At 46.2% G+C, this 72,089-nt stretch overlaps 1 protein-coding gene across 1 annotated transcript; it reads left to right on the forward strand.

Moving 5' to 3' along the window:
* Positions 1 to 5,811: 5,811 nt before the first annotated feature.
* LOC142768324 (uncharacterized) lies at positions 5,812 to 41,995 on the forward strand. Its single transcript, XM_075870293.1, has 9 exons — positions 5,812 to 5,890; positions 8,158 to 8,369; positions 8,526 to 8,659; positions 13,305 to 13,455; positions 32,602 to 32,708; positions 33,482 to 33,632; positions 33,960 to 34,151; positions 37,077 to 37,187; positions 41,765 to 41,995. The coding sequence occupies exons 1-9, from the start codon at positions 5,812 to 5,814 to the stop codon at positions 41,993 to 41,995; spliced, it is 1,368 nt and encodes a 455-aa protein (XP_075726408.1).
* The last annotated feature ends 30,094 nt before the right edge of the window (positions 41,996 to 72,089 follow it).

The following is a 72,089-nucleotide window of genomic DNA, read 5'->3' on the forward strand; positions in this document are numbered from 1 at the left end:
CAACACCACTGATGGGCTGCTCACACACGTGTCACCTAGCTCTGCAATTCTGCCGGCCTCCAATACCAACCGCGTCATCTCGTGCCTACTTCTATTGATTATAACCGTTTCCTTGAATTTCGGTGTGCAATTACATCTCTGTGTTGTGTCTATGTGCCTTCTCTTGTCCGTGTTCGTTGTCTGCGCTACCATCCATCATCATGCAACTCTGAAGGGGTTTTCGCCGTCATGTCCCGTTGCCATCATGTCCAGTAAAAGGTTCAGCAGCAACCTGACACTTTGATTTATTGGTGCAGTCACCACTGGCCCATGTGCTATCTCGACAGCAGTCAGCAGGCGACTCGTATGGCTTTCTACGTGCTGTGCTCCCAACGCGAACAGACTGTTCGAAAAGTTTCCCAGAAGTCTCTATTTTCTTACTCCACCGTTTCATAGAGTTTTGAGTTACCAGATGATATCTGAATTAGCTGGTGGCCTTACTTGGTATATCAATACAGCTTTTGCCTTGGTTCGCTTTTTTGGTAAAATGGACCTTTTATTTTCCTCTCACCCATTGATCTATCGGCGCATAGCACACGGAAATTTGCCGTAAAGGTTCAGAAAATTATTTACAAGTTTTTATCGACTTATGCGATCCTCCTCTTGAGCCTCATTGCTCATCAGGGCAAAAGCATCGTCTATGTTCTGTGCCACTAAAAGAGGGGAATGTCAAGTTATGCAATATATAAAACTAATTTGCGTTCTGGATGCGAATTTGCACTACGCATGCGCAAGTCTCCTCGTTCCTTCGCTCCTGCGGGTGCGCGTTCCTCTCTCCACTTATTTCCTCTCGTCTGCTTACGTTCGCTCCTGCTCTCTCTCTTCGAGGCATCCCTCGCAGCGTCTTTAACACTCCTATTGCGCAGGTGCGTCCCCTCGCCTCTATCTTACATTTTACGCTCGCTCTCCGCTCCGCTGTAGACATTCCTCCCCACGGAGTTACACCACCATTTCATATGCTCGTCCCCTGATTCTCTCTTACCTCGCCACACAAACACCGGCAGCGTCTGCTAGCAAGTTCCTTTATTTAAAAACTGACTGCTCGCTTTGTTGAACCGTTCACTGGCCAGCCCTTATATATTGTCATTGAACCTTGATCTCCGAAGTAATGCCGGTGGGAGGTTTCTTCTGTGCATTGTTGAGCGATAAGAATTCGCATCGTGCGCAATAACTAAAGGCGGACTGTGGCTTTCGGTGTCAAATTGGAGTCTTCTGTCGCTCACTGCCCATTAGCAGCGACTGGCAAGTTTCAGTAGGTTCATTACCGCGTGCTTTGTGCCTCCCGACGTTTCGCTCTTGCGCAACGCTGCGAGGAGAGCCAGCGTCAACGACACCACCAGCGTAAGCGTTAGCGCCCACTGCTTCACGTGTACACATGATTCCCTTCAGCGGTAGATGGCGTAATTATTCCGCATGTATGATACTCTTGAGTAGTACAATACGATCACCCTTATTTCTTGACAAGTGTACTCCACTAAAAGACGGCAACAAAATTGGTATTTAAATTGATAAATAACAGTGCAGTTGGTCGCTTATTGTTCGGTAATTTATCCGCTTTCGCTTATCAGAACTTATTTCTTACGAAATATGCAAGCAGAATCCTTCATTATGAGGCCTCACGCTGACTTTGTGTGATACCTTTAGTACAGCTGAAGCCGTTGATGTGCATGATGGACTTGACTATCACCGCAAGCCCATTCCCGACCACCTTCATGCTTCTTATAAAGTCTTTCCTATTCCCCAAAATATGGATCCCCAACCACATAAAGGCCGGCAGGAAGCCATAGTGGAACCTCTCAAATGAGAGCATGCCCTAAGAGGCTACGTACTATATTGACGCCGCCAACCACCACCTCGCCAACAACAGGGCCATAGCCACAGTCGCGTACCACGCAAAGAACTTACCAGTCATAACATCACCGAGGCTGGAGAAGCTGCGATCACACTTGCTCTCACCCTCGGTTACGTAGAGCGACGGTCGCTGAAAGTTCTCACGGAATCTTATGCAGTTTGTCACAACTACATACGTTTAGGAGCACTTCATCCAAGCAATATCATAGTGAGCGTTACAGACACTGGCGAGCGTCTACATACACACACACACAATCCGACTGCGGCATCATATTATATGTTATATGAAGCACGGATCACACGTAACTGGAGGTAAACCATGCTGTGGATAGAGAAGATCGAGGGTATGCTAGCTGAGCACCTTTTAACCTCACCCCTGAGGAACCTGTTCCCAACCCCTGCAACTATTCAGCCATTCAAGCAAATAAAAAGGACTTCAAAAATTTTGCCTGCCACACCGAAAACTAAAAAAAATAGGAGTGCGTCAGCTGAAAGCATATTCCAACCGGCGCGTTTCCAAATTTGAACACCCTGAGTAGAATGCATCCCTCGGTATAGTTTCCCTGCACACCGTGGTGCTCAGCTAAAGCTGCTTTGCGCTACGTCACGTTGGAATGCCTGGCCACTACAGTTTTATCACCAATACCGCATACCAAAGCGGACCGATGGAAAGAGCTGCTGGCCAGCCAGAACACGGAAGACCAGCCGAGTCTGATCGACTATACCTGAAGAGCGGCTGCTGCAAGCCGAGCTCTAAGCTGAGCCTCCCCTTCACCAAAGGCTAAGAAATTCTGACTACTCGGAGCTTTTCTGCAGAAAACGTGCCGTAACTAAACAAGTTGTCACAACTACCAACTCTGTTTTTGAACCCAAGCCCCACACAAAATTGCTTTTTGCTGAATAATTCTTCATCAGAGTATTGTCGTGGCCTACCGTGGGAATGAATATTTCAATTGACAGACTTACTGGCTGATGACGGCCAAGAATTTAAAAATTAAAAGCTTTGTTACCTCTGGAAACTATTTCGTTTTCTCAACGATTCCAAACATTACCTTCTTTTTCTTTTGGCTTGTGTGCCTTTATTTTTCGCAAATACCTGCATTTTGCGCGTAAGCTAAATCTTGGAAACCACAGCGTTTGTTACTTGAAAACAATCTCAAACTGCATTGATTACATTTAGGTGCTAAGATTGATCTTCTACTACACGCGAAGCTTTCCTCAGAGTTCTGCTATTAGGAATCTATCTATCTATCTATCTATCTATCTATCTATCTATCTATCTATCTATCTATCTATCTATCTATCTATCTATCTATCTATCTATCTATCCATCTATCTATCTATCTATCTATCTATCCATCTATCTATCTATCGATCTATCTATCTACCTATCTATCTTTTTATGTACGTACATTACGTCATTATATGCAAATGTCAGTCTTGGAGTGCCAGTAGTAGTTTCATCAACTATGGCGAACATGAGTTTCATATGATGACATATATAATAGAACATACATGCTTCGACGTCATGACATACACTACAAGGCACCGTAACGATGGCAAGGTGATCATCTCCTTGCCTTACTGCACAATAAAATGTGCACAAGATAACGTTAGTGGATGGCTAGCGTGGGGAACAGAGGATGTCTTGAATTTTTATGTCATTCATGTCTGTCAGAACATAACACAAATAAATTTAAATCACGAAGTTGTCGCAATCGTTTCATTAGCAAGGCATACGCATGACATAATGTGCATCTATGACGGTCATCATTAATTAAATGAGTTGCCATACAGGGAATACATTCATCTGACTTGAAAGCAAACTCTTCTATGATGAGACTTTTCACTGGTTACTTCGCATATCAGCGATTCCTCAGTGAGTGAGATCTACAGTTATCTTTAGCTTCACTGTTTTTTTTTAATTTCAGAGGTTCATTGGTCCCGCTGTACTGCCTCACAATCAGCGTCTGCTTCGTCCTCTGTTTTCTCATCGCCATTACCGCCATCATACTCGTGACGGAAAGAAGTAAGAATTGTGTTTATATCCCTTTCTTGAAGCAGAACTCGACGGAGGCTTTATTTCTTCAATAGCAATACGAAAGTAAAATAGCCGCTGGAAATCTTGTTGTAAATTTTTCAGTTTGATTCAATGCTCAACAATTGTGTACTTCGTATTCAGAGCAGTATACTTCAAACAACAACTCAATACTAATTATTTCGACAGATGCTGGAGTACAACTGTATTTTCTGGGACACCTTCTTACGGTGTAACTAAACTTGAGAATGAAATGACGAACTATCTGGTCTCTTCATCAAAAATAGCGTACACTCAACAGTCAAATAAACTGATAAGTTACAATGATGTTCAATCATTTGGGAGCACGTCAGATAAACTACTGCTCTATTTTTCTGAGTTTCTAAAGCTGTCACTCAAATCGGTAATGCATGGCAAAACAGATCATGGCGAGAACTGTTCACCAACGTCTCGACAGTGGTTTAACCTCCAACTTCCTACTTAATAAGGCATAAAAATACTTTTCTTATCCGCGCACAATGCCTGACAAGAATAACTTGCCCTAGCAAAGTCGCACTTTTTCGATGTCGCAGGTTCAGCTCCCGCCAGGTCTAAGTTATCTTTTCGTACACATTTATTTCTTGGCATTTACAGTACAATTACTACTAACATTCCAAGTTGTTTCATTGGCGTGGTAGTACTCAATATATTGTGTGTAACAAAAAAGCGCCCTTTAAAATACAATTATTTCCATCAGTCATAGTGGTGTCACGTTATGGCAGACTAGGAGCCTTCATGTTGTATACGAAGCATTATTTGGCTGCTGCCAGCACGTATAAGACCACGTTCTTCGTTACGCTAACAGGCAGAAAAAGTGTTTCGCGCTCGTCGTCACGTTTACTAGCGGCGCTCACTGACACTTCCACGACTAGGTGGACATATGTACCCTATAAATTGGATATAGGGATGACCACCGCCATATGACGGTTGGTAGAGCATCGGACGCGTTATTTGAAGGTCACAAGTTTGGTTTTTGCCAGCGGCAATTTATCTTACGGTCCGCTATTATTTCTTCACATTTACAGTACAATTACTAATAACAAAGATTTCTGTGATTTTCTTAGCATTGTTGTCTGGTGATTCTCATTTATATTTCGTCTAACAAAGAAAATGCGCCATTAAATGTTCCCTTCCTCTGTGAATAAGTGTTGTACTTTTACTCTGTATTGTTTATTGTTCCGGTGTAGCTTCCACCAGTGCTTTGCTTTTTTTGATCGAATGCTGCGTCTTTGTGTATGCAGTATGCATATATTTAATGCCAGCGTATACAGGCGCTGGTGTGACAGCACTCGAATACTTGCCTAATATATCACATCAAAATCAACAATAATTTTCTTCCGCTTTACTTGTGACATTTTGATACCACGGCTGCTGCTGACTACTTGCCTGCCTGCAATGATTGTATTGGTCTTGGTCATAGCAGGAAAGATGCCTTGTACGCTAGATCCTTGCGCACGTACAGCCATTTAGTAGAGTACGCAATCCTGCTGACCCGCAAGTCACGGGATTGAATCCCATCTGCGGCGGCTGCATTTTCAATGGAGGCGAACATATGAATCAATCAATAGAGTACACAATCGTCGTTGTAACAATCCTCTACCTATACTACGTTCTTGCTGTGTTTGGCCGCACTCTCTCCTTTGACGCGGTCACGCTGTGGCTTCCGTTGGCTTCTGTTGTTGACGCCTCTGGCAGGCCCACCACCTTTAGTTTCTCGCCGTGTATACGTCATGGTGCAGCAGCCCGACGTTGGCTTAATGCGCCTTCACAAGCAACACCATCGCATTCATTCGCCGTATTTCCCACATCTATATTTGTTCCTGTACACGTGCCGTGTCCCCGTCATGGCTAATACGGGCACGAGCCGCCGAGGGTGCATTGTGTGCGAACGCATACAGGAGATTCATAATGAGGACAGTGGAAGTCAGTCCAATATATTTCAGGGATATTACCACTTATTATTTTTTAACGTATAGTTGGTCGGTCAACAGTTATCTCCGCCTTGGATCAATTTTACGCTCAAGCTGCTTTCTACCGCTGTAAAATCCCTGCGATCATTGCATACTGCGTTAGTATATTTGGTAAATATGAATATTTTTTTATTTGGTTGTGTTCTTCTTGGACTTCACTCATGAACGGGTAAGCTCTCTCCAAACTGTGATCTTAAAAATAGCTCTCCAACTGTTACTGTCTCATGAATACACAATATAAAGCGGCTAGGCATTTATTATCTTCGTTAATAAGTATGATTTCTGCATGTGGCTTGCTTCGGTTTCTCTGATAGAAGGCTGCCACCTTTGTACTTGTTTTATGTAAACATTTTCACGAAGTTTCATACTGGTTATACTATCAGATGCAATACTTCAACAGGGACAATTTTAGCCTTTGGGGCTATCACTCTTGTCATTATACTTTGTGTTATTTTTCTCTCTCGGTGTCTCAGTGTTTATGTAAGCACAATATTTGCCCTGTTACAATACCTATCATTCTCATTACTGCATACAAGTTCACCTTATTGCTTTTTCTGTCATTAGCTTTATGTTGTTAGCTTCTACATATTTATCGCATTTTTTCATAAGGGCATTCGTATATTTATCTGTATAATTGTGGAAGTTGTGTTGTTAAAGCTGGTTAATTTGCTCTATAACAATTGATGTTGGGAGACATTGTCGCTCTTGTTAATCAATACTCGGTTCAATTTACCGTGACCTGTACTTCTCGTGCAATTATTTTTGTCCCATAGTGTACATTTTACCTCAACTGTTCGCTTTGTTCTGTATCGTTTGGGCCTCTTCAATGATCTAGGCGGCCATGCTTTGATTGTTTAATAAAGCAACCTTCTCAATTCTAATCCCACGCCTTCATCACACTGTTGTTGTTTTTTTCGTTAACCCGTCGGACAGTGTTACGCTGCTGTAAGTTAACTTATTCATACTTAGTATAACTCACGTCTCTGTCGACTGTTTAGCACATCGATGAGCTTTCACAAAGTTTGTGGTGCCCGCATGGATAAGAACCGCCATGTTCGGCTTTGTTTTTTTTTCTCGCAGTGTGTGTTGTAGCGGGCAAGCAGACATTAGCCAGTAATATATGTATCCGCCTGGTATGCTGACCACGCCAAGATCAATCACATCTTCGGCAATGTAATCTTACTTTTCAAGAAATTGCGCTACTCAATATTCACCGGACAAGGGCAACGTGCTCTACCAACATATAAAATACGTCGAGTTGAGTTGTTTAGACCCGCCACGGTGGTATAGTGGCTAAGGCACACGGCTGCTGGCCGCTGGTCGAGGGATTGAATCGAAGCTGTGGTGGCTGCATTTTAATTGCAGACGAAATTTCTTGACGCCCGTGTGCTTAGATTTAGGAGAACGTTAAAGAACCCCAGAAAATTGAAAATTCTCAAGCCCTTCACTAAGGCGTCTCTTTATGCATGAACGTGACAAAACTGGCGTTCTTTTTCGATGGTTATGTGTAATTCATTAGTTCCTATTTATTATTGATTTATTTCTTTTCGTTCAAGTTTTGTACTCTTATGTTTTTTTTCTTTATATTGACTGCGCGTCCTGTAAAATTTATCTTTTCATGTTCTCTTCAATCTGTCTTAATTGTACATGCGCCTAACTACTCTTTTGCTTCTTCTCTACATTATTAGCAACTATATTACTGTGTCGTGAAGCTATGTGCGTGCATTGATTCATTTCATTCTCTTTGTTAATAAGTATGCACTTTGTATGACACTTGTTTTCGTAACGCCCCGCTTATCCATTGCCCCTAAGGAAATCTTAAGGGCTTTTTTAAATAAAAAGTACCTGTGCGAAAAATTGTGATAAAGTTTGGTTGTTTAGAGGCAGTAATATGCATGTGGGGCTATAGTACTCGTCTGCAAGTTCCCAAATCTTTTATAGCGAAAAAGTAAGAAAGAGGCAATGCTGTCATTTGGGCTCAAACAAGTTGAGAACTCGTTTTCCTTGTGCAGGTCTCAATAAGGCCTAATCGATGCTTGTATATATATTTTTTCATTAGGTGTAGAAGAGGTTCCTGACAGAACCGAAGGCTTCGGTAGACGTGGTGGAAGTGGAGGAGGAGATGGTGATTCAATACTTTTGCCAATTCCAATCCACCCTGTGCCTAACGTTGTAACTGGCACAGCTATACCTGCAAACAGCGTAAAGCCTGATCCTCAGCGATTGAGCTCGCACACCACTCGCCAACCGACACCCACTGTTACTCCGAGGGCACCGGCTACCACACCACGAGTGACTCCGTCCCCTTGGAGTCCTACTCCGTATATCGCAGATGCTACGACGACTACTACTACCAGGCGCCCGATACCGACTACACCAAGTACGAGACCACCTGTGATTACCACACGTGTGACTCCAAGCAAAACACCTCGGTCGACTATTCACCGCACGACTCCGAGTAGACCACATATCAGCACCCGGTCAACGTGGAGCACACAAAGTCCCAAACCGCTGACAACCACAAAAAAGCCGACTTCGAGACCAACAACTCGCATGCCACGGGCAACTACCACAAGGATGACAACTAGACCAACGACAACCATGACGTGGCGAACTACCAGCCGGCCGACAACCAGACGAACGACAACAACGATGCGGCCAACTACCACACGAGCGACTTCAAGGCCAACTACTCCCAAACCACCAACTACGGTCACACGAGGTAAGTTTACTAGATTGACTGATATGTGAAGTTTACCTTTCCAAAACTTTTATATGTATATGAGAGACGCCGTAATGGAGAGCTCCTGAAATTCTGACCACCCGGGGTTCTTTTACGTGCACCCAAATGTGAGCACACGGGCCCACAGCGTTTCTGCTTGCATCGGAAATGCAGCCACCACAGCCGGGATTCGATCCTATGAACTGCGGGTCAGCAGCCGAGTACCTTGTCTGCTAGACCACGGCGGCGGGGCCACGAGGATCAGGGCTTCATTAGCTGGAATTGAAATATCACTGTAGCGTTTGCCGTAACGAGGGGTTATGCATTATTTTCACACTTTAGAGAGTGCAACGGGGATGTTTAGCGAAAATATGTACACGAGTCGTACTTTTTTCAAACCGAGGAAAAGATATCAATGATGCCATGATTACACCAGCCAACTTAAGGCCGTTAGAGCGAGTGCGAAGAGCACAACCGGAGCCATGTCTAGAATACGAACACGTCGGTCAAAGCCGCAGCTGCGTCAGCCGTCGCTACAATTTCCAGCCTTCATTAGAAGGTAGTGACCACCACTATAAGAGTGATCGCTTCATCCGCAAGAACAACTTTTCGGACATCTCGGGTGATACATGTGGAAATACCGCGCCCACGTATGCCCTCTAAAATGATACAAATACATAGAAGTCTAAAATAGCATAATGCAAAAGTGTTCTCTGGAAGGTGACGCAAGGGTTATATAAGGAAGGCAAATTAGCGGCAAGTACCCGCTTCCGAGACAATGGCACAATGAAACCTGTGAAGTTTTTGAAAGCTTGGCTGAAGCGGAAAACTTCAACCTAGTTCGGTGACCGAACCCTTGACAAGCGCCTGTACTAACACCTGTAGGTCTGGTCCCCCTGGCTGCGGCCGCAGCATTTGTGATGGAGGCGAAGTTGCTGTAGGAGCGTGTGTTTAAATTGGGGTGCACGTTGAAGAACCTGATAGTCGAAATTTCCGGAGCCCTCCACAACGGCGTCTCTCATATAATCATATGGTCATTTGGGCCGCTAAAGCCCAAATATTATATCATCAGGTCTGGTCACTCTGCGGTTTGAGCTAACCAGGAAAGTAGGAATCGGCAGCGAGGTGGTGAATGAACAAACTCTAAGCGCATCGACATAACGTATTGGAAATTAGTTTGGCTGAATCCTTCAGCACGGTGAAAAGGCTAAAAAATGAAAAGAGAGAACGACGCATTTGTTGGACAAAGCTAAATTTTTCTTGTCCTTTCCTCAATTTAGACGAACTCTCCGAACTAATTTGCAATATTTTGAGTCAACGAGCTTCTTACGTTACCCATTGCTAGCTTCCTACTTAGAAAGAAAAACGACCACCCAGGTGCGTTGGTGCTGGTTTTGAACCACAAAATCGGACAAGTTTTTAAATAAATAATTTGCCTTCGTCTGAAAGATCTGTCTTTACTCGTGTACTTAGCTTCAAACGAAAACTTGAAAATTTTCTTTTTCTATTATTGGTAGTATACGATGTTCAAAAAGAACAAGTCATTACAACACACACGACGCCTTGTTTGCTTTCTTCAATTATCCGCTCTGAGCTTTGTCTTACTCCCCTCTTTTGACGCACAAACCAGCCAAGTCGAGCACACCAGCAAAGAAGTGTAATACGTTGCTTAAGCCTTTTTGTATTTCTGTTTTTCTTTCTAACAGTCGCGGTGTCTATCTCTTCAAACGTTACTAGTTCTAATGGTAAAATTGATTCATTTTCTAACCAATGGCTGTAGCCAATGTGGACTGATAGTCTGTTCATGCATCAACCTTTAGCGGTGATCATAATTTGACCCAATAACAAAGGATCTTGGAGCAGTCAAGTCAACGACAATCAAAAAATGGCGGAATTCGTTGACTTGCTCAATTGATGTACTGACACAGCAGCTGATGAATAGGCACGTCAAGCACATAATAAGTGTGGCTTAGCTCTAACTGCAATACAAAAAAAATGATTGTGCGGCATTTTTAAGACAACATCATTCAAGTTTAGTCGCAAAGACATACCCTATCAAGTGGATAGAAGGATAGCCGCCGTGGTTGCTCCACTGCATAGGAAACGCTATTGGAAGGTCAGAGGTTGGGGCTGTGCCCACAGCAATTTATTTTTTCGACAACTTTTATTTCTTCACAATTACAGTGCAGATAAAAAAAATAAAAGTTGTCGAAAAAATAAATTGCTGTGGGCAGAGCCCCAACCTCTGACCTTCCAATAGCGTTTCCTATGCAGTGGAGCAACCACGGCGGCTATCCTTCTATCCACTTGATAGGGTATGTCTTTGCGACTAAACTTGAATGATGTTGTCTTAAAAATGCCGCACAATCATTTTTTTTTGTATTGCAGTTAGAGCTAAGCCACACTTATTATGTGCTTGACGTGCCTATTCATCAGCTGCTGTGTCAGTACATCAATTGAGCAAGTCAACGAATTCCGCCATTTTTTGATTGTCGTTGACTTGACTGCTCCAAGATCCTTTGTTATTGGGTCAAATTATGATCACCGCTAAAGGTTGATGCATGAACAGACTATCAGTCCACATTGGCTACAGCCATTGGTTAGAAAATGAATCAATTTTACCATTAGAACTAGTAACGTTTGAAGAGATAGACACCACGACTGTTAGAAAGAAAAACAGAAATACAAAAAGGCTTAAGCAACGTATTACACTTCTTTGCTGGTGTGCTCGACTTGGCTGGTTTGTGCGTCAAAAGAGGGGAGTAAGACAAAGCTCAGAGCGGATAATTGAAGAAAGCAAACAAGGCGTCGTGTGTGTTGTAATGACTTGTTCTTTTTGAACATCGTATACTACCAATAATAGAAAAAGAAAATTTTCAAGTTTTCGTTTGAAGCTAAGTACACGAGTAAAGACAGATCTTTCAGACGAAGGCAAATTATTTATTTAAAAACTTGTCCGATTTTGTGGTTCAAAACCAGCACCAACGCACCTGGGTGGTCGTTTTTCTTTCTAAGTAGGAAGCTAGCAATGGGTAACGTAAGAAGCTCGTTGACTCAAAATATTGCAAATTAGTTCGGAGAGTTCGTCTAAATTGAGGAAAGGACAAGAAAAATTTAGCTTTGTCCAACAAATGCGTCGTTCTCTCTTTTCATTTTTTAGCCTTTTCACCGTGCTGAAGGATTCAGCCAAACTAATTTCCAATACGTTATGTCGATGCGCTTAGAGTTTGTTCATTCACCACCTCGCTGCCGATTCCTACTTTCCTGGTTAGCTCAAACCGCAGAGTGACCAGACCTGATGATATAATATTTGGGCTTTAGCGGCCCAAATGACCATATGATTATATGAGAGACGCCGTTGTGGAGGGCTCCGGAAATTTCGACTATCAGGTTCTTCAACGTGCACCCCAATTTAAACACACGCTCCTACAGCAACTTCGCCTCCATCACAAATGCTGCGGCCGCAGCCAGGGGGACCAGACCTACAGGTGTTAGTACAGGCGCTTGTCAAGGGTTCGGTCACCGAACTAGGTTGAAGTTTTCCGCTTCAGCCAAGCTTTCAAAAACTTCACAGGTTTCATTGTGCCATTGTCTCGGAAGCGGGTACTTGCCGCTAATTTGCCTTCCTTATATAACCCTTGCGTCACCTTCCAGAGAACACTTTTGCATTATGCTCTTTTACTTTATGGGCGTCGTTGCTGTGCTTTCTGGCTAACTAGTAGGTTGGCATCTTTTTACAGTAACGTTCATAAAAATTCTCACTACGGTACGAATACCACTGTGCAGCTTGTCCGCAAATGTACCAACATTTTAGCTTTAGCCTATCAGCTGGCAGCTATGAAGCAGCCAAAACATTATTAAGACTTATTGCACATCCTGTGCACAGAGATAGCTTAGTTTCGTGAATTAATTTGTGTCTAATTATTCGTGCTATCAAGCATTCTTCAGCAACACATTCACTATAAGCAATATTTTCATATTTTGTTTCAGACTGAATTGGCATCGTCTATAAATGTCGCGCACAAACTCTTTTGACACAAAGCATCGCCGGATGTATCTCATATTCAAACTGTCGGCAATAATGCTTAGATGACCAGTTTATTCTGTGACACTCAAATCTTTACTGTAACTTGAAGAAACAAAACGAGCACATCTGACTAAAATAGAGAAGTAGTTCTGCAGGAAAGATTGCAATTAATAACTATGAAGAGTGTTTCTTTGCCCCGCCGCGGTGGTCTAGTGGCTAAGGTACTCGGCTGCTGACCCGCAGGTCACGGGTTCGAATCCCGGCTGCGGCGGCTGCATTTCCGATGGAGGCGGAAATGTTGGACGCCCGTGTACTCAGATTTGGGTGCACGTTAAAGAACCCCAGGTGGTCAAAATTTCCGGAGCCCTCCACTACAGCGTCTCTCATAATCAAATGGTGGTTTTGGGACGTTAAACCACACAAATCAATCAATCAATCAATCAATCAATCAATCAAGAGTGTTTCTTTAAACTTGATACAAAAATTTAAAATAGTTGGTAAGCGCTTCCAAACTATACCAATAGCATGTGGTTTATCACTTTGTAGTGCTCGTTATGCTATATTTGTTATCGCATGGTGTCTCTGACAACTAATCTGTTGTTTGTAATCCGTCTATAGGCCCGCTTTCCTGCAAGAGTCCAAGGACCCTACATTCTTCGTACGCATTGTTGCCATTTGGTACTACAAAATTTATCACTTTGGCTTTCTGGACCTCTACAGAGAGTACGCAGAGAGTTCTATGGTCACACACGCCCTCAATTCACTGAAGGTATATTTTTATTTGAAGTTGGTTTTATTAATTCACCTGTGATTTTAGAGTTGAAGATAGTTAAGTATGGCTCAAAAACGAAACGAAACTAAACGAAAACAAAAACGAAACATAAAATGACCATAATCCACTAACTCTAAACCGGGATGGGGAGGAGCAGGGTTGTGGAACGAAAACAGAACATGTCATGTAGCTCAAATAGTGAATTTCCCTTCATTTGAGGTGTTTTAGGCTGGCATTTTATCCGCAGAATGTGTGCGAAACGAGGGCATGTATAAGTCACAGACTAGAGGAATTGGGTAAGCCATTCTATCAAGTAGATGTATTCGCGAGCGAAAGCGAATACTTCAGTGGGAGCTAGTGTAGCGTGGAAGGATAATGAACAAAGCTGCGTAAGGAACAGGGAGCCTCGCGTAGAAGACATTGAAGCATTGTGAAATGAAAAGTGCTGAAGACACATTTTGGAAGTAGGCCAGCATCAGGACAAGCTGAAGCTCTGCTCGGCGAAGCGGAAAGTGGGAGGGATATCAGAAGATCAAAAGGAGATTGGACGAGCAGGAAAACGGTTCAATAAAGTGCAGACAATTTTGGAAGCGGGGTTCTAACATGGGTACCATCCTCCGAAGCCCAGTGTCACATTCACTCGGCTATACTGGCACCATAGCCGAAGAAGAATTTAATGAAAACAAACGATGAGGGTTGCCGTTGCGTTAAAATAAAAAGCATGAGAAACCAAGCCAAATGTAGCCTAAGTAGCCGTAAAATTAATTATTCTCGCCAAACAGACTGCCCAAAGGAACAGGAGCGGTAAACTGAAAACAATGTATTTACTATTGATGAGTAAATTAAAGCAATTTAAAATAGTAGAACCAGAAATTTAAAAGCAGCCAGTAAATATTGCGAAAGTTACTTAAGGGAGTATATCATCCCAGTTCTTGTGATCAATGGCCACATACCTTGACAGCATATCTGCAATGGTAGTGTTCAACCGTTCAGTGAGTCCGTTTGTTTGGGGGTGATAACCCGTGGTTTTCCGATGTCTTCTGCCACTTAAGCTCAACACTTCTTGAAACATTTCTGCGGTGAAAGCTGTCCCACGATCAGTAATTACCACAGCTGGCGCTCCATGACGAAGTACAATGCTGGTGACAAAAAACTGGGCGATTTCGGCTGTGGTAGCTTTGGGCAGGGCCTTTGTTTCGCTGTAACGCCCTAAATAATCGGTGGCAACCACAATTCAACTGTTTTCAGACAAAAACGTGGGAAACGATCCGAGCAAGTCAATGCCAATTTGATGGAATTATGTTTTTTGCGTGGCGATAGGCTGTAGTAGCCCTGCTGGTCGGACAGGTGGAGTCTTATGGCGTTGGCAGTCGCGGCATGTGCGGACGTACTGCTTGAGTGTCTTCGCGAGGCGTGGCCAGTAGTACGAGCGGCGAACTCTTTCCAAAGTGCGCGTGTAGCCAAGGTGTCCGGATGATGGTTTGTCGTGACAAGCAAGTAAAATATCGTCCCGAAGCGACGTCGGCGCAACCAGTAGGTAAGTAGCCTGGGTATGGTCGAAGTTTTTCTTATGGAGGACTCCATTCTTGATGCAGAACGAGGTCAGCCAACGTGTGAAGTTTCGAGGAAGATTGCTTTTTCGGCCTTCGAGGTAGTCAATGAGCGGGCTCAGCTCCATGTCGTCGCGTTGTTGTTGAGTCAAGTCGGTTGCTGATACAGAGGAAATTAATGTATCGTACTCTTCAACGTCCGCGTTCATACTTCCGATTGGCGCACGTGAGAGACAGTCAGCATTGGTGTGTTTGCGTCCCGACTTGTGAACGACTGTAACGTGAAAATCTTGCAGCCGAAGGCTCCATTATGCTAGGCGACTGAAAGAGTCTATGCGGTTGGTGAGCCAGCATAAAGAATGGTGGTCGCTAACTACCCTGAATGGTCGACCGTACAAAAAAGGCCGAAACTTTGTTTTATAGCCCAAACAACGGCCAAGCATTCTTTTTCTGTCGCAGAGTAGTTTTTCTCTGCGGATGATAGTGTTCGACTTGCATAGGCGATCACGCGCTCTACGCCTTTTTGTTATTGAACCAATACAGCTCCAAGTTCGACGTTGCTGGCATCCGTGTGTAGCTCTGTGGCATCGTTGTCGTCAAAGTGAGTGAGTACAGGTGGGGCTTAGAGATGGTTTCGTAGCGGGTCAAGTGCGTGATGCTGATCCTGACCCCAAACAAATGGTACGTCGTGTTTTGTAAGTTCATTTAGAGGTTGAGCGATTTTATAAAAGCCTTTGACCAAGCGTCTGTAATATGCCCAGTCCCAGAAATTGGTGGAGGTTGCGCTTTTTTGTTGGGACAGGGAATGCGGCAACAGCTTTAGTTTTCTCAGGGTCTGGGTGTATACCGGCTTTGCTGACAACGTGACTATGAAACTTCAGTTTCTCGAAAACAAAGTGGCGTTTCTCAGGCTTGAGAGAAAGTCCAGCTGTTCGAATCGCCTGCAGAACTGTCTGTAAGTGCTGGACGTGCTCTTCAAACGTGCCCGAGAAGACGACCACATCGTCAAGGTAGACAAGACACGATTGTCATTTTAGCCCAGAAAGAACCGTGTCCATCATTCTTTGAAAAGTAGCTGACGCTGAGCATAAGCCGAAGGGAAGGACCTTGAACTCGTAGAGTCCATCAGGAGTAATGAAGGTGGTCTTTTTGCAGTCGCGCTCATAAAAAAAATATGCCAATACCCACTGCACAGATCCATGGAAGAAAAGTAACGAGCGTTGTGAATGCGGTCAAGCGAGTCATCTGTTTGTGGTGAAGGATACATGTCTTTCTTCGTGATGCTGTTCAATTTCCGGCAGTCGACAAAAAATCGCTGGGCACCATTTTTTCTTTACTAACACAACAGGGGACGCCCAGGGACAGGTCGATGGCTGGATGACATGGTCCTTGAGCATCTGCTGAACCTGTTGGCGTATAGCGTCTTGTTCTTTTTTCGAGACTCTGTAGGCGTGCTGTCGAATGGGTCTCTCAATAGGCTCGGTTATGCTATGATGCTTGGCAAGCGGTGTTTGGTTCACTTTCGAAGTCGTAGCGAAACAGTCCTGAAATGAGTCGACTAGCTTTAAAAGACGTTCCCGGTGTGCGGACGGTAGACCCTGGTTTACGTCTAGAGTGCTTGCCAATGTGATGGCGGAATGGTTGCACGACCAAAGGGCAGATAATGTTTAAAGACCATGGACGTCGGCAATATCCTCAAGATATGCGATCGCAGTGTGTTTGGTAAGATGGCGATACTCCTCGCTGAAATTCGTGACTAATAGGCGAGCCCGCTTCTTCCTGGGCTGAACAATACCTCGGGCAACGCATATTTGTTGTGCAAATAGTAGGGACAAATTTCCTTCCGCAATCACAACAACGGGGATGTCTTGGTCACATTCAACGCTGATAAAGAGGCTGCTGCAGGGAGGCAGAGTAACAGATTCGGAGGATACACGTAGCGCAGCCATAGATAAGCAGGTGTTTTCAGGTTCAGAATGAAACGGGTCCTCGAACGACACCTGCAAGTCTCGGAGGTCAATATTTGCGCCGTGTTCGTGAAGACAGTTTAGTCGCACAATGAGTGGACGGGAGCACAGAGGCAATACGAGGAAAGACCCTGTGAACGTCGAAGCATGGACTCGAACACGGCCTTTGCACATTCCAGTCGGCGTGACGAGGTGGCTGCCTGCCGTGCGCAATGGGGGTCCTTGCCAAGGGGTAGCTACCTTCATCAGTTGGGATGCCAGGGCGCTGCTCATAACCAAATAGTCGGCGCCAGTGTGGACGAGGGCAGTGACGACGTGATTATCGACGTGTACGGTGATGTCGGCGGAAACAGTCTCAAGACTATCGGAAACGACTGATAAATCAGGACGGTCTTCGTTGGGCCTTTGTGTCGAGGGAGGTTCTTTGACAGTTCATTGGGACGCGGCTTTAGCCCCTGGAGCCGCGGTTCCTACTTTCCTCTGTGGGGACTCGGTGATCGGCCTCTGAAATTGAGCATAAGATGACGAGGGAATGCTAGGTGACGTGGGGTGGCGAGGTGATGGTGATCGTGATTGGGGGCGTTGATCTAGGTGATGAGCTTGCTGGCCCGTAAGGCACGCTTTGATGTCGCGGGGACGCTCACCTTAACGCGGGCACCGAGCATCAGGGTGAAAGCCACGGAGACCAAGTTGGTGGTACTGGCAATTGCGGTAGACACGACCCGCTTCGCCACGGTGGTAGCAGAGTGGACGGTTATCTGACGTACGCCACACGCAGGCCTTTGTGGCGTTCTGTCGCGATCCAGACGGATAAGTGGGTGCACTTGAAAACCTTGATGCGGGTGGCGAAGTCAAAGAGGTGCTCTGGAATCGATTGCTAGGCTGATCCATTGTCCGCAAAGTGGGATCAGGAGCATGTGGTGCAGGAGATCGCAGGGTCGCCGAATAAATCAGCACAGGGGCCTAAGAATTTGTTGGTGCGAGTGGGGTCACCACCTGTCCAATCTCATTTCGGATTAGGTCTGCGAGAGCATTTACGGTTCGTCGGGGTACCGCTGCTTGGAGTTGGCGCAGCTCGTCCCACACGACGCTTCTTATAAACTCTGTGAGGGCATGCCTCTCGCTGTCAGCCCCGATAGCGAATGGAGCAGTGGTGACGTCGTGACGTTCATACTGTGACGACCGATGCTGGAGAGTACGCTCCATTGTGGTTGCCTCATTTATGAACTCAGCCACAGTCGTCGGTGAATTGTGCAAGAGTCCGGCGAAGAGTTGCTCTTTTACACCACGCATTAGATGCCGCGCCTTCTTTTCCTCAGACATTGCAGGGTCGGCACGCATGAAGAGTCGAAGCATGTCCTCAACAAACAACGATACTCTCTGGTTAGGTTGTTGCTTCCGAGACTAGATGGCCTGCCCCGCTCTCTCTTTCCTTTTGGCGCTGCGGTATGCATCGCGAAACTGTCGGCTGAACTCTTGCCATGTCGCAAAGAAACCCCCGTGATTCGCATACAACGTTTTGGCAGAGTCTTCTAACGTAAAGAAGACTCTCCGCAGCTTGCGAGCTTCATCCTATTCGTTGATGTTGGCAACTCGATCGAAGTGGTCGAGCCAGTCATCAACATCCTCATAAATGTCTCCATGAAATGAGCGTGGCATTTGCGGCAAATGAAAGACATGCGGGAGAAAAGAATAGGCGTCGTTGGTCTGACTCGCCTGGTTGGTAGTCGAGGTTGCCATCTCGTCTTGAGAGAGAGGACCGTATTCGGGAGATAGTCCTCAGAGGCAGTGACTGCTTCTTGCCGTGGGAGCTGTAGCTGTCGACATCAAAGTAGCTCGGTGTGTCGGCTGAAAATCTGCAGCCGAGGCGCATTTACCCAGCACCTCCACCAGTGCCACGAACGAAATAACAGACAGCCAAGAATCAACATCTTGCTCGCTCCCAGACCAGGAAGCAATGTCCTCTTCTTTCTCTACTTCCAAGTGATTTCACGCCACAGTTATGGCTCCTAACCATTACTTGTGACAATGTCCATGGTACCAGCTTGAAATTTGTTTCGCCAAGTTGTTTAGAAGTAGACACTTTGGCACAATACAGCCACCAACGGCAAGCCCGCACAGAATTGCATAGATGTAAATGTAAGACTCGAGTACCACGTGACGACACCTGTCCTAGCCGTTTTGGAGAGTTCAAACTCCGATGCCCTTGCAGAACCTGCTGTGCGATTAGGTGTAACTAGCGAGTGTGAAACAAGGAATGAGTGCATTATTGAGTGTATTTGCGCATTGAACACTCAGAAAAACGCACGCTTTCGCTGCCTCGCAGGTTTGAGGCTCGCTTGCCGGCATAGCCGCTTACGTTCAGCTTCGCGAGCGTCCGTAGCACCCCGCGAAGCAGAGTGCAAGGGGAGCGAATACGCGCCGTATTATTTACGAGCACACAGCCATGGCGGAACTAGAAAGAGAAACGGTAGGGAATAAACGAAGCGGAAGCAGTACTCACCCCAACTCCTCGTGCTCACGCGAAGAGTTATAGGGTAGAACCGGCGCATGTGCAATATAAGTGTGGACGCCGCAGAACGGACACTGCCTCGAGCATAAAATTTCTCATCTGTGAGGTACTCCAGTAATCGCACTTTCAACCAAGAGTCAAGCTTTCAAAAGACTCTGGCCAGAACTCCCGAAATCTTCAAATCTTGGAACACTGAAATGACAATCAATTGGTTGATTGATTTGTGGGGTTTAACGTCCCAAAACCACCATATGATTATGAGAAACTCCGTAGTGAAGGGCTCCGGAAATTTTGACCACCTGTAAATGACAATCAAGCATAATATGACGCATGCTATTGTTCCTACCGGAACGGCCATCTCTGCTAAGGTTCATTATAAAAAAACACAAAGTCGCCCGTCACGAGTTCGACCACATGCTCCAGCTTGGTATTCGACCTTCTTCGAGCAACTGGTCTGCGCTGTTCATAGTGCCAAGACAAGAGCCTTGTGACTGGTGGCCCTGTAGTGATCAGTGGGCATGCAATGCTGTGACAACAGCAGACTTTCTTCCTCACATCCATCATTTCCGCGTTCGCCTTGCATGAGCGGCCATGTTCGTTAAGCTAGATCTGATGGCTGCTTATCACCAGATTCCACTCGAACCAAGCGACATTCCAAAGAGGGCCTTGGCATCACCTTTCGGTCTGTCTGGGTTGGTTTGTATGCCGTACGAATTGAAGACGCTCAGGCACCTAAGAATACAGGTGACGCAGCGGCTCATCACCGAATGCTTTGTGCGACCAGGCATTCGTCGACATTCGATGCTGGGCTAAGGCGTGCCGAGCCTGTCAAGCAGTCTGGATGACTCGTGCCACGTGCACAGAACTCCAAGCATTTGGGCCACCAGAGTTTCGTTTCAACCATCATCATCATCATCAGCCTGACTACGTCCACTGCAGGACAAAGGCCTCTCCCATGTTCCGCCAGTTAACCCGGTCCTGTGCTTGCTGCTGCCAATTTATACCCGCAAACTTCTTAATCTCATCTGCCCACCTAATCTTCTGTCTCCCCCTAACCAGCTTCCCTTCTCTGGGAATCCAGTCAGTTACCCTTAATGACCAGCGGTTATCCTGTCTACGCGCTACATGCCCTGCCCATGTCCATTTCTTCTTCTTGATTTCAGCTATGATATCCTTAACCCCCGTTTGTTCCCTAATCCATTCTGCTCTCTTCTTGTCTTTTAAGGTTACACCTACCAATTTTCTTTCCATTGCTCGCTGCGTCGTCCTAAATTTAAGCTGAACCCTCTTTGTAAGTCTCCAGGTTTCTGCTCCGTAGCTAAGTACCGGCAAGATACAGCTGTTATATACCTTCCTCTTGAGGGATAGTGGCAATCTACCTGTCATAATTTGAGAGTGCTTGCCGAATGTGCTCCACCCCATTCTTATTCTTCTAGTTACTTCAATCTCGTGGTTCGGCTCTGCGGTTTTTACCTGCCCTAAGTAGACATAGTCTTTTACAACTTCAAGTGCACTATTACCTATCTCGAAGCGCTGCTCCTTACCGAGGTTGTTGTACATTACTTTCGTTTTCTGCAGATTAATTTTGAGACCCACCTTTCTGCTCTCCTTGTCTAACTCCGTAATCATGAGTTGCAATTCGTCCCCTGAGTTACTCAGCAATGCAATGTCATCGGCGAAGTGCAGGTTACTAAGGTATTCTCCATTGATTCTTATCCCTAACTGTTCCCATTCTAGGCTTCTGAAAACCTCCTGTAAGCACGCGGTAAATAGCATTGGGGAAATTGTGTCCCCCTGCCTTACACCCTTCTTGATTGGTATTCTGTTGCTTTCTTTTTGAAGCACTATGGTAGCAGTTGATCCCCTGTAGATTTCTTCAAGAATGTTTATATTGTGGTAAAGCCTTTGAACAGTGGGTCATCCTCTTCAGCGCCTTCTAGTGGGTCGCCCTTTTTCTTAAGAAGAAGAGCAGCTCGTGCAGAGAGTCGATCCCCGCATTGACTGTCACTGTCGTGAATCATCGCTGAGTGTCCGTCAATAAACCGCTTAACAATTTGGTGGAGGTGCTGAGAGTGCTGTGCCCTTCAAACACCTTCGGTCAGCATTCGATGCCCTTGGAGCTTCGATCCCGTACCGTGCCTCCAACCATGTACCAAGACGCCGCCCAGCAAACCCTTCCTCCTACGTCGCCGCCATGTCCCGGTGTCCCCCGCATCCGCGACCCTCCTGTCTTCACCGGCGCGGATGGCACCGACGTCGAGGACTGTCTTGCCATGTACGAACGTGTGAGCGTCCCCAATCATTGGGATGAGGCAGCTAAACTAGGTAACCTGTTCTTCTACCTTGCGGGTGTGGCCGGAATGTAGTACAATAACCACGCATCTGATTTCCCGACTTGGTCCGCTTTTAAAACCGCTGTCGTCGACGTGTTCGGCCGCCCTGCTGTTCGTAAGCTGCAAGCTGAACAGCGTTTACGTGAACGAGCCCAGCATACCGGTGAGTCCTTCACAAGTTATATCGAGGACATCCTTGACTTGTGCAAGAAAGTCGACCTGAACATGTCAGAGGCTGATAAAATCACGCATGTTCTAAAAGGCATCGCCGACGATGCCTTCACCATGCTCCTGGCAAAGAACCCCCGCACTCTGGCAGAAGTCATCATGTTATGCCAAAGTTACGACGAGCTGCGGCGGCAGCGCTTGATGACCCGTCGTCCGCCACCACGTGATGCTGATCTCTCGGCCTTGTCAGCAGTTCCAGACCACGCAACCTTGCTCGCCAAAATCAAGTCGTTCGTGCGTGAGGAAGTTGCCCGCCAGGTCTCTCTACTGGCTTTTGCTTCCCCACAACAAGCTCAACAGCCATCAAGTACACTTCTACCTCCGCTCCGCCGAGCCATTCAGCAGGAAATCGCGGAGGTCGTCCCTGAATACCACCAGCCACCTCCTGCATCTGTGCCACTCAGCTACGCCCAAGTAGTTGCCAGGCCGCCCCCGCCGATTTCTGTCACTGTTCCGCTAAATTACACCGAAACCGTCGCGAGGCCCCAGGCCTTTGGAGAACCTGTCTCGCCTACATACGCCGGCGTCACCCACGTGCCACGAGTGCCGCCTACCATGCACTCATATCAGCAGCCGGCTCGCCAATCGCGTTCTGCGACATGGATGCGACCAGCAAACCAATGGCGCACTGCTGATAATCGCCCCATCTGTTTTGCTTGCGGTTGCGTCGGTCATGTGGCACGATATTGCAATCGTGTGCAGCAACCGCAGGTCGCCTCCAACTTTCCCAGCCAGTCAAGACGCTCCTATGACAACCGCCGCCTATGTCACCGTCGTCCCGCCCCGTTCCGTCTACCCGCCGTTCACCATCTCCACGACGTCGCTCACTGTCACCAATGCGGCCACGTCCACTCGAGGGCGACCAGGAAAACTAGTCGTCGCAGTCCACGAGGCAAGGGCTGCGACACTGTCGAACTGCGGAAGCCCTCAGGAAAGCCCGTCGAACGTGATAGACGTGCTTGTGGATGGCGTTCGTGCATCTGCCCTTGTAGATACTGGAGCCGCCGTATCCGTGATGGACGAAAAACTTTGCCGATTACTGCGCAAAGTGACCACGCCGCTTTGCGGGCTCTCCCTCCGTACAGCCAGCGCCCAAAGCATTTACCCTACAGCGATGTGCACAGCCCGCCTTATGATTCAGGACGTGATGTATGCGGTCGAATTCATCATAATTTCTTCATGCTCTCACGACGTCATCCTAGGATGGGATTTTCTTTCCCGCCACGACGCCGTCATTCATTGCGCACCAGCAGAAATAGAACTCGCGCCATTCTCTTCTTTGACGCCGGCCGACAGTCCATCCGCTGCAAGCAAGTTACTCGTCAGAGACGACACTCAAGTGCCTGCAAACTCGTCCGTTGCGGTGTCGCTCTACTGCGCAAGCCTTTCTGACACCGCTGCACTCCTCTCGCCATCTCATCGTGTTTTCATAAGAAAAAGCTTGCTAGTTCCTTTCGCGACCATCCAACTCACTCACGGCAGCACCAATATTTTTGTTGTGAACCCATCTCCGTACAGCGTTACGTTGGTGCGAGGAGAATGTCTCGGCAGCGTGGAACCCATCGAAGACGCGCAAGTTATGGATCAACCCGATGACATGCACTACCCAAGTTCCTGTACGCTTGGTGCTGTTTCGACATCTGCTTCATCATCCGATGATATATTCGGTCCCTGCATACCCGACGACCCTACGCAGGGCCAGCGTTCCCAGCTTTTGGGCCTGTTGGAAGAATTCCGCTCTTCTTTCGATGTCGCTCAACCTTCTCTCGGCCGCACATCCACCGTTACGCATCGCATCGACACAGGCGCACAGCCACCGCTGCGGCAACGTCCATATCGCGTATCTCCCACAGAACGCCGTGTAATCAACGAGCAAGTCGACGACATGCTTCGCCGCGATGTTATTCGCCCCTCTAGCAGCCCCTGGGCATCTCCTGTCGTTCTCGTCACGAAGAAGGACGGTTCTGTGCGGTTCTGTGTGGACTACCGACGCCTCAACAAGATCACTCGTAAGGACGTGTATCCACTACCGCGGGTAGATGACGCAATCGACAGCCTGCAAGGAGCAGAATTCTTTTCATCCCTCGATTTGCGCTCAGGGTATTAGCAAGTACCTATGGCTGAGGACGCTCGACCAAAGACCGCTTTTGTCACCCCCGACGGCTTGTACGAGTTTAACGTTATGCCGTTTGGGCTGTGCAATGCACCCGCCACATTTGAGCGCATGATGGATACAGTTCTGCGTGACCTGAAATGGCACACGTGCTTGTGCTACCTTGATGACGTCGTCGTTTTCGCTCCTGACTTCTCGACGCACCTTCAACGCCTTCGGCATGTTTTAACGCGTCTGAGAAACGCCAGTCTGCAACTGAACCTAAAGAAGTGCCAATTTGCAGCTCGGCAGCTGACAATTCTCGGCTACGTCGTGTCCAAGGACGGAATTCTCCCTGATCCAACCAAGCTTCGGGCCGTGACCGAGTTCCCCAAGCCGACATCCGTGAAGGAACTGCGCAGTTTCGTAGGACTGTGTTCCTACTTTCGGCGCTTCATTCGAAACTTCGCGACTATCATATCGCCGCTGACGAAGCTTCTCGGAAGTAACGGGCCTCTCCATTCGTGGTCATCACAGTGCGACGACGCTTTCAGAACACTTCGTCGTTTGTTGACGTCGCCTCCCATACTCCGCCACTACGACCCTACGGCCCCTACAGAGGTACACACGGATGCCAGTGGTGTCGGCCTCGGCGCTGTCCTTGCGCAGCACAAACCAGGGTTCCCGGAATATGTCGTGGCGTACGCGAGCCGTACGCTTACTAAAGCCGAGACTAATTACACAGTCACCGAGAAAGAATGTTTGGCAATCGTTTGGGCCCTTGCAAAGTTCCGACCTTATTTGTATGGTCGCCCATTTGATGTCGTCACCGACCACCACGCACTATGCTGGTTGTCGTCATTGAAAGATCCCTCAGGCCGTCTCGCCCGGTGGGCACTTCGCCTGCAAGACTATGACATCCGCGTGCTGTACCGCAATGGAAGGCAACATGCTGACGCCGACGCCCTGTCGCGCTCTCCCTTGCCTGACGACAACGCCAACTCAGTGTCTCACCTTGCCATTTCTTCGATTAGCATTCATGCTATTGCTACTGAACAGCGCAAGGATCAATGGATTGCCTCACTGATAGACTTGCTGACTGATCCATCCACTCCATCCACTCGCGCGTTGCGTCGTCAAGCCCACCATTTCGCCGTTCGCGAAGACCTCCTCCATCGACGCAATTACAACGGTGACGGCCGCCAGTGGCTACTAGTCATACCTCGCAGTCTGCGCTCTGACATATGCGAATTATTTCATTCTGATCCACAGTGTGCGCACTCCGGGGTATGGAAGACGTACCACCGCATTCGCCAACGGTACTTTTGGCGCGGCATGTACCGCTACGTGCAGAAATTCGTTCGCTCCTGCATAGAATGTCAGCGCCGCAAAACTTCAACGCACCTGTCGCCGGTAGGTCTGCAACCTCTACCTTGCCCTGCCAGGCCGTTTGGGCGCGTTGGCATCGATTTTTATGGGCCACTTCCACTAACGTCGGCTGGTAACCGCTGGGCCATTGTTGCTGTGGACCACCTCACGCGATACGCCGAAACGGCCGCTCTTCCCGCGGCTACAGCGAGCGATGTGGCTTCCTTTCTGCTCCAACGATTCATTCTGCGACACGGCCCACCCCAGGAACTTCTCAGTGACCGAGGTCGTGTCTTCCTGTCTGAAGTCGTTCAAGCCATTCTCAAAGAGTGCAACGTTGTTCACCGCAAAACTGCTGCTTACCACCCGCAGACGAATGGCCTCACAGAACGCTTCAACCGTACGCTGGGCGACATGCTCTCCAAATACGTCGCCGCCGATCACACAAATTGGGATTCCATTCTACCCTTCGTCACCTACGCATATAATACCGCGCCTCAGAGCACTACTGGCTTTTCACCTTTCTTTTTATTATATGGAAGGCACCCGTCACACACCATCGACACGATACTTCCGTACAGGCCAGATCCGTCTGAGTGGGCACCTATTTCTGCTACAGCCAAGCTTGCTGAAGAATGTCGAGAGCTTGCAAAGACCTTTACTGCGCATGATCAAGAGCGGCAAAAAAGCATTCGCGCTGACGCCAGTACTACTGCACCCACATTCCTCCCTGGAGCGCTCGTCTGGCTCTCGATCCCTACTACTGCAACTGGCCTATCTTATAAACTATTGCCTAAATACGAAGGCCCCTACCGTGTCGTAAAATGCACTTCCCCAGTCAACTACTTGATTGAACCCATCGAACAATCTTCGGACATGCGTCGTCGAGGACGCGACATTGTTAACGTGGAGCGCCTCAAGGCCTACCATGACCCGCTCTTTGTAACCAGCTGTTAGGTCGCCAGGCGGCTCCCTTTTCGTACCCGGCGTAGTTGTGGTAAAGCCTTTGAACAGTGGGTCATCCTCTTCAGCGCCTTCTAGTGGGTCGCCCTTTTTTTTAAGAAGAAGAGCAGCTCGTGCAGAGAGTCGATCCCCGCATTGACTGTCACTGTCGTGAATCATCGCTGAGTGTCCGTCAATAAACCGCTTAACAACATATACTTCATCTACGCCCTGATTCCGCAGTGTTTGCATGACGGCTGATATTTCTACTGAATCAAACGCCTTCTCGTAATCTATGAATGCTATGTATAGTGGTTGGTTATACTCTGAGCATTTCTCTATTACCTGATTGATAGTATGAATGTGGTCAATTGTTGAGTAGCCTGTTCGAAATCCTGCTTGTTCCTTTGGTTGATTGAATTCTAATGTTTTCTTTACTCTGTTAGCAATTACCTTTGTAAATAGCTTGTATACTACAGAGAGCAAGCTGATCGGCCTGTAATTCTTCAAGTCCTTGTCATCTCCTTTCTTATGTATTAAGATGATGTTAGCGTTCTTCCAAGAATCTGGTACTCTTCCCGTCAGGAGACACCTCGTAAACAGGGTGGCTAGTTTTTCTAACACAATCTGTCCTCCATCTTTCAGCAGATCTGATGTTACCTGATCCTCACCAGCAGCTTTGCCTCTTTGCATGCTCTCCAAAGCTTTTCTGACTTCTTCTATCATTACTGGTGGGGTGTAATCTGGGTTACTGCTAGTTCTTATAGTATTAAGGTCGTGGTTGTCTCGGCTACTGTACAGATCTCTGTAAAACTCCTCCGCTATTTTAACTATCCTATCCATATTGGTAGTAGTTATTTTGCCTTCTTTGTCCCTTAGTGCATACATCCGACTTTTGCCTATCCCAAGTTTTCTCTTCAATGCTTTGACACTTCCTCCGTTTTTCAGAGCGTGTTCAATTCTCTCCATGTTATACCTTCTTACATCGCACACCTTACGTCTATTAATTAATTTCGAAAGCTCTGCTAGTTCTATTTTGTCTGTTGTACTTGACACTTTCATGATTTGACGCTTCTTAATTAGGTTCTTCGTTTCCTGGGAAAGCTTGCCAGTGTCCTGTCTTACTACCCTGCCTCCAACTTCCACTGCACACTCCGTAATGATACTCGTCAGATTATCATTCATTGTATCTACGCTAAGGTTGGTTTCCTCACTAAAAGCCGAGTACCTGTTCTGCAGCGACACTCTGAATTCCTGTATTTTCCCTCTCAGTGCTAGCTGATTGATTGGCTTCTTGCGTATCAGTTTCTGTCGTTCCTTCTTCAAGTCTAGGCGAATTTGAGACCGTACCATTCTATGGTCACTGCCTCGTACCTTGCCAATCACTTCCACATCCTGCACGATTCCAGAATGTGCACTCATTATAAAGTCTATTTCGTTCTTATTTTCGCCATTAGGGCTCCTCCATGTCCACTTGCGGTTTTCTCGTTTTCGGTAGAAGGTATTCAAAATCCGTAAATTATTGCGTTCTGCGAATTCTACTAGCAGCTCTCCTCTGACGTTTCTAGTACCGATGCCATAATCTCCTACTGCCTGGTCTCCAGCCTGCTTCTTCCCTACCTTTGCATTAAAGTCGCCCATCACTATAGTATACTGTGTTTTTACCTTACTCATTGCCGATTCCACGTCTTCATAGAAGCTTTCAACTGAAGCGTCATCATGGCTGGATGTAGGCGCGTAAGCCTGTACTACCTTCATCTTGTATCTTTTATTCAGTTTAATTACGATACCTACCACCCTTTCATTAATGCTATAGTATTCCTCTATGTTGCCAGCTATGTTTCTATGAATCAGGAACCCCACTCCCAGTTCTCTTCTGTCTGCCAAGCCCCTGTAGCAAAGGACATGCCCATTCTGTAGCACCTTATAGGCCTCATCTGTCCTCCTAACCTCACTGAGCCCTATTATATCCCATTTAACACCCTCTAGCTCCTCGAATAGTACAGCTAGACTTCCCTCACTAGATAAGGTTCTAGCGTTAAACGTTGCCAAGTTCAGGTTCCAATGGCGGCCTGTCCGGATCCAGAGATTCTTAGCACCCTCTGCTGCGTTGCAGATCTGACCGCCGCCGTGGTCAGTTGCTTCGCAGCTGCTGGGGACTGAGGGCCGTGAGTTATTTGACGTAAGCATGTGGGAGGTAGTGGCCAGATACTGCACCAGGGTGGCCAATCCTTCTCTGGTGAGGGAGTGCGTTCTCGGCGGTGTTTGCCGGTGAGGCCGCACCCCAGGCCTCTTAATGCAGTTTCATCAACACGCGGATTTTTTTTATTTTTTTTAATCCGGTTGGAAACTGCGCGGTACCGGGATTTGAACCACGGACCTCTTGCATGCGAGGCGGATGCTCTAACCACTACGCCATCGCTGCATACCCGACGGGAGCGTTTCAACCAACTACACTTCAACTTGGTAGCACATTTACCTACTGTTCACCCTTACTCATGGTGGCCAGAGGCGAATCCCATTCTGGATATCATAACCGCGACCGTCACACAGGCGTGTGTGGCCACATATGTTTTACGCTATGGCTACCCAATGTGCATAACGACTGATCGCACACGACAATTCTTGAACAAACTATTCTCTGCGCTGGCAAGGCTTCTGGCAACACGGCTTCAATATAGCATGGTTTATGACCCAGTGAGAAATGGAATGGTGGAGCGGCTACACCGTCAACTGAACGCATCTTTAACAGCCGAATTAGGTAGACAGCACTGCGTAGCCAAGCTAGTTCTCTTACTCCTGCAGACCTCAGATTTACTGCAGCAGAATTGGTGTACGGCTCTACAGTACGACTGCCGAGAGAATTCTTTCGTGAAAACCGACGGTTTATGCCGACACATGGAAAGACAACATTCCTGATTAGAACACCTGCAATTTAACGCGCCACGGGTCAGATGACACCAAAAAGTGTTTTCATTCTCAGGCATGAAGGCCGTAGCCCATGTGTTCGCACGGTGGGACAGAGTGAAGGCTTCATTGAATACTGAGTACGACGGGCCCTTCCATATGGTGTCGCAATCGTAGAAGACTGTGGCCACTCGTGTTCGCGACAAAGAGGGGGTCGTTTCTTTTGACCACATGAACCCAGCTTACCTCATTGACTGACTGGCACGTTAGATTTTTTTTCTCGCCCCGTGGTTTAGAGGGAGAGAGAGCGTAGTCGTTGTTAGATGTTGGTGGTCGCAATAATTATAGTTGGGTGCGTATACCAATTCGTATGCAGAGGAGCACAGTGCACACGCAGCTGACGTGCCCCCCGTTGCCGCCAGCGTGCCGTGGTAGATAGGCAGCCACGTCCCTTTTGTGTTATTGTTCGAGATGCGAAGCAGCTCTTTGACTAGTATGTGTAACGATGTCCATCAGTGTCTCCGTACCAACGCTGTCCACGAAGTTTCTCCCACTGCAGTTGCTTGAACAATGCCAAGTAGGTCAAGTCGCAGCTGGACGTTCACGTCACTCTTTCACCCACAGCAGTTTCTGGCCCTTGCGCCTTCTAACTCGCTTCAACCTCTGCACTGCTCGCAATGTTCGACCACATGTCGAGTGCAAACACTCTTCAGGCTCATTTATCTGCGATTAAACTTACATGAAACCATACCGCCTCCCATGTCTTAGCGTGTCAAAGAAGCGTTTACTCGAGTGAAGGCTACACCGAGTTTCGCTTCAAATGTTTCTGCCACCACCCGCGTCCACGCACGCTTCAGCCGAGTCAAAGGCGTGCGCGCCGCTACTGCTAGGGATTTCATCATATCGTTTTCTTCGGGGAGATGGCTCCCTTATTTAGGGTGAGTACGCAACACGGTGTTTTTCAGTGATCTTATCAACTAAGAGGTTTTTATTGAAGCCGCGATATAGAGATTGTTGGTAAGCACAGGACTTACTCACACCTTCTTCTTGCTCTTGCTCCTGTACTATTTCTTGTCGGACGGATGGACCCTTAACTGTAGCACGCGCGGTGGAAGCAGCGCAAGGAGAGCACATGCGCATTGCTCATGCGCGGCATGAGCGTCAGCATGCAAAAAAGCCACGGGGGCGGTAAATTGGCAGGCAGATAAGAAGGAATGTGAGACTGGCCCAGAGGCTTTTCGATGGCAGGCGAGTGATGGAATGGGGCGTCGGTCGCGCTAGGCGCAAGGGGTGTTTCCTCCGTGGGTGCTACAGGGGCAAGGCCTCGTAGGTTTTGGGGACGTCGGTTATAAGGCGACTCGATGGCCCGTATTACACGGCGAATTACGTGGGAGTTATATGTCATGCTGTTATATGTTTAGTGATGGCTTTCCTGCCGTTTTTTTATCACTGCGTATGTTCTCTTGACCAGCAGTCTGTGGAGATTGTTTCTTCCGGGTTTTTGTGTGCGTTAGTGCCGTGTTGAGCCGCTCTGAAAGACTTTTTGTGATTATTTTGAGTCGCGACTTCAAGGTGGTTCTTGTTCTCAGCATTGTTGGCTCGACCCTGCGAATTGTGGCTCACTGAACCCCTTCAGCGAAGGGGGGGGGGGGGGGGGGCTTCATTCTATACTATGGTATCGCAATCAATCCCCTGTTGGTAAAGTTGAAAGATTAGACAGATTTCCTACAGCTGCTATTCATGCGTAAGATTCCTCGTTCTTTCAACGTTTCCCGAGTGGCCGTTACAGAGCTTGCTCAGCTTTCGTGAACCTGTCACCACTTTCTTTCGGCCACGAATGTAACAAGGATTCTTTCTTCTTCGTATGCTTTCAACCAACACTGTGTTGCTTTGTTATTGTTGATAAACACCAGCGTCTTCGTCCTGATTGCTCTTTGCAGTGTTTTTCACTTCGCTTTTGTCGACACAACACCGAGACCATCTCTCTGTTTTCCGTTAATTTGATTTATTTTTGCACGCAATCTATGGGTAAACTAACTTCAGGAACGCGACCAGCACTGACAGCTAAGCATGTCTATTCGTGTCGCGACACGTTGGCGCTCTGTTCTTTCACAAAGTTCAAACTCAGGTCGCACCATGCCAGATTTCCCAAGCGAGCTCCACATTTCACACTACAGGTGTTCTATGGTACCGAACACCACCGCTGTCATCGAAATTGAGGGGATAGTGACCAATAGTGATTATTCGTACTCAGATAAGGCACAACTTTATGAAATGCTGGAATTTTTTAAGTGCTGAAAAGTCAAAATTGTGGTGTCGTTGAAAATAACATTTTCACATTTTTGTTGTGTTCTTCAGGCAGCGGTAGCTGCTACCTTAAAGAAGACAAGGTTAATTGAGAAAAGGTTGACTCCAGTGACACACCGTATTTAGGGTTTTCTTTAATGCGCAAGCAAGTAACATAGGCTGGGTACTTTTTAAACTCTTTCATGCACAGAACTACACTTGTGGCTGGAAACAGAGTGTTAGTGAAAAAATAGCAAAATATTTTGCTGGAAATGATTTTATCACAAGAAAAAGGGGCAATTTTAGTTCAAAAATTTTCAGTGGTCAACGTAAGTGATCACCATCAAGTAAGAGTCCACCGGTCACTTTCGGTGCCAGTACAACTCTTTATTTCTGTAGTCGTTAGCGTTAGCTACTTACAACACGCTTTCCTGCACTATAAATGTAGTGGGTACAGCACGTAATTTTATCTACATAAAAATCCCTCTTCTTTACAGTCAAGTACGCCTCAAGGAGAACAGCAGCAGGAAGAAAGCAAACCTAACATGTCAGATTGATGCCCTTAAGAAGTAGCGTCATATCTGTCTGAAACCGAAATGCTTTAAAAAAGTGCCAATAAAATCTGACATGTGGAGTTCACGTGTTTTAAGAGAAACGAAATGAAGAAATGATGGTCACCTGGGGTGGCTATCATGCTAGAAAGAGCTAAACTGGTACTCGCTAGAGCCCACGAAAGTTTGTAAGCCTTTCCCAAACTCTGTTCTTCAGCCTTTCCCTAAAAATAACACTCTCCTGCACGTAACAATACAACTATTCCGTATACCTTTGGTCTTGTTAGTTATCACATCGGCCGCAATAGCGTCAGGTAGAGTTTGCGATGTACTATTCGGCGACCTTCTACAGCAACTTGCATTCATTTAGAGGTACAGGATGCACTTACCGAATTTCTTTTTTACAGGCGCTGTACCTTCACCTGAAGCCGAGAACAACCTCCACAAGTTCTTACTACGTCGTTGGCTTGTCCATGGACAATCCAGCCAGTAGCCAGGTTCTCAATTTGATGAAGTGGGTCTCCTGCATTATGGATCACGTATATTTGTTCGCTAAGTGCAAGCCTAATATTCTACCACTGAGCCAAGCCGGCGCTTTCGTGTATTAGTGGGAAATGGCAAATATTTCATTGGACAAAAATAATGAACGGGTACTCTATGTTCGGTTATACCAGCAAGTGGATCCTTTTCTAGCGACGATGACGGGCAAGTGTTCACATCGAGGCAACAATGAAATGTGATAACGTGAAATGGAAATTCAACTCGATAACTCGCATACGAGGAACGCCAGCTCACCTACAAGCACACGATCGATGCTGCTTTTCTATATAGAGGTTTTCATTGTAGGCATGCGCAGGGTACCCCGTCAGGGTCCACTGTCCTTGCCAGACTCTTTTGTACATGTTTTTCGGTACTCTTGAACAAAACTTTCGAACACGAACGTAACCCAACTGACCCAATTTTTCATTTTCCTCCCCGTCAGGGGCTACAATGGTAAGTTGCAGGCTTGTACCCACCCTAACATGTAAACGTATGGGGTTCAACCAGTGCCCCCTCCCCATTATGTCAATGTGCGGGGCTGAGTTCATCCCCACAAGTCGGAGTCTATGACTCCCCTGCCCCCCTTCTCCCCTAGGTGCGCTAACCTTGGTTCCCCACACGAACAGTAAGTGTGGATGGAAACCGAGAGCATGTCATTTATATTCAAATACGTGACTTTATATCTATCGTTCTTTGCCATCAGAAAAGTTCATTCGCTGTATTATTAAATGTTGCTTTTTTTTTCAGGACCGTGTTTGCTCCATCGATGTTCATCGCCATTTCGCACCTCAGCTACCCGGTGAGGAAGTTCAGCGACTGCCGCATATTTCCTGTGGCTATGGACGCCCTACCTCCGAACCTCGTGCGTGGAAGCGACTACTCTTATGGACATACTGTTGTACGTATTTGCTTCAATTAACACTTGTGTATAGGGGCCTTAGGGTAAGTTGGGTTATGACCTCGCTGTTGAATATAAAAAAGTTCCATGATCGAGTTAAAAAAAGACACTTGCGCGTCTAGCCATTCACTATTCTATTTTCACGTCAGTGCAAGCGGTGTTAAATGTAGTATTGGAAAGATAGCATGTTGGCGTTACGTGAACTTCGTCGTGACGACCTCCACCACTACAGTGTATTTCATTTTTCAAGCATCCTCGTGATGCTTAGGTTAGTACATGCGTGAGCCAATTCTTATGCACGTACTCTTTTTTCGCTTACATTTACAGAACGAAAGCTTGGCGGTACTTCGAGAAGTGGAAAAGCTGAATCTCTCAATCCCTCTAGCGATCTCTTTCAGTTTAAAAGGAGTGTACTATGTCCCCAGGCTCGCTCAGCCTGTAATAACACAGGACCACCAGTATGAATTATTCCAGCCTTGCCAAGACCACGAGATGCCCTACTACGAGGACCCCAAAGGAGTGAGTGATATGCATATTTAATTAGTCCTAAAAATAAGCGTACCACCAGTGCTCATACGGGGCTTTCAAAACTTTAAAAGAAAGATATAACGATTATTCTTGTTGTCCGCTTACTATAAACGTCCGCTACCTGTTGTAGGAGACGTTCATATGTTTCACCGTGCTTCCAGAGTGGACATTTGGGGATAGTCGTCTTGTTGTTCTATGGTGGTCTGAAAAAAACTTGACATCACCACCACATATTGGCAAGCATATTCAATGAATATGATTTTTTTAATGAACAAATAAACATAAACTAGTAAAGAGCAGTATGTTATGCACATAGGCAATAGCACCTCATAACACACGTATCACTCGGGGTGGCATCTTTACAAGTGGTGACATGAAGCAGGTAGTAGTCGCCCATAGCAGTTATGCTAGTAAAACGGCACCACAAAAGAAAGACGAATGCGCACGAAAAAAAGGCAACAGAAAAAACAAGCGCCAACTCTCACCACACCATTTATTCGCACTTGCAGCACATAAATATGCACCCATTCGTGGCCTCACATAGATAACATCAACGCACGTAAACTTCTGACAACAGAAGCGAGCAACCAACAAAATACACGAAAACTATATATCTCCCATTCAAACATAAAAGTCTTGCTTTGCAAAGCTACAGACGGGAATCTGATGTATGATTCAATTTCTTGTTGTATGTGCCAATTAACGGTAATCTGTCGAGCTGTGTGGTTAAGATACGGCGACACTTTGCTGGTTTCACTGAACTAGGGTGTACTACATCCGCACTGCCGACAACGCGAAGCCACGTGCGATAGGCCATCGCTACGCACACCCGTGTTATGTTCTCTTATCCTAACATTAACACTCTGCCCTGTCTGTGTACGTGCCCCCACATGACATAGGTTCAATGTAGACAGCTGCTTCTTTGTCAGGTAGGCCAGAGACATCTGGAAGAAAAAAAGTATTTTTGGTTGAAGTGACGCTTCCTTTGTGACGCTGAAGCAAAAGTTACTCATCTTTATGTGTTGTTCTATAGTGCGACTGCAGTAAATGCGCGCATGAATTTCATAGTAGGTAAATGTTCGTCGTTCGGCAGTGTCCGCACGTCGGCAGTTGTTATCTCTCTGCTTTCACTTTATCTCCCATAGAAAGAGCAGTGGACGCGCGTGCTTATCATCGCCCTTAGCAATCGCAGCACGTGGCGTGGTCGGAGTAGCGGAGAATAAAACGAAATAAGGAGCGTGCTCTGACGTGGGCCCCGCCGTGGTGGTCTAGTGGCTAAGGTACTCGGCTGCTCACCCGCAGGCAGCGGGTTCGAATCCCGGTTGTGGCGGCTGCATTTCGGATGGAGGTGGAAATGTTGTAGGTCCATGGGCTTAGATTTGGGTGCACGTTAAAGAACCCCAGGTGGTCGAAATTCCCGGAGCCCTCCACTACGGCATCTCTCATAATCATATAATGGTTTTGTGACGTTAAACTCCACATATCTATCAATGCTCTGACGTGGAAGGGCGCTCGCAACGCGGGAGCTCGGTGGAGCCAAGGAGGTTTTACTGAAGCTTCTGGAGTGGCAGAGGGGCACCGTGGCAGAAGGCGACGCGCAATCATATTGCTCAGGGCCGAAAACGGACGGCGCATTGTATCGTACGTGGCTACCGCGTTGTTTTGCACTCGCTCGCTGGATTCCGTGCCGACTGGTTGTGCCCTCGCGATCTCCGACGACAGTGTAGCTATGACCGACTGGACTTGCTCTACGCCATCTCCTGACGCCAACAAGAGCTCTCGCAAGTGGTGCCCCATCCTGTGACCATGTTTCCATCTTTCCTATCTCTCTTATCCCCTCGATATGTCGTCGCTCTCTGGCTTACAACCTCACGCCTCCTTCTCTCTCTCTACACCTTTATTCCTATTCGTTCAATCCCTCCTCACACCCATCCCTTGTGAGCTACTGTTGGGGTTTCGCTCGCTGCAGCAGACAGTTATGGGGCTCACTTTTCTTTTCCTTTCTTTCTTAGAGCCACTTAGTAGTAGTTGTTTTGTGCTATTGATGTTGCGTGTGGTGCATGAAGTATAACAAGGTGGTTCTCAACACGCCTGTGATTAATTTTCGAGAGGATTTTGATGGGCTATTGCGTAGCATTAGGCTGCACGAGTCGTGTGAAGCGGACACCAAGTGTACCTTTTGATGTGTAAGTAGGCGTGCTTCACTCGCTTTCACTCACATATTTTTGGGACTACGACAGCACTCGCGTGAAAAATTATTTCGGTTGTACACGCGAAAGCATGGGCGCACGGAAGCATGAACAAACGCATGGACGGGTGCATGTATGAATTAAGAACGCACGAACGTACGTACGGACAGATGGACGCTTCTCCCCGCTCATCATCTTTCACTCTGTGGATATGCTGTAATATAAGTTAGTACTCCATTATGCAATTCAGTGTGCCGCGGGCTTGAAAACTTTGCCCTTGAGACTACGACAGGGAGATAGTTTTGACTATTTTAGTTTTTTTTGCGCTCTATTTGTCTCCCTTTTGAGGGGAAGCGCTCAGTGTGCTCCAATAATGCGTCTCTATTTCTGAGCCTCGTTAACCATTGTGTTACAGTGTGAGGATGACTGAACGAATGCCGCCAACAGCACCCTATCAGAACACCAGCTGAAATACACTTAGTTTCTGCCTGTTTGAGCAGTTCGAAAAAGGGGATCTTGGTATGGTGAGTAATCACACAACGCCGTGAGACAGCTTTACTATTCGTTGGCGCTACAACAACTTTGAGGCTCATTCGCGTTATGTTGATTTCTATTAAAATTCTGTACATCACGTGAAGGTTTTGAAAAATAGGTTTTCTTCTAGCAGACATGCTTCACAAAGTATTCGTAGGTGCTTTGGTTTAATTATTATTGGCTTATTTTACAGCTGTGCGGCAAGAAAAACTGGGCTGCGCCTGCTAATCTGCCTCTGATTGCCTCTAACCTGGAAGAAAAGAGGGCATTGACGTACCTGCCCGATGCAGCCATAGTCACACTGGTGAATAACATACCTTTTTCAATACGCTAGCAATAAACAGCTCATTTTGCAGAAATTCTGGTATCATCACCGGCGTGGTTCATTTTGAGCGAGAAAGTTTTAGATATGTTCAAATAAACCAGCAATGTAAAATAGACTTCGAGTGAGTCAGACTCAAGCTCAGGACGTCTGCGTGGTAAAGAATTGCTCGCCACAGAGCCACGTCATTTCTTTGAACTGCATGCTGCCGCAGCAAAATATAACACTACATTACGATTATTATGCAATGCAGGCAGTTTCCTTAACACATGTGATGTTAGAAGTTGGACCATGCGATATCGTACAGAATAGGCGCATGTGTGAACAGGTGCATCTCTGTCCAGCATTACCTCGCTTTGTCTAACAAATACTCAGCTTGTATTGCTGCTTGAGAGAATCACAGAAGCGCATCAAACGTCAAGAATGTTAATTGCACTTTGAAAAACGGGTTTAAAAACCCACCCATAGCTTTCTGATTGACAACGACATCATATGCCCACAACAGCACGGATTCGTTCCCGCTAGGTCTACTGCATCAGCCATTCTAACCCTCTCGCACAATATAATCACCACGCTCCACAACGGTCAAATCGCACTAGAAGTCTTCCTAGATATTAAAAAGGCATTCGATACAGTTCCCCACGACATACTATAACAAACACTTGAAAGTTATGGCTTCAGTGACAGTTCACTCCAGTTCTTCTCAAGCTACTTGTCCTCGCGCAAACAAAAAGTGGTGATTAACAATAACGAATCTGCATACAGCACAATTGTGTGTGGAGTGCCAAAGAATCCGTATTAGGCCCAGTACTTTTTTTTGTGTACATAAATGATTCCCCAAAACACTAGTGTACTCGAAAGCATTAATGTACGCGGACGATGCCACAATAGTAATCACAGGAGATATTCTCTCAACACTGCAAGCCAACATAATGTCTGAATTGACACACGTAAGCAACTGGTTTATACAGAATGAATTGACACTTCATTCGGGGAAAACGAAGTATGTTGTTTTTCGATCAAGTCGAAAGGATATTGACACGGCGTCTACGTAACTTTACCTGAACAACAGTCCTATCGAACAAGTGGTTTCTTTTAAATATTCAGGAGTGTTTTTGGACCAGCACCTTCACTGGGAAGAACAAATTCCTAGTGTTTGTGGAAAGGTGGCTTACGGTTGTTATACCTTAATCAAAGCACGCGAATGCTTTCCCCCGAGCGTGCTTCGAACTATATTTTTACTTCTATCATTCACATATTAGCTACTGTATTGAATTGTGGGGTGTAATGTATACGACCTACCTAGAGCCATTACTACGACTACAAAAAAGAGCCCTAAGCAAAATAGGTGGAAACCATAGAAATTCATATAAAACTACATTTCAGGAACAACAATTCTTATCAGTTTGGGCACTTCGCGATTATAAGGTTGCCCTTGTTTTTCAGAAAATAATAGGCACTAGCTTTCCCCTCTCCTCCCTTCTATTTACAATACCGTCGCGAAGCACTAGACACGCATCGAATGGCAATTTTAACTTACCTACAAGCTATAACTTATATGAAAAACGCTTATTGGAATTTCATGGGACTAAAATTTGGAACCGACTACCCTTAGAAGTTAAAGTGGCAAGAAATTTTAAGCAAAGTGTGAAATTATTTTGCTTGCAGCATCAAGACATATAAATAGCTTTTTTTTCTTTTTTCTTGTTTTCCTCACTTTCTCCGGCGCTAATTAGTGCTTTTACCCAGTCACTTATTATATATGACGATGATGATGAAACAAACTATATTTGGTTATGTTGTGAAAATGCATATATGTACACGCGCTTACGTATGTAGTATGTATGTGCATATGTGAATAGCTATATGTATAAATAATTGTGTATATATGTGTTTATTGCTAAGTATGCTCTGCTAAGCTGCTTTCATGTACTCCGATGAGGACCGATCACAAGCCAATGTAGACTAACGGTCCAGATATCTTGTAATCTTTTCTTTCGTTTGTCAATAAAAATCAGATTGATTGATAAAAAAAGCGCTCAGACATATTTATTCACCATCACGGTAAAAACAATTAACGAAGTGAGAAGCTTCGCAGAAATAAATGTTGGTTTACCAACTCCTTGCGCCAACTTCGCCAATTTTGCAGGGGAAGAGTTATGATGTAGGGGTTTTGTCAGCTGAATTTGCACGATGCATAATTTTCAAGGATCAATGTTACATGCACAGACGTTCCTTCTCTCGCATCATGGTTGAGGTGCCCACTCAGAAGCAAAGCTGGACTGGCGCTCGAGAAGACCATAGAAATAGGGCCACATTGAGCTTTCGCGATTTGCTATTGAAGAAAAAGCTCAAGAATCCTCCAACTTTTTAGATACGAAGCAGCTAATGGCATTGAATTTAACACTCCCTCCTTTCCGTGGCGTCCTGCCCAAACCTCCGCTGCCCATTGCGCACCTCCTCCTTTCTTTCTCCTTTCCTAGGCTGCCCGTCTCTTTCTCAAGTCGGCGTTGAAGTCTACGAAACGCTTCTTCAGTATTGCGGCGTCCACACACCCACTGCACCTGCGCCTTCCCATTTCCCTCTCTTCGCTCCTACGCTTCCCCTCTTTCTTTCTCCCTCTGTTGTGGGCGACAAAGGCAACCAAATGATTCCCAAGTACACACGATCAGTTCCTATACGCTAATGGTCAGTCTTGCCGCATTGCGCGCTTCTGTCAGACAGAGCGTGCCTCATTCCTTAGCACGAAACCACGCTCCTTGTATCTCTAGCATGTGCGTTGAGAGACCGGCTGTTTAGAATTTCTATAGCCATGGTTACCGGTGACGTGTACGCCAGCATCAAGCGATGGTGATTGGCCTCGTTAGTCAAAAGGAGGTTGTAAATTATATTGTGTGGTGCCCCATGACAAACGCCACTCGACACATTCTTCTATCGACAGAACGCAAAAAACACTGATTTCCTTATTTCCAGCGCCTATGACAACAGCCTTGCTGCAGCACCGCACGACTCCTTTTCTTCCTTTGTGATGCAATGCTGGTTATGCCAGTGGTGCTGCATAGTTCCTTCTCGTAGAGAGCAGCATGGCGTCCGAACGAGAACAGCACTGCCAGAAACTCCTCGGGTTGAAGTAGCACCTGCAATAACGGGAACGCAGACACGTTGAGCTGGTATTAGCCACGAATCTGTCGGGGCAGTCTCCCAGTAGCTGGCTCAGTCGCTGAGTGTGATGGTTATAAGCTTGCCATGAACATCCGAACATCCACGAGATATGTGAAGTTGTGTTTAACTTGTGTTTCACTAGTACCGGAAATGGGCTGAGGTAGTGTTGGTGGAAAGCACGTAGAATAGGTCCGAAGCACAAAAGCACGTGTGTTTCATTGGTCAGGTCGAATGTGATGTACGGTGTGCGTTCTGAAAGAGGACCTGTCAGACAAGGTTTAAGATCCCGGAAGAGGTCCTGAAGAAGATGGACATATATGTGAGCCGACAGAGCAACCGAGGGTGGTTATGGGGAAGAGTCACTTGGTAGACGTAGCGAAGTACCGCAGACAAGCTCCGCGCTCGAGCACACAAACTCCGATTTCAAAACGCACCGGATACTGAGAAGCTCCAGTGGAAGACGGTGGACTCATTGTGATGGCGTGCCCTTGGTAGTCAGTGCCACTTTGAGTTGCCGATGGAAGCGTTTCACGAGTTCATTAGTCTAGGGATGGTAGGCGGACGTGCGAAGACAATGTGTACCGAGCAAAGTTAGTAGCTCGGGAAAGAGGGCAGTCTCGAATCGCGGTCCTCAGGCAGTCACCATCCTAATAGGGCAACCACAACACGCAACCCATGTTACGAAAAATGCTGCCGCCACCAAAATCTTGATTTTTTAGAGTGAACTGTGAGAGTGAAATAACTAAAAAAATAAGGATGGAGGGGAGTACATTCGGCAAGTATTCGAATTATAAATTCTGTTCTACCACTATACCTGAAGAGTGAGGTATATACAAGCCGTATTTCACTTGTACTTGCCTAAGGAGCAAAGACGCGAAGGTTTACAAAAACAATTTAACCTATATTGAGGATAGCGCAGAGAATGGTGGAAATGTCATTGATATGCGTAACCTTAAGAGACCAGAAGAGAACAGAGTGGACTAGATAACAAACAAGGCTTGAGGATATTATAGTTGAAATGAAGAAACAATGGACATTGGCCGGCCATGTAGTGCGTAGGCATGATAATCACCTGTCATTTCGGTAATTGACTGGATCCTAAGAGAAGCGAATTGCGTGAGAGCGAGGCCTAAAAGTGGGTCGGCAGATGAATTTAAGAAGCTCGCAAGTATTGTGGCAGCAAAAAAACACAGGACTCGGTTCACTGGCAGAACGTGAAAGAGGCCATTGCTCTGCATTGGCTGAAGGCAAGCTGATAATAAAAAGCTTTTTTCTATTAAAAACGTCATTCTCCCTGTTTCTCACCATCTGCTTTAATAAAAGAAAATTGCGAAAAGTTACACCATACTAACTACCTCTATACGATCTTTGTGACACATGGAGTGTTTTTTTTGCAGGCATGTGACGGCAAACAATTCAACCTGAAGCTAAACTTCACACTGGCTGCCTACGATGTGGACTTCGACTACAATCGACCGTGCACGGAGCTAGGCTTTGATCCCTTTAGCAGGCAATTTAGCCGTGTGAAAGTTGCAAAGGTTGTGTCCGACTTCTTTCGGACAAACTACACTAGTACTGCGATGAACTCCAACTGTCAATTGCTGGCGCTTAGTTTCTCATTTGGTTGACAGAAAACTGACAGAAAAAATGAAGCCACCTGCATAAAATCTGTATTGTATGTTACACGACGCTTGAATTATTTCGTTAAACATCCGTAGGAAACTAATAGCACAGAGTTGTTGTGTGCCTCAGGCTCTGTGTCACATGTTCATTTCTTAGTGAATGGCTTTTTTAGGCCACGTTCACACTGGGCTGTGTGGATTGTGCATTACAAAAATAACAATTCTGTGCAGTTAATATTGCCAGCTTGACCACCGTACTTGCTGTAAAAGAAAAATCTCGGATGTTTAAGGGTGTGAGCGCAATGCCCTCGGTGGCATTATTGTTTTCAATGTTTCGAGGGAGTCAACAGCGCACAAAATATATTTGTACGCGCACGTTCACCTCCAGTATCTCATTGTGGTGTTTGCATTGGAAAGAATAAAGATGCTGTGCAGATCATTTTGCTAGCGTTACCATCGTACTCGCAGTAACTAAAAAACTTCGGATGTTTAAGGGTGTAAACCCAATGCTCTCGGTGGCATTATTATTCTCAATGTTTCGAAAGAATCAACCGCGTAAGAAATCTATTTTTACACGCACGTTCAACTCCAGTATCTCAATGTTGTATTGTTCATTACTGGAGAAGAGTCGCAGAACAGTGGTAAACGGTACCCGGGAAAATTTCAGCCGCTTCACGAAGGAACTGATTCTGGAAAAAAGGAGGCAACTTTATCGGATGCGCGTACTCAAAGTAAATGACCTGCTTCAATCATGACGCACCCTGGCACAAATATTTCTCCTTAACAGTTGGAAGATACTAACGCTTCAACTTGAGCGAGACACCGTTGCAATACCGGGCCCAGTTCCCATTGTCCCCACATTCGATTGCAAAGTTCATTTTGTATGTGGACACCTCAGTCATACTTCGAGGAAAGAAATCCCCTCGTGCCTACTGCGGGTACAGCTAAGAAGTACCCGCCATGCTGCAATGCGTCTCGCGAAGGTGTGAACAGCCACTACGGATCTGTGTGTCAATGTGTGCACCTGAGTAGCAGACCTCTTGGATTATGTTGTTGATAAGGGTAACAACTAAATTGGCATCAGGTGCTGCCTAATGCATAGAGTAACTCTTAATAACGGTTAGAGGAAAGTATGGCGTGAACATCAATGCCAATTTCTTACGGGTTGCCGTTGCCCTTATGGGAATAACGGTATGTGCGTCTGAAAGGCTCGCGTTACTTCATATCCTCACGGGTCCCTACAGACATGTATCAATCCATTCCCTCATTTTTAAAATAATAATGATGAATTAGTAGGCACTTCACAACTGTGCTTGCAGTTAGCACTGAATCATACTTTGAAACAGCCCATGTTACGCGCGCAATCGTTGCGTTGGTTGAGGCCTGCATCAAGAACCAAAGCAGGCTATCAATTCACAAGGTGATGAATATGCGCCCTGATCAGACTATCGTAAACTGCAATTGAAGGTGAAGCCCATGCACTCCACGCTTGTGATAATGATAAATGAAGCATTCACAGTGAAGGAAAGTAGCTTCCCAAGCACCCTTTAAAATGGGTAACCAGCGAAAGCTGAAACGCACAGCCGTGGTTTGTAGCAGTGGAATCTACCTTACGCTGCACTGAATCATTTTACTAATATTTGTTACATGTTCGCGATTTATAATGAAGTCAAACACACGTTTGGCTTTGGTTTACTAAAGTGTCTATTTCATATGCCGTACATTGTGCTTCGATGATCATGGTCATGGGGAGTGTAATGAGCGGGTAAATGCGTTTCGCAATGCGTTAATAACAAAGGTGATTCTCGAACTACAGGTAGTCGTAGACATTGCAGCCGGAGCCAGAGTGTACTAGAGAAATTGTCACCGAAAGCGGCCTTTGAACGTGCCGCTCGCAATTGTCACTTCGACGTTCTCATGTCTCCAATGGCAGTTGTTCAGCGTGGCGTTGTTTCAAGCATGTAACATCGCGACATACCTCGGGGGCGTGGTTCACAGGATCTGCCCGCCACCGGCGCTTTCATTCCTGTTCACCATTTATAGCAGCTTTCAAGGCTGCCGGATTATCTGTATGCACTTCCGGCCGGCAGTCGGCCTCCCAGGCCTGTTTTTTGTGCCCGGACTTCACCATCGGCCTTGTAAATGCGAGCTCTGTCACGTTAGCAGTGTCGGTGTTCTTCTAGAGGAATCTATGTCTTACCCATGTGGAAAGTCTCAGTAGAAACTGGTGCTCGCGTGCTCGATGTCCCGTCTGCAACGGAATGAACGACGTCACTCACGACGCACCCAGTAGCGTGCGTGCTTGCGTACTCCGCTGAGAATGACATAATTGATGGTACAGCCAATGGAGACCACTTGTGCACGATGCCGTTGCCGAACAAATTTTTCCTTCTGCTAGCCCTAGAAAGCTTTCGCTGACAAGTTCCTAAAATGAGTTTTAATTAGATACATTATTTACGCGGTAATATGTCCACCTGATTTTTGCGGGCACATAGGCACCAGTGTAGACCAAAAGAGTGTAAAAACGACGGAGAAACTCAAGAACAATAAACAACACCAACATAACAACATAACATAAACCATGTTGCGTCAGGTGTTATTGGGTGCATTTGAAAATATGAACACCGAGCTATCCAGTCAGCGTGGTTCGCAAAGCTGATGGCTGCTGCTGTATGAACAGTACATTTAGAGTACAAGCAAAGCTACCTTCAGATCTAAGCATAGTGCAGTAAAACTGTTCACGCCATGGTAAATCATGACAAATTATTTGCTAGGTACAAATTTTTCACCACATCTTTGAATATCCCGTCTGAATTACTGCCAGAAAGTTGGTGAGAGTGTTATGAAAAGTACAATGCATTGTCACATTTCCTTTCCAGACTTCACTTTCTAGAACACACCTCATCTGCACGGCAAAAAAAATGTTTGTGGGCATAGCATTGGTGGTTTGAAACTCCCGAAGAACGCATGCCAATAGCCAATGCCCTTTCAAAAATAATTTTTCATATCAAAAAACTGTGAATAACGCACTACTTGAGCAATACGCTCGCCTGCACACTTCGTTGCTGGCGTTGATTATAAATCGCGCTTTATGTCCTTAAAATAAAGGGGTCTTTCTTCTATTCCCTCTTTGTGCAATGGACAACGGTTGATGTTTTGTGCACTACACATTTGCGGAATAACAGATGTGTTGACGGGACACACCACAATAAATCAAGCCTGTGTGAAATTTTTGCTTCGAATTTTCGTGCTAGGAAACACACTTTGGTTCGACTCCGCACGCTGTGGTTTGACTCTACTTTTCTAACATTAAGAACAGACTTAGCATCAGCCAAGCAAAGCATGTTGTGTCGATAAGGTTAACCCGCTTCGCGTGTATTTAGGTTTCACACAGTAGCGTGAATTTGCCTTTTTACCGGAACATTGGTGGTGTGGAAAAAGTAATGAGACAATTTATTTGATGACGTCAAAAACAGATAAATCTTTCGGAATTATTTTTGTATTTTTGCTTTTCATTATTCATATCAGTCTCACTTTGTCACGCTGTAGTTGTACGCCACGCAGTGATGCCTGCGGCAGTCGCCTTTTACTTCAAAGTTATGAACTGACTCGGGCATTGTAGTTTTGCCCATTACTTAAGTACAGAATCAGTAGAATGTACGGTAATGTTTATTCACGCACTCCTGAATTATTTTCCTAGACAAGTATGATGGTAATGCAAGCTGAATGCGAGCAAACATCGGAAGGAGAGAAGTTTCTTTTTCGACTTAGTTAAGTAGCTGAACACCGCAAAATAGGCAATTCCTTTTTGGCACAATGCATGTGGCCACATATATGTCCACCTTTCTGTCATTGAAAAATTTGATGATGATGTGTGGTGGTTTCTGGCGCAAGAGTCATTTGGTGGTCAAGGAAGGCGAGGCAATGAAACGAGATGTTGACAATGGTTATGATTAGTCGATAAGGACCTCAAAATTTGTCGTGATATGGCGGGTAAAACGTACAAGTAATCAAGTAAAGGTAGATTTTTAATGCGTCATGAGAAGGAATGGTAAGTATTCATGGTAATAAAACTATTGTGGAGATATTGACATTAGCACAGTTGCCTCGTCGACGCCCTTGAGACCCATGGCCGAGAGGCAGAAGCTTAGTTGGAACAGCGACGAAGTCGTGCTAGGGATTGTCTGAATTTATCACATGAAATATTCACACGTTTTTTTATAAATGGAAACAATAATTCGTACCCCAAACGTGTGTCCTTTAACGAAGGACATACATGAATAAAGTGATACTTGCTGCCGGCCGGGTAATTGAAAGCGCTGTTTTCTAAGAATGCCCAATCCTTCACATTGAATTACAATGCGCTAAAAGACATGAACAACAAGTAACACATGTGGCTGACGTTTTAGTTTGCCCCAAATCGATGGGAAATGCTACACGCCGCGCAAAAGGGGATGATGCAGCGTGAAAAAATGTTGTTTGGCCCTTGCACTGTAGACAACCGAAGTTTACTCTATAACCCACCACGTAGTCTTCGAGAACCCGCCGTTTAAGATTTGGGCACTGAATGAAAACCTAGCCTCGAGCTGTTTGTATTCAGCTTGGATGCAACTTAGGGAGCAAGCACCGCAAAACTTACCTAAGCTCAATTGGCTGCTTTTCCTGTTCATCTAAAACAACACGTCATTAGATGACAGTAGTATTTGTGAAACACTTGTTTTTGAACTTCCTTCCACTATGATGTTTACTAAAAGTTTTTATCATCTCGCAAGAAATACTTAAGCCATCTACAATTTCACTGCGTTCATTTTGCAATCGACTGTGTACGTGTGTTTTCTTTTTGGAACACTCCACGTATACTGTTCAAGTGCAGGTATTCATTAGGATACACAAGCCGACAATGAGTATGGCGATCCTATAAACTTCAGCACGCATTATAAAATAACTTTTTTGACTGGAAGCTTTGGTTCACAAAAAGATGGTTATGCATATAGTGCATGTGTACTGCAAACCGCAGTACCTGTAATAAACTCTAATTTTATTGAACGACTTTTACGATGAATGCACTTTGAAACTCATCAGAACTTCTGAATTGCTGCAATTGTACGCTAGAAACAACCGCCATACTTAAAATCAATAAGAAATCAATGTAAGTAAAACGCGTGCAACGTACACTCATTTTAGAGGTTCATAACCACACTGACAAGCACTTTGTGACCGTGCCCAGCTGAAACCTACATACATCATGAATCAGGAAACATAAACAAAAATATTAAAGCAAAGCCTAAAACATGACTTGGTTTGAAATGTCCTCACGTTGAAACTTGATACTTGTCAACTTGAAATTTTTTCACAATGAAGGTGACGACTGTATAGTGCTGTTCTGCGGGAAGCTGACGGATGGGGTCCTCCTTGGAGATCACCCGTAAGCGCTAGAAATGTCGATAATTAACGTTGCATTTAATGCAAGCAGCGACAAGGGTATTCCCGCGATGCTAATACCGAACTAATGGCAGGCTATGTAGAGAAGAAATGAGGGCCCTTAGGCTTCGTTTTTAAAAGAGGCAGGGGCTAGGGATGACCTCTCCCTAGTGCATACTTCAACCACTTAGTGCATACTTCGTTATTCTACAGTAGTGGCCACGCCTTCTGTTCCCACAGGAGGACGCTACTCGAACAGTTGAAATTGTGGAATTCCATATTGTAATCAATAAAGTTGAAAGCATTTCTTGTCAGAGGAGCTTTTGCATATGGCTGCAATCTGTGTAAATGGTAGCATGCCTGAAACCATGTGCAATTATGTGCATAAAATAGTTTCAAATTCACCATGTACCCACTACGTAGACTCAAGGGAATATGCACTGTATATAGTGCACCTTTTGTAATGGGTCACCCGTATTAAACCACAAAGTAGTTAATATAATCACGTGTGAGTGAGTGAGTGAGAACAACTTTATTATAATCCAGTGCAGGCGCTGAGTTGCCACGTGTCACCCTGATAACCCCACGTGGGGACCGGCAGGTCTAGCCTGACGGCCCTGTCGCGGACACACTGGACGGCCCGGACTTGGTCCTGAAATTCTGGGCTGCGCAGAAGTGCATCCCACTCGGCTTTGCTATAAGTCGGTACAAGAAACCCGCACTCCCAGAGCATGTGTGCTAATGTAGTGGTCAGCCCGCAAGCGGCACTGGCGGCTTCGGGGAGTTGTGAGGATAAATTGCATTCAGGTATGTTAACGGCGGGTACAAATGAATTTGAAGTAAGCGCAACGAGACGGCCTGCGCTTTATGGAGTTTTGAATGTGCCATTGGAAATGCGTGCCTCGCCATGTAGTATTGGTAATCTTGCTGTGGGTGGTAGGTTGCTGTAAACAAGACGCGAATTTTTAAAGCGTTTGCGTCATTTTGACTTACAATCAAGTTGTGGAAAGTAGCTCTAGTAGCGTGAGCTCTCTGCGTATGCGTTCACATAGTTGTGCATACCTCGTGACTGCTTCAATATAGCTACCGCACAAATAGAATTTTCTTTCAGAGTCGGAAGCGACACTTAAGGATAGACAGGGTATCACTGTATTTGCTGTATTCAACGCTTGGATGTTTTGCGCTTACCGAATGCCGACTTCTTTAAGATTTTCTTGTGCTGTGAACGGGTGTTCAAACGTGAAGACCAGCGGATGAAACATACGCAGGCCGTGTTTTGTATTGGCTAAAATCTTTACCAAGATTTTAGTCAATAAGTCATACCTTTATTTCATATATATCTAAAACCTCGTGAATTGGGCTATCAGCATTTACGCTCGCTGTCAGAGTTCAAGTGCGGTCTTCCACCAGTAACGTTCCTTTTAGTGACAGTGCGTATCATTAGCCCAGCTCTAAAAACGGAAGACAAAATAAAAGCAATATGGCTGAAACACATACTACCACAACTAAAGCGCCACCAGCTACAGCTGGAACTAGAAACCAGGTCCACAGAGTGGCAAGTGGGCCGTCTACTTGAGCACGGATTCGGTAGATACGCGCACAACTCGTGAATGCCGACACGCTACAGGCTACCGATCACAGAGTCACAGGCGGCTTTAATCTCTTTTGGCTTCACTCTTTTGGACTAGACGACGTGCTACGCCGCCAAGTCCAGGCATACTGTGGTTCATGCACAAGTCTGTACGTAACTGTCAAAGAGAAATGTTGCACTAGGCGACGCAGCTCTCGCACATTCCAATCAGAGCGATCCCATCCTGGACCTTGCACGTCAGCTCGCGTGTCTAATACACAATTAAAGTCTCCAGTGAGTATGACATGACGACCGTCTAGAAAATACACGTCCAGGTCACGGAAAAAATCGTTAGACATCGCTGCTTGAGCTGGCCCATAAATACACAAAACACGCAGCTTGAAGGATGATAGGACGCAGTCAAAAGCCAATACCCGTCCAATCTCATCATAGAAAACATGATGATTGCGCAGAAGAGCGTAGTTAAAAATAATAGTTCCAACTCCAGAGGAGGGAGATGTCGCGAAGGAAAAATAACAGTCTAATTTAAATGCGCGTTTGAATGCACGAACGCGGCCAATGGTGAAAAAATTTGTTTCTTGTAAACACAGAATATCACAATGTTCTGCGCGGGCTATGCTGATAACCTCGGCTTGCTTTAGTGGATTACGGAACCCTTGAACATTTAAAGAAAGAATTTTCAGGGTGTCAGCCGTATTGAAAAAAGGTGGGTTACTGACCTGGTCGTGTTTTTCGATTCGGTATACTCCGGGGATCTGTCCGGGGGAACTGGAGTACGTACACTACACAGCACAATTCAACCTTCTAGAAGAGGGTCGAGGTTTCTTCGGTTGCTAGAACTCGAAGCGGCTATGGTGGGTGCCGTCCGAGCTGGTGCCAGACTTGTGAGCACGCTTGACCTCTCGCGGGGCTTGCATTTCCACGTCACATCCGTCTGGGCTAGAAGGGAGTCCGATGCTGCTGTCGACTTCGAGGCTGAAGCTGCTGTCGGACGAAACAGATGGCGGTAGGGCTGCAGCGTTAACGTTGTCGCCGCCTCCAACGACCTTGATCACGGATTGCTTGTCGAGACGCGTCAGTAAAGAACTCCCATGGCGTCTTGCTACTTGTTCGAAGCTCCTTATAGCTCCTCCTGTTGCGAAGCTCCTTAGAGCGGCACCCGTTCGTCCCGCGTCCCGTCGTAGTATGTAACCAGTCTTACGCTTTGACCTGCAAACATTTTGACCTCCAAGGTGGTGCCGGTGAGAGATTCTTTCTGGGCGATGTTGAACAACGAAAAATAGTGCTCAATGTACATGCCAATAACTGCTAATGAGGTATGAGAGACAGGAGCATTCAGCTTTTAGTTAACGTGCACGCTGCGATCCCTATTAGCAGCCATTGCATGTACATTGAGCACTATATGAAGGGAAAGGGCTGCTACGTTATACCCGCTGGGTGTAACCACCTTAGTTTTAGAAAGGTTTAGTGAGCATTGAGCCGTAGTGCCATGAATACAATGAACTAGTATATACCATGAATGAACTCGATGTAGTTGAAGGTGGGAAGTAGGTACGAAGTGCAAGCCATAATAAAGTAAAAGCCGAATTCTCCTGTCTCTCATTTCCCATGCAGCCATTGGAATGTACATTGAGCTCTATCTGCCAGGAAAAAGTTGCTACGTTATACTCGCTGGGCGTAACCTCCTTGGTTTTAGAAAGGTTTAGCGAGTGTTGGGCCGCAGTGTCATGAATACAGTGAATTAGTATATACCATGAACTCGAGGTGGTTAGAGGTGGGAAGTAGACCCGAAGCGCAGGCTGTTAGAAAGTGCGCGTGGGCCACCTCTCGTTTAGTCCTTGGAATGTCCGCTGGATGGCAGTGTTTCTATATGGGAAATATATGATGAAAAGATGCGAGGTGGTGGTACTTGGAGTGTTGAATATATGGACGAACGGACGCACAGACAGATGCATGAATGGACGCATGAACGGACGCAGGGGCGGATGCATCGACGAACGCAGGAACGGACGCACGCACGGACGGGTGGATGGTCGCATGGACGGTCGCACAGACGGAAGGAAGTAAGAACGAATGGACGGATGAATGCTTCGCCACACTCTCCATCTTTCACTCCGTGGATATGCTGCCGACTTTTTTAATGTACCCATTTGGACAACCGTGATGACAGGGAATTTTGGTGAGGTGCGCGGAACTTTCTGATAAATGAGAGCTCTACCAGTGAAGTGTCCCAAAGCAGCGCATTTCGGCTTCGTTATGCCGCGTTATGTGCAACTACTCAAGCGTCAAATATTCCTGAAGGTGCGTTCATCACACCTTCCAGCTACTTTGTATACGTGCGTACGCACAACTATTTGTTAAATTGGCATGCACCAGATTCGCTCCTGGCATTTCAATAAAAACCGACAAATGAACACGTTTCGCAGATCCGCTTCAACTTATACGTCAACGGAGTTGCACGAAAGCGTTCGCGTGCAACGTTTCTTAGCTACACTTCACGGTGTGCTTCACTTCGGATAACACAAGGTAATCTGAAGAGAGCGAAACCATTTTCTGTTGTTTTAAGACAACCCAGCATTGTTGAAGGACGCTAACGTTGAATTGAACGAGCACCGCGAAACAATCTTGGCCGACTTGACGAACGCTGAAACGCTACTCCTCCACAGTTTATGTCCTGGCTACGACTTCGTCCTTGGTCGCGGCGGAAATTCGGCTGGAACCACATGCGCATGCGCGCTCACTTTGAACCTTTTCCATTATAATAAGCACCACTAGCAAATTGCAAGATAACCTGCAAGCAATGCACCAATTACAGACGCGGATGGCAGAGAAAAGAATGGGTAAGCGAGAGGGAGAGGAGGACGGCTCGAGAACAATAAGTGACGCTACCTTGAAAACTTGTTTTATTTAGGGACCTTAGGTGGACGGAGTCCCACTCTCGCCATACAATAGTCAAATTTTATCAGCCGAAACGGAAAGTATCTAAAACCTAGTGCCACAGGCATCAACTCCTGTCAACGGTTGTAGCGTGACTATAGGGGAGGAGAGGGCCAATATCCAAAACCCAAAATTCCATAGAATTGTTTTTTTTCAATAGTATAGTGATTTTATTGAGCGAAAGTTGACTATATATTTCTACTTTATGGTTTATTTGACACTCGACTAAAAATTATCAATTGCTTCATTTTCAGTTCAAGTGCCATAAATGGCGGGGGATGGGGCTTATCCAAAAAATCTGCTATCAGGGCTGGTATTCTGCTTATTGCCGGGTCAACGAGGCATCGCTCACTTTTGCGTGGTGGTTTTGTGCGAACCTTCCACAGTTTATTGATTTGGTTATGTGCTGTTTACTGGCGTGAAATTTCATCGCTGAACGAGTGCGAACAATGAGTAGGTAGACGCCCTTACGACGGTCGACTGCCTTTCCTGGCGTACGGACAATGTGCGCTCGCCTATGGTGACGGTAAATGCGACACGCTAAGCGACGAGAGGCTGTACTCTAGGGTTGCCAAATCGATATACCCCTGCGTCATCTCTTATTGTTCGTTTTGTTAGGCAGGCACGTGCAATCGTGACAAACCGTCCCTGTCAGCATAGAGTTTCCCAAAATTAACTGGAGGGCACTCTGGCGCTGCCATCGTTCAGCGGCCATGGGAATGATGAGTAGTACACTAATTTGCCTAGTCTTCGTACTTGTGGGTGGTGAATCGTACTTGCGGCTTCGTTTATTGCTGGTTACGATTTTTTTTGGATAGCAGCGATGGCGTAGTGGTTAGAGCATCCGCCTCACATGCAAAAGGTCCGTGGTTCAAATCCTGGTGCCGCACAGTTCCCAACCGGATAAAAAAAAAATCCGCGTGGCGGTGGAACTGCATTACGAGGCCTGGGGTGCGGCCTCACCGGTAACCACCGCCGGCAACGCACTCCCTCACCAGAGAAGAATTGGCCACCCTGGTGAAGTACCTGGCCACTACTTCGCACATGCATACGTCAAATAACTGACGGCCTTCAGTCCACAGCAGCTGCGAAGCAACTGACCACGGCGACGGTCAGATCTGCAACGCAGCAGAGGTTGCTAAGAATCTCTGGATCCGGACAGACCGCCATTGCAACCTGAACTTGGCAACGTTTAAGGCTAGAACCTTATCTAGTGAGGGAAGTCTAGCTGCACTATTTGAGGAGCTAGAGGGTATTAAATGGGATATAATAGGCCACAGTGAGGTTAGGAGGAGAGATGAGGCCTATACGATGCTACAGAATGAGCACATCCTTTGCTATCGGGACTTGGCTGACAGAAGAGAACTGGGAGTGGGGCTCCTAATTCATAGAAACATAGCTGGCAACATACAGGAATAATATAGCAATATAGAAAGGGTGGTAGGTATTGTAATTTAACTGAATAAGAGATACAAGATGAAGGTGGTACAGGCTTACGTGCCTACATCAAGCCATGATGACGCTTGAGTTAAAAGCTTCTATGAAGACGTGGAATCGGCAATGAGTAAAGTAAAAACAAAGTATACAATACTGATGGGAGACTTTATAGCAAAGGTAGGGAAGAAGCAGGCCGGAGACCAGGCAGTAGGAGATTATGGCATCGGTACTAAAAACGCCAGAGGAGAGCTGCTAGTAGAATTCGCAGAACGCAATTATTTATGGATTTTGAATACCTTCTACCGAAAACGAGGAAACCACTAATGGACATGGAGGAGCCCTAATGAAGAAAATAAGAACGAAATAGGTTTTTTAATGAGTGCGAGCCCAGGCATCGTGCAGGATGTGGAAGTGGTTGGCAAGGTACGATGCAGTGACCATAAATTGGTGCGGTCTCGAATTCGCCTAGACTTGCGGAAGGAATGGCATAAACTGATACGCAAGAAGCCAATCAATGAGCTAGCACTGAGAGAGAAAGTACAGGAATTCAGAGTCTCACTTTAGAACAGGTACTCGGCTCTTAGTGAGGAAACCAACCTTAGCATAGATGCAATGAATGATAATCTGACGAGTATCATTACGGAGTGTGCAGTGGAAGTTGGAGGCAGAGTAGTTAGACAGGACACTGGCAAGCTTTCCCAGGAAACAAAGAATCTCATTAAGAAGCGTCGAATCATGAAATTCTCTTGTACAACATACAAAATAGAACTGGCAGAGCTTTCGAAGTTGATCAATAGGCGTAAGGTATTCGATGTAAGAAGGTATAAATAACATGGAGAGCAATAAACACGCTCTGAAAAATGGAGGAAGTGTCAAAGCAGTGAAGAGGAAACTTGGGATAGGCAAAAATTGGATGTATGCACTGAGAGACAAAGAAGGCAAAATAACTACCAATATGGAGAGGATAGTTAAAATCGCGGAGGAGTTTTACAGAGATCTGTACAGTCGCCAGGACAACCACGACTTTAATACTATAAGAACTATCAGTTACCCAGATGACACCCCACCGGTAATGTTAGAAGAAGTCAGAAAAGCTTTGGAGAGCATGCAATGAGGCAAAGCTGCTGGTGAGGATCAGGTAACATCAGATCTGCTGAAAAATGGAGGACAGATTGTGTTAGAAAAACTAGCCACCCGGTTTACGAGGTGTCTCCTGACGGGAAGAGTACCAGAGTCTTGGAAGAACGCTAACATCATCCTAATACATAAAAAAGGAGATGACAAGGACTTGAAGAATTACAAGCTGATTAGCTTGCTCTCTGTAGTATACAAGCTATTTCCAAAGGTAATTGCTAATAGAGTAAAGAAAACATTAGAATTCAATCAACCAAAGGAACAAGCAGGATTTCGAACAGGCTACTCAACAATAGACCACATTCATACTGTCAATCAGGTAATAGAGAAATGCTCAGAATATCACCAACCACTATACATAGCCTTCATAGATTACGAGAAGCGTTTGATTCAGTAGAAATATCAGCCGTCATGCAGACACTGCGGAATCTGGGCGTCGATGAAATATATATAAACATCCTGGAAGAAATCTACAGGGCATCAACTGCTACCATAGTGCTTCATAAAGAATGCAACAGAATACCATTCAAGAAGGGTGTATAGCAGGGGGACACAATCTCCCCAATGCTATTTTCTGCGTTCTTACAGGAGGTTTTCAAAAGCCTAGAATGGGAACAGTTAGGGTTAAGAGTTAATGGAGAGTACCTTAGTACCTGCGCTTCGCCGATGACATTGAATTGCTGAGTAATTCAGGGGACGAATTGCGGCTCATGATTACAGAGTTAGACAAGGAGAGCAGAAAAGTGGGTTTTGAAATGAATCTGCGGGAAACGAAAGTAATGTACCACAACCTCGGAAAAGAGCAGCGCTTCGAAATAGGTAATAGTGCACTTCAAGTTGTATAAGACTATGTCTACTTAGGGCAGGTAATAACCGCGGAGCCGAACCACGAGATTGAAGTAACTAGAAGAATAAGAATGGGGTAGAGCACCTTTGGCAAGCACTCTCAAATTATTACAGGTAGATTGCCACTATCCCTCAATAGGAAGGTATGTAACAGCTGTATCTTGCCGGTACTCAGTTACAGAGTAAAAACCTGGAGACTTACAAAGTGGGTTCAGCTTAAATGGAGGACGACGCAACGAGCAATGGAAAGAAAAATGGTAGGTGTAACCTTAAAAGACAGGAAGAGAGCAGAGTGGATTAGGGAACAAACGGGGGTTAAGGATATCATAGCTGAAATCAAGAAGAAGAAATGGACATGGGCCGGGTATTTAGCGCGTAGACGGATAACCGCAGGTCGTTAAGGGTAACTAACTGGATTCCCAGAGAAGCCAAGCGGGTTTGGGGGAGACAGAAGGTTAGTTGGGCAGATGAGATTAAGAAGTTTGCGGGTATAAATTGGCAGCAGCAAGCACAGGACCGGGTTAACTGGCGGAACATGGGAGAGGCCTTTATCTTGCAGTGGACGTAGTCAGGCTGATGATGATGATGATCATGATGATTATGATGATGATGAATCTAAATACACCTGCGTCATCTCTTATTGTTCGTTTTGTTAACCAGGCACGTGCAATCGCGACAAACCGTATCTGTCAGCATATAGTTTCCCAAAATTAACTACAGGGCATTCTGGCGCAGCCTTCCTTCAGCGACCATGGGAATGATGGGTAGTACACACATTTGCCTAGTCTTCGTACTTGAGGGTGGCGAATCGTACTTGCGGCTTCGTTTATTGCTGGTTATGATTTTGGTTTAAAAGAAAGATCGGTCGCTTTTGAACTTCGTAACTTCATTCGAAATGGTAAGCCTAAAAGAATAAGGTTTTGAAGTGCAAACGGTGAACGTTTGCTAATTTATGTTTTCGTGAAAAAACAGCTCCAAGCCACACGAACACGCATGGAGCCAGAAGCAGGCCAGAAGTACGAAAATTAGACAAATGTGTGTACTATCTATCATTCCCATGCTCGCCGAAGCGCCGTGTGTTGCAGCTCCGATAGACACTAGCGCCAGAGTTCCCTCTAGTGTATATTAAGAAAATCTACGCCTGTCGGTAGACTACGCTTTGGCTTGTACTCAGTAGGTGTAATTGGTCATTAAAGTGGTGGTTACAAATTAACGAGGAATCAAAGGAGTGTAAAAATTGAAAAAAACTAATTGTGGTATGTACAAGTAAAGTGAGTACAGAACTATCAACTGATGGGTGTAAACAAATGATAACTCCAAAGTACTAAATTTTAGATGCGGAGCATCTTATACTCGCGCCTTGTAGTGCGCCGTCCGCGCCGTCCGCACCGCTTCTCGAACATTCGACAGCTGACGCGCGCGCATGCGCCGTCGCCCACTCTTCCACCATCTGTGCATCCCTTCCTCCTCTACACACCGCGCGCGCTTCACTCCTCCACCATCTGTGCACCCTTCCTCCTCTACACACCGCGTTCGATATCTACAATTCTCCTGATTCTCCAGTGAACGCGCATGTGGCGTCGCGCTTCGAGAACATTCAACAGCTGACAGTGCATGCGCCGTCGTGCTGTATATATACTCAAGGTCGGCGCTCGCTCAGTTGCCGCTCGTCGGTTGGTTTGTACGGCGCGTCGACGTCCAAGGTCGCGGTGAAATGAATTCCAACGAATCCACAAACACAATGATCGACGTCCCTTCGACCAGCGCCGCTCTTTCGCATACGTGTGTACGTGTTCACTCATTTAACACCCCCTCCTACAACCACGTTAACCAATTTAGCCATCGACCCAAGTAAGTCGCAATTTAACACCCCATTTCACAACCACGTTAACCAATTTAGCCATCGACCCAAGTAAGTCGCACTTTAACACCCCGTTAACCAATTATATGGTCCGCATCCTCCTCAGTGTTCCCCCGAGGGAAGCTGCGGGCAATTTTTTATTCGGAATAGCCTCACAAGCAAATCTTGTTTCTCTCAGAAAATTCATAACAGATGCTAAGGTTAATGATGATGAGTGGGGTGAATCTTCGGAGGCTTTTATCTCTAAACCGTGATGCCTCCGGTGGCTGGTCGCATCTGTTCATCCGTCTGTCCATCTGTCCATCCGTCCGTCCTTCCGTCCGGTCGGTCGGTCGGTCGGTCGGTCGGTCGGTCGGTTGGTCGGTCTGTCTGTCTGTCTGTCTGTCTGTCTGTCTGTCTGTCTGTCTGTCTGTCTGTCTGTCTGTCTTTCCGTCTAGTGAACACTCCAAGTACTGCCATCTCGCATCTTCTCTTTATATATTATTCGTATACAAGTACCGCTATACAGAAGATACTTCAAGGACTAAACGAGTGGTGACCACCTACTACTAACACATGCATTAAAGACGCACGACCTACGGCTTGAGGAGCTCATCCCCAATCAGCGAACTGCCATAAATACGTTCCTGTTGCTGTGGCCCAGAGAAGAAGCTCCAGCGGAAACCATATTTTCAGAATTACAGCAATACTTCAATTCCGTAATACATTTTTTATTACATGTTTTGATACGGCTTGTGAAACGTCAGAAAATGGGCAAAATTGATGGATGTTCTCAGACTCTTGCAATAAAAGGATAAATGACCACTAACCGCACCTGTATAAATAAAAATTAAAAGGCAAAATCCGGAATTCCAATTTTTAAAAACACGTCTCCCATTTGTCAGTTGGCCACAATTTTTTATCCTAAAAAAAAGAAAAACGACCGTATTCTTGACCAGGTAACCTAAATTTATTGGATTTCTTAAGTAAAAAAATACTTACGAAAATTTGATTCAGTAAAGAAAATGGTATCACGTACAATGAACATTACAGAACCATCTAGCGACCACCGCACGGGAGCATCAGCCATTTTCTTTATAAAATGTTTCTCGTTAGCAACCGCTTTCGATTCGAACTTTTAGGGAATGACGCAGTGAAAGGATTTCAAACGAAAGACTCGAAACAAGAAACTGATATATAGTATTTTCGTACAGAGAGCAACTCACTAACTCGAATCATTAACTGAAAGTTTTTACAGCGAAAGCTATTGATATTCACAACACGGGGCACACGTGGCGCCGTAGTTATCCGCCGCCGTCACATTCGCATGCAATACGAAAAACAAAACTAATAAAAAACGCGAGTCCTGCGCGGAACGCGCAGCGCAGTCAAGGCGAAAGCTGGAAGAGCGGCATTTCAAAGTCTTTTTTTTTGGGGGGGGGGGGGAGGGAGGGGGGTAACTGCTGACACTTGCTCGGTATCCTGTGCTATTTTAGAGGGGAAGCTCCTTAAGCCGTCGGTCGCGCGTCCGTGATGTAGTAGTAGTCATCAAAGTAGTAGTAGGTCGCCACCTCCACGGCTGTACTAGCGGAGCGGCACGCTCGCACCCTTTTCAATATAGGAGGAAACCCGCGCACGTTAATCATAAATAAAAATAAAGTTGTTTATGGTGAAACGGCCTACAGAAACGAGTATCGGTGACTCAATATCCAAGAAAAGTTGCCTTGAATTCGAAGCTCATTACAAGAACTAGTTAGAGAACGGTGCACGTTGATCACTATCTGTCCAGAAAGGGTTGCCACGTTAAGCTCGCTGAGCGTAAGCGTCTTGGTTTTAAGAAGGTTTAGCGAGGGTAGAGCCACAGTTTCATAAACTAGCGGCGGTGAAAGGTCTGCACTAGACACGAAGCGCTGGCTTTAAGAGACTGCGCGCGTGCCGCTCCTCTATCCCGGCCATGCCACTTAATTGTCGTTTAGTGCTTAGAATGTACGCTTGAGGGCGGTACTTCAATATAATGAATATATAACAAAAATACGAGATGTCGGTACTTGACGTGTTCACTAGATATAAGGATGAATGGACAGATACACGGACAGATGGATGGATGGACAGATGCATGAGCTGATGGATGCACGAACAGACACCCGGAAAGACGCATAGATGGACGCACGAATTGACGCACGGATGGACGGAAGCAAGAACGACCGCACGGGTGGAAGCGCGAACGGACTGATGGATGCTTCGCCACATTCATCATCATGCACTCCTTGGATATGCTGTAACGTTTTTCATCATTCTTCGGAGAAGCGTGGTATCCACTACACACTTGCTAAAACGTTTGTGGAATTTTTTCATGCAGTGGCTGAAGACAATAAACAATTATGCCTGAACTGAGTATGTGCCACAGTTGGTAGGTGATGAGAACAAGTTTAGGAAGGGTTGGAGCATTGGACGATCCACTCTTTACGGAATACGAATTGTGTGACGCCTGGTTGTTCCTTTGTTGTTCTCAATAGCTTTATTACTGATATTCCGAAGAATCACGAACGATAGCAGAGTGAATGCTGGATTGCTACACAGACATTATGATTATTTATGGTGTAGTGGTTTTCCAGGAAGTGGGATTTTAGCAGTTACACAAGGAATCTATAGAGAAGGCCCTGAAAGGCCGCTCTTTCAGCTTTAGTTGTGACGGTGCTGCGCGTTCAACGCAGGCCTAGTGATTTTTTTAAAGGACAAAGTATTTAGTGAAAGATGTGCGTCCAACATGCCAGTGTAATCCGGGAAACGCACTGAAAATGACCATGCAAAGGTTTTTGAGAAGATGCCTCCCCCCCCCCCTTTTTAATTCACACATGAATGTAACAGTGACAATAACATTTACTATTTTCAATTTGAGTAGATAGTGCTCTAACGAACCCAATGTATATCTATACGGAAAAATTTTTGCTTTAGTTAAGAGTATGTCCTCAAATTCCATTTTTGTTTTTGACAATGACTTAACTGAAACACTGCTACGTCTGTTAAAGTTAAAAGCTTTAGCAGACCTTGCACAAGCAGAGCTTGAGGCCTATGTACCCTAAACTATAGCTTCTTGAAAATGTTCTTGGTTCAAAAATAGACGTAAACTTCAATGCACAAGTGAAGATGCCCAAATGAATAAATATGCTCTGATGGTAAGCATGCATAATCTGCAACCTAGGGGAGGATTCGGTCTTACTGATATAACATAATATTCACAATATATTACCCCCTTAACCAATTCCCAGTCGCGCGCCTCCCTTTTGTCTTTTTCTTTATTGCCTGCTAACTTTCATGCACGTGAGCCCTAATGAAAGAGTAACTAGCTAGATGGCACATCGTTTTAATGAGGTTAATACAATAAATACACATGCTAATTAGGTCATGTCCTGCTAAGATCTGGGTAATAGAGCCGAATCTTGTTAAGGCTACGACAACAAGGCCATCGGGCGAGATTGAGCTAATTAAAGACATGCTAAGGAACACAAAGGTTATTACAAACCTGGTAATAAAGAAGCTAATCTGGCAAAAACTTACCCTGACAGGCTAACTAGATTTTAGATCACTTTGAATATAATTAGATGTATGTCAATCAAGGCGTTGCCAATTCCGCGCAATATACATTAGTCGTGTGAATTTAAATCAATCGCAGCACCCATATTCGCCATGCTCATGTCACGGGTAATAGGTTGTGAACTGCTTGTTGCCAGAAAATTTGCCAGCCAATTTGATAAACCTCCAGTATTCCTTTCACAACATTCAAAAATATCCTCGCATAACTTGTTGGTGCCGTGTGCGCTATTGTCACTGTTTTATTTCCATGCTGATTGGGCATTTCGCATAATCTCGTTACGACAGCATAGGGCGAGCACGGAAAAAAGTCGTGTCCTCAAGAATCTTGCACCATCCTGCATGGCACATGCGTGTGGGCAGCGTTCGTAAGGCTTCCTGCTAACTGGTGTTAGAACACTTACGTTTGGGAGGCAAGAGGAGTGAAGTATCTTCGGTGAGCCAGGAATTCCGCCACTGTAATTTTAAACGTTCTTTAACAAAACAGCAAGTTGGTGACTTTCAAGCACAAACATACCAGGAGTGAAAACGAAACTTTTTTTGCTACATGGCTTAAAAGTAAGATTATAAATAGGAAGTATTACAAGAGAGAAAATCTGAGCGTTATGGAAGGTTCGACAGCACAAAAAAGCATTTAGAGCATAATTACACTGCCGCATTCGTTTAAACACAACGACTTGTCTGCATTGAGCCAGCAGCACTCTCCTGCGGCGACGCTCTGAAATTTTCTACCCTGCGAAAGTCGAGTGCTCATGCCAGAACGTCAACTGCTGGGATAATTACTGTTAAAAATTACTTGAAATAATTTAAAACATATCAAGGTTTGACAACAATTGCAGTTGTGGCGCCTTCGCTGTGACCTGGAAGTGGGTCACATCGCTCACGTAAATATTTATCAGGGCCTCATTAATGATTCTCACACCATTGAGACCACGCAGGCTTCTTTTTTGTACAAGATAGTTTTGTGCCTGTATTACTTGAAAGTGTCCAACGTTTTCAAACATATCAAACTTGATATAAGCTTGCTGTTGGACAAATACGTTGACGATCTCTTGAGGAAATGTTTCCACATAAGGATAAATACAATGCCTCTGCGAATTAGGAATTAAACATGGTACTATTGTTAGCTGAGTGAAACAGTATGATAGCGGGTGATTACAGGCAGAATGAGACTACATGACATCGTCATATTGTTTGTATGGTCGAGCAAAACCTCTATCGGAAGTTTGCACTGCAAAAAAGATATGCGCCTGTCAAAATAGTTTTCGGTTGATTCACCGCGGGAAAGAGGCACTTAGGTCTACAAAACCCGGTCTTGCTACTTCTATTGCAGGCTACCCAAATGGCACCTGACGCAGCAGTTAGCCAATCTCGGCCCATTTTCAGGTCATACATATCCTAATGGCTGCATTAGAGTGGCTTAGGTTCCTCACAGATCTCTTGTCTACGATGTTCACCATATACGTATCTGTATAATTAGGTGCATTCTAGTTGTGGTTGGATCACTGAGCGCCTAATCTCGCAAACAAGTCAAACACTGCAGATGCCACTTTACAGGCAGCACGCATTTTGTGTTTATTTAAAGGGTTCTACCTGATGTTTCCATGTATTTTAGCAATTTCATTTCAAAAATGTTTCAAAGGGGTATATATCTACGAATCTCTTTTTTACACATTCCCTACAGCCACCATGTTCGTGACTGCAGCGTGTTGGACGTGACAGACTTTCTAGTACATATCTTTCTATATGTTATGCCAACTTTGCTCACTGTGAGACCTTAAAGTATGGCGACAAAAGGCAAATGTCCTTGTCACATTTTCACCACAACCATAAATATTTCTTGCAGCTGACGCACGAAACGGCAACCATTTATCTGGGAAGGAGGCTGAGTAGAGTCGAGAAAACAATAATAGGGTTCGTGTGTAAGTTTATCTCAGGCATTCAGCATGAAAAGTAATTATTATTAGACCATGTCAAAGCACCTGATAAGCGTCTTGACAAAAAACAAATCACGCCACATCTATGAAATAAATGACGATAACCGGAAGAAGCTGAAGAGGCAGAAATCATCAGTAAACCCTAACTGTACCGCAATAAGTCAGCTTTTTGCATCATTAGAGAGACGTAGGTAACCCTCCAGTGAAAAGTTAGCTTTTTTTATCATTAAACAGACGTTGGTCTGTGCGTATATTATAAAAATCAACTTTTAATAAATGCAATTTTAGCGAACTTCGATGAGCTTGAATCTATCTATCTATCTATCTATCTATCTATCTATCTATCTATCTATCAAGTTGCCTACGACTTTTAGCTCCCCTGACTGTTTGAATAACGGTATCCATACCAAACTTAGTATGATATGGCATGACTATATTACAAACATAACTAACTAGTCATAACATGAAAATCTTGACATGTATGGCATGAATGTCATGAGTTACACATCATGGTCATTTCGTTCACATGGCATTTTGCAAAACTTGTATGGTATAATATGACTACATGGCGAACACTAGCGACAGACACTAACATGAGTGTGAGTGAAACAACTTTATTGACGATCCGGCATAAAGAGGGAAGGGGTAGGGGGATTAAAGCGAGACACTAGCGTGCTCGGACGTCCCGGAGCAGCAACCTACTCGCGTCAAACCCGTGGGGGCGCCCCTTTCGGCCGCTGGCGTTCCAAGATGCTAAGCACGTGCGGGACCACGTCTCTTTGATTGCCTGGCTCTCGGCTGATAATTTTGCTGCTTATGGCAGTTGGCATTGCTTCTTCGTTACCCGGCGGTGATGCACAGTCCCAAAGGAGGTGTCTCTGGGTGGCTCGCGCCTTCTTGCAGTGTTGGCATACATCAGTGGTGTAAACCTCTGGGCAAACGTGCTTTGCCCAGACGGGGGTCCATTATGCTTGTACTTGCAGCTGCCGTAGTGTGGCTGCTTCTCTGCGTTGTAGGTCTCGGTGAGGCGGTGGGTAGAGGCGTCTGCTAATTCTGTACCACTGCAGAACGTCGGCGTAGGTTGTGATAAAATATTCTCCGTCTTCGGCATCGGGTCGTTGCGGCTCCGAGGAATGCGTTGACAGAGACCCGCGGCTAGTTAGCGCGTGTGCCTCCGTATCTGCCTCCTCGTTGCGGTTCGGGCCCACGTCCAGCTCACCGGCGTGCGCAGGGAACCACTTAACGGTAATGTTGGTTTCCGGTCTTGCTATAGTTGAACATACTCTTTCAGTGGTTCCATGGACGTTGTTTGTAGCAAAGTTGGCCATTGCTGTCTTCGAGTCGCTGAGGACCGTGCGGCAATCCGGGATCGCTAGTGCCAGTGCGATTGCAAACGCCTAAGCTTGCGTGGGCGACTTGCACCGTATGCTTCCCCACGTTGTGAGTACTCCAGTGTCTGCTGCGATGACTGCTGCTGCGTACGTGTTTGGCTGGTGGGGATACTTCCCCACGTCCACGTAGTACGCGCGCGGATCGTTGGCGTGACCTTTTGTGAGGGCCGTGGCTCTCGCCGTTCTTCTTTCTTGGTGCACTTGTGGATGCATGTGCTTCGGTAACGGTGGAACCCTCAGTCTTTGGAGAACGTCCCGGGGTAGCTGCTTTGCTACCTCCGGAGTCGTCACTGGCGCGTTGATTCCGATGCGATGTAGTATGGTTCTTCTCGTCCTGGTCTGGGACAGGCGGTGATACTGCGCCGTTCGCTGGGCTTCTGCGATTTCTTCCAGTGTGTTGTGAACGCCCAACGCGAGCATGCGTTCCGTGTTAGTGTGGGGGTATAAGCCCAGGGCCGTCTTGTACGCCTTTCTGATCATCGCGCCAATCTTGATCTTCTCCGCCGCTTTCCAATTGTGGAACGACGCTACGTAACAGATTTGGCTGACTGCAAACGACTGGGTGAGTCGTAGTAGATTGTCCTCTCGCATGCCCTGGTACCGCGTGGCCACGCACGCAATTTGCGCACGTTTCAAGAAAGCTGTGAGTGAGTCTGCCAGGAGGTGTTACACGGTGACGGAACGGCCTTGCCGTAGGAGGAGCTTGGGGAGGCGGCGGCTTGTCTAGCGGTGGCGGTCGTGCATTCAAGCTATGGTGTTTAGATGACTTCGTGGTGATGTTGTTTGATATCCTAAATGTTTAGTCTCAAGAGTCCGCGCACTTGCTTCTCTGCTTAGCGCTGCAGGTCGCGTCGACACGATGCGGCAACTCACGCTGGTGGCTTTTGCACTTCTTGCGTCGCTTCTTTTAGTATGATGAGTCTGACTTTAGTCTGCTCTTGAACATTCGGGAAGCTTCCTGATAATTAACGTTATCGTTGCGCTGTTGGCGTTGTTGCAAAATATAGATGAAGGAACTCGGAGCGTGCCGCACTCAATCGAAGAACAGGAGGCAGAGGGGAAATCGGGGCAAGTGGACGTGGTCGGGGCAGTTCGCCTCTAAAATTGGCAATAAATGGGTGTCTCCCTTTCACGTGTGGGCAACGAGTCATTTTGCTACATTGTTGACTTCGCGAAACCTGTGACTGCCCCTCGAGAAACTTCCTTTCACATTAAGGCCATGGCGAAATCTAACCACCTTCGGAAGAAGCGTGGCTCAATCAGATCTGGTGTCACCCGAGTCCTGGCACTTATACAGGACCTCCCGAAGCAACCGGATCCTGAATCGTTTCAGATGAACGGCCACATGGATTACCTAAAGGACAAGGAGGCAGTGCTGTCGAAGTTCGATGATATTATCCTTGTGACAACAGACGAATAAATTTTTGACAATGAAGCAACGGCGCAACAATACGAGAAAATTCTCTACGTGGTGTCGCCATTACATTCGCGCACCCCAACGCAGGATCCACAAACTTTTCTCAATCATCCCCTTTAACCACGCGAACGGTCACTACCACCCAGAGTCACGTTGAATCCACTCACGTATTGTTACAGACAGGTCAAATTTGGGCAGATTCTGGAGATCACCGACTCCTAGTGCGGGTACTGCTAGAAAGCGGTGGTCAGCGCACCTACATTCGTACAGGCCTCGCAAGGATGCTTCCGTGCTCCGTCGTAGCAAAAGAACAGCTCTCCCTGGTTACTTTTGGAGGATCAAAGTCACGAAGGCGTCTCCGCACCAAACGTGCCAAGTTGCGGCTTCAAATCCAGTTTAACGATTCAGCAATCGCCTTAGGAGCGTTAACGATTCCTGAAATTCGCTTTGTCACAAGCCTGCCGCTCGACCCCAATATTTTCCACTGGCTTGACGAATGGAGGTACAACGCAGCTGACAGCCGTCAACCAAATGCATGACAGCCCAAAGAGATAAGTGTCCTCATCGGATCTGACGCCTGTTGGCAAGTTGCCGTTGAGAAGATTCATCGCATCAGCAGAGGTATAGCTGCGATCGAAACTACTTTTAGATAGATTGTGCAAGGCTCTCTGCAGTCCGACTTCTGCTCCCCATCTAGCGCGCTGTTTGCCGCGAGTCAAGGTTCCGCTACGAACATCGACGTATCGTCACTGTCACTTTTCAATGCTATCGGAATCCATGGAATGAAATAACGAACCTTTGAGAAGCACCACTAACCGAAAACGAGGAAACCACAAGTGGACATGGAGGAGCCCTAATGGCGAAAATCAGAACGAAATAGGCTTTATAATGAGTGCACACCCAGGCATCGTGCAGGATGTGGAAGTGGCTGGCAAGGTACGATGCAAGGACCATAGAATGGTACGGTCTCGAATTCGCCTAGACTTCAGATAGGAGTGACAGAAACTAATACGCAAGAAGCCAATAAATGAGCTAGCACTGATAAGGAAAGTACAGGAATTCAGAGTCTCGCTTCAGAACAGGTACTCGGCTCTTAGTGAGGAAACCAGCCTTAGCTTAGATACAATGAATGATAATCTGACGAGTATCATGATGGAGTGTGCAGTGGAAGTTGGAGGCAGGGTAGTTAGACAGGACGCTGGCAAGCTTTCCCAGGAAACAGAGGAATCTCATTAGGAAGCGTCAAATCATGAAAGTCTCAAGTACAACAGACAAAATATAACTGGCAGAGCTTTCGAAGTTGATTAATAGGCGTAAGGTATCCAACGTGAGAAGGTATATTATGGAGAGAAGTGAACACGCTCTGAAAAACGGAGGAAGCGTCAAAGCAGTGAAGAGGAAACTTGGGATAGGCAAAAATCGGATGTATGCACTAAGGGACTAAGAAGACAAAATAACTACCAATATGGATAGGATAGTTAAAATAGCGGAGGAGGTTTACAGGTATCTGTACAGTAGCCAGGACAACCACGACTTTAATACTATAAGAACTAGCAGTAACCCAGATGACACCCCACCAGTAATGATAGAAGAAGTCAGAAAAGCTTTGGAGAGCATGCAAAGAGGCAAAGCTGCTGGTGAGGATCAGGTAACATCACATCTGCTGAAAGATGGAGAACAGATTGTGTTAAAAAAAACTAGTCACCCTGTTTACGAGGTGTATCCTGACGGGAAAAGTACCAGAGTCTTGGGAGAACGCTAACATCATCTTAATACATAAGAAAGGAGATGACAAGGACTTGAAGAATTACAGGCCGATTGGCTTGCTCTCTGTAGTATACAAGTTATTTGCAAAAGTAATAGCTAACAGAGTAAAGAAAACATTAGAATTCAATCAAGCAAAGGAACAAGCAGGATTTCGAACATGCTACTCAACAATCGACCACATTCATACTATCAATCAGGTAATAGAGAAATGCTCAGAATATAACCAACCACAATACATAGCCTTCATAGATTACGAGAAGGCCTTTGATTCAGTAGAAATATCAGCCGTCATGCAGACACTGCTGAATCAGGGCGACAATAAGGTATATATAAACATCCTTGATGAAATATACAAGGGATCAGCTGCTACCATATTGCTTGATAAAGAAAGCAACAGAATAACAATCAAGAAGGGTGTAAGGCAGAGGACACAATCTCCCCAATCCTATTTACCGCATGCTTACAGGAGGTTTTCAGAAGCCTAGAATGGGAACAGTTAGGGATAAGAGTTAATGGAAAGTACCTTAGTAACCTGCGCTTCGCCGATGACATGGCATTGCTGAGCAACTCAGGGGACGAATCGCAACTCATGATTACGGAGATAGACAAGAAGAGCAGAAAGGTTGGTCTTAAAATGAATCTGCAGAGAACAAAAGTAATGTACAACAACCTCAGAAAAGAGCAGCGCTTTGAGATAGGTAATAGTGCACTTCAAGTTGCAAAAGTCCATGTGAACTTAGGGCAGGTAATAACCGCGAAGCCGAACCACAAAATTAAAGTAACTAGAAGAATAAGAATGGGTGGAGCACATTTGGCAAGCACTCTCAAATTATGACAAGTATATTGCCACTATCCCTCAAGAGAAAGGTATATAACAGCTGCATCTTGCCGGTACTTAGCTACGGAGCAGAAACTTGGAGACTTACAAAGAGGGTTCAGCCTAAATTGAGGACGACGCAGTGAGCAATGGAAAGAAAAATGGTAGGTGTAACCTTAAGAGACGAGAAAAGAGCAGAGTGGATTAGGGAACAAACGGGGGTTAAGGATATCATATCTGAAATCAAGAAGAAGATATGAACATGGGCCGGGCATGTAGCGCGTAGACAGCAAAACCGCTGGTTGTTAAGGGTAACTAACTGGATTACCAGAGACGGCAGGCGGGTTAGGGGAAGACAGAAGGTTAGATGGGCAGATGATATTAAAAAGTTTGCGGGTATAAACTGGCAGCAGCAAGCACAGGACCGGGTTAACTGGCGGGAAATGGGAGAGGCCTTTGTCCTGCAGTAGACGTAGTCAGGCTGATGATGATGATGATGATGATGATGATGATGATGATGACTTCTAATCTGCATTCAAGCAGCGAAATAGGTGGCATCAACTTGATGACGCCATGGTCAGAGGCAAGAACATGGAACAATCTGAGATGCCACGCGAGCGAGTCGATAGTCGTCGTGAATGCACAAGTTTTCGTCATCATCAATATCATAGTGGTAACATGACCTTTGCGCGAGTTGTTCCAGACCGGCCATGGTAACATCTTTAACTTGCGTCACGTCGAGTACACCGCTCTCAAATACGCCAGGAACAATGTGTGCCTTATAATGGTCGGTCTCAAATGCATGAAGGTGTTCGACAGCCGTAAATCAATAACCGCAAAGCTTAGACGTTGCCAGATAACAAGGAGTGAGGCGCGCAAGGATTTACGTGCATTTCATCAACTGCGAAAGCCCTCTCAAGAACGTTTAGGCCACAGAACACAGAAGGAACGCAAGGAGCGCAACAGTTCTTTCGAGGACAATGCCTACGAGAAGGGTAACTTGGCGCAGGGAAACTCTTCGGACTACTTGCTTTATTTTGACCATACGTCATTCCGTGGAGAGGATACATATTTGTTTCGGCTGGAGGAACCCCATGAAGTTTATAAATCGGGCTCAACACTAGAATTACCGGCAAACTGTTTAAATCGTCCCGTTAACGCAACGCAGTTAGGCCCTACACCACGAAGATGTTGAAACAGCGATTCCGACAAGCTCAAGCGCTTCGCACCGTCCCATTGCTTCCTGACGAATCTAGACATTTCGCTATTACACCATAGCCTTGGGACTTTCGAAAGAATATATATCGCAACGCAAGGTTCATCATTGCCAATACCTTGCAGTTTGCCAGCGGAAGACATGTCAGCGAGCCGCCCACCTAACTTTGTTCGGCCATATTGTCACTGCGAAAGTTTCACCTTTGACGCGTGTGGTTCATCTTGGGCCCTTTGAGAGGATGCTGAAAAATAATAATGGAGGAACTCGGAGCGTGCCAGACTCTATGGAAAAAGAAAAGGCAGAGCGGAAATCTGGGCATGCGCACGTGGTCGGGGCAGTTCGCAGCTAGAATTGGCAATCAACGGACTTTTCTCTTTCACGTCTTGGCGACGAGTCATTTCGCTACAGGCGTTTCATGTCAAGCTTCCGCAGGTGCTGCGCGAATATGCTCCGCTTCATCACTTCTAGCGCCAGCTGGTCCTGATCGTGTGCCTGTCTCGCAGATGCTGCCGAGATGAACGAACACTCCAGAACTCGCAACGATTCGTCTTCCTCGCTCGACGAGGACGACGATGACGCTGATTAATTCTGTTTCCTTCGCGTAGTGACTTCGTCTAGGACGGGAATCTCGGCCACTTTCGAGGGCAACAGAGGTTCGTTCACGTGGGCTCTTTTTCGTAGCGCATTGTCGGTGTCTAGTACGGCATCTCAGACGACGGCGCGCAACGAGCCTACGTTTATGGGTGCGAGATTCTCGGCCATGTGGTGAGCCTGTGACTTGTCAGTCACGGCGTCTCCCGCTTCGCGAGACTATTTGGTGCACCATATCCTTGCATGATGCGCATGGCGTAGCGCTGGAGCTGTGTGATGAGGCGCTTGCACATTCAGCGCAGGTCTCTAGCATCAGGTGACATCTCATGACGTACGGTGGCGTTGTAAACGGTGATGAGGTGTGCGTACTGTGCTGAGCGCGGATTGTAGCAGCCCTGCTGCTCGCATTCTTGGTAGTCGGCTTTTTTGGACTTTAGGGGAGATGAAGACCCTACCGCTAGGATCAGGCTTAAGAGACGTTTAGGGAGAGTAGTAAGGCTCCACGTACTGTTGCTTCTGGGACAAGTTCTGAAGGCACATGGTGCCGCGTGACAAATAATACAAGGGTTCGTTATGTGGGCCTTGAAAGGAAGACGGACTTGCCAAGGAGCGACTGAGGTTGTGGGAAACCGGATTTTCGGAGACGATGCACACGGTGCACCTGGGCGTTTTTTTTTCTTAGCCATCGAACTCGCCATAGCACGCCTTGTGGTCGAGCCTTTCCGCCGAAGTGCCGTGGATCACGTGGAAAGGGGCCGGCCTTTCGGCGTCTGCTTAAAACTCGTTCAACTTGTGGCTGGTGCTGAAATCATGAGGCCATTAGAAGGCGAAGTCGTCGCTCGCTTTGACGTCCTTGCGTGTGTAGTTCTGAGGCTGGTTGAAAGTGAAGTCACAACCCATGAAGGGGTGGTTTTGGTCCCTGGTGCGTGATCGTGTTGTACCGAGGCGTTGTTGGTACGCTCTGAGCAGTTCGTTACGTTGTTGATGTCACACAGCGGAATAAATGTCGTCCCACTTATCGGTGGCAATGCAGGGTTTCGGCTGTGTGGCCATTAGTCGCGAAATGGTTGCGTTTGGCGCTGTCAAAGCATAGCTTCTCTGCGTGAAGCCTTTTCCGCATCTATTCCGGGGAAAGAAGTTTAGAGCAATCCTGGACAGTGTGTTCGGGAGAGGTGGACAGGACACAAAGGTGCGAGTACAAAAATTGAAGACCTGCTGATAAAGCTGCAGCACACAAGGGTGGCTAACGGATCGGTAAGTCTTGCTGCGGAAGTCTCCGACTTGTATATGATATTGTTTGCGGGAGACCCTTTCCTCCCGTATCTCTACTTGTACCTTCAAGAAGCTCAGGAGGTTTTTCACTTGTGACCGCGATTCCTGGGATGCTGTGGCGTTCTCAGTTAGCATGGTTTCCTTCTGTCGTTGTCGATAAAAGATGCTGAAGTCTGGAGGTAGCGCCTTCAAGAAGACGTGCCGCCGCACCATGAAATATTCTCCTGGATACACTGCGGTACCTTCTAGGGCGTTAGTGTGAAAGGTGGCTTAATCATATAGATTTCGTAGCTTGGTCATGTCGTCGCAACTTCGGAGTGGTGTGACTGACGGCAAACTTTCGAGATGGTCGTCGACTAGCGGGTCGCGGCTAAGCGGCCCGACAGGACGGTAGTTATAGCGCGAGAACAGAACGATGACACAGAGACAAGAAGGACACAAGCGCTCGTGTCCTTCGTGTCCTTATTGTATCTGTGTCATCGTTCTGTTCTCGCGCTATAACTATCGTCTCGTCATACCAATTACTCCAAGCTGCCACACGGTCCGACAGCATATGAATGGCGACGTCTCGAAGCAGCGATACTAGAATGTTAAACGTCGTGCGTGGTTGTCATGGTGGTTAAAGTTTGGGTTTAGGGCGCGCATTCCGGCAGCAGGCACGTAATCAAGAAAAACCCGGCGTGGAGGCTGTCTAAGGCGTTGTACTGTTCAACCCAAGGACGTGTGTTCGATCCTAGCTGCGGTGGCTGTTCTCCTGACGGAGGAGAAAAACGAAACAAGCCGTGTGTCGGCATTTCGGCTGACGTTAAAAATTCTAAAGGGATCTAAATTAACCTGCAGCCCTCCGCTATGGCGCACCTCATAGCGAAAGTGTGGCTTCGGCCCGTTAAACTCC

This window comes from Rhipicephalus microplus, chromosome 8, assembly GCF_043290135.1.
Source record: "Rhipicephalus microplus isolate Deutch F79 chromosome 8, USDA_Rmic, whole genome shotgun sequence".
Lineage (NCBI taxonomy): Eukaryota > Metazoa > Arthropoda > Arachnida > Ixodida > Ixodidae > Rhipicephalus > Rhipicephalus microplus.

Coding starts and splice junctions, on each gene's coding strand:
- LOC142768324 (XM_075870293.1), top strand. CDS start 5,812: ATGGCTAATACGGGCACGAGCCGCCGAGGGTGCATTGTGTGCGAACGC. Junction 13,456..32,601: donor ACGCCCTCAATTCACTGAAG/GTATATTTTTAT, acceptor TCTTTTTTACAG/GCGCTGTACCTTCACCTGAA. Junction 34,152..37,076: donor ACTACGAGGACCCCAAAGGA/GTGAGTGATATG, acceptor CTTATTTTACAG/CTGTGCGGCAAGAAAAACTG.